General features: G+C 37.9%; 2 protein-coding genes, 1 long non-coding RNA gene and 1 pseudogene across 10 annotated transcripts; 2 read left to right on the forward strand and 2 right to left on the reverse strand.

The window, feature by feature from the left end:
• Positions 1 to 11,932: 11,932 nt before the first annotated feature.
• On the reverse strand, positions 11,933 to 13,545 carry LOC133727534 (UDP-glycosyltransferase 91A1-like; annotated as a pseudogene).
• A 6,692-nt stretch (positions 13,546 to 20,237) lies between these two features.
• On the reverse strand, positions 20,238 to 23,778 carry LOC133723135 (uncharacterized). Of its 3 annotated transcripts, none has more exons than XM_062149968.1 (6): positions 23,392 to 23,778; positions 23,223 to 23,311; positions 21,926 to 22,743; positions 21,273 to 21,363; positions 20,671 to 21,035; positions 20,238 to 20,580 (listed from the first exon to the last, which is right to left on the reverse strand). In XM_062149968.1, exons 1-6 carry the CDS (start codon positions 23,741 to 23,743, stop codon positions 20,463 to 20,465), a joined length of 1,833 nt encoding a protein of 610 aa, XP_062005952.1. In that variant the 5' UTR covers positions 23,744 to 23,778; the 3' UTR covers positions 20,238 to 20,462. The 3 variants fall into 3 exon arrangements, with proteins under 3 accessions (XP_062005952.1, XP_062005951.1, XP_062005955.1); XM_062149967.1 differs by having other exon boundaries at positions 21,273 to 21,405; XM_062149971.1 differs by having other exon boundaries at positions 20,238 to 20,599; positions 21,273 to 21,405.
• A 4,941-nt stretch (positions 23,779 to 28,719) lies between these two features.
• LOC133727535 (uncharacterized) lies at positions 28,720 to 31,253 on the forward strand. Of its 3 annotated transcripts, none has more exons than XM_062155129.1 (5): positions 28,720 to 28,928; positions 29,645 to 29,821; positions 30,099 to 30,141; positions 30,662 to 30,849; positions 30,965 to 31,253. In XM_062155129.1, the coding sequence occupies exons 2-5, from the start codon at positions 29,690 to 29,692 to the stop codon at positions 30,989 to 30,991; spliced, it is 390 nt and encodes a 129-aa protein (XP_062011113.1). In that variant the 5' UTR covers positions 28,720 to 28,928; positions 29,645 to 29,689; the 3' UTR covers positions 30,992 to 31,253. The 3 variants fall into 3 exon arrangements, with proteins under 3 accessions (XP_062011113.1, XP_062011111.1, XP_062011112.1); XM_062155127.1 differs by having other exon boundaries at positions 30,979 to 31,253; XM_062155128.1 differs by having other exon boundaries at positions 29,651 to 29,821; positions 30,979 to 31,253.
• An 8,007-nt stretch (positions 31,254 to 39,260) lies between these two features.
• Positions 39,261 to 44,651, forward strand: LOC133723143 (uncharacterized). 4 transcript variants are annotated; one of them, XR_009852914.1, is made up of 9 exons: positions 39,262 to 39,671; positions 39,758 to 39,858; positions 39,926 to 40,114; positions 40,496 to 40,631; positions 41,316 to 41,400; positions 41,503 to 42,761; positions 43,650 to 43,741; positions 43,859 to 43,934; positions 44,380 to 44,651. It is a non-coding gene; the product is annotated as an uncharacterized LOC133723143 (long non-coding RNA). The 4 variants fall into 4 exon arrangements; XR_009852915.1 differs by having other exon boundaries at positions 39,263 to 39,671; positions 40,004 to 40,114; XR_009852916.1 differs by having other exon boundaries at positions 39,261 to 39,611; positions 39,725 to 40,114.
• The last annotated feature ends 15,320 nt before the right edge of the window (positions 44,652 to 59,971 follow it).

Below are 59,971 nucleotides of genomic sequence, written 5' to 3' on the forward strand. Positions count from 1 at the left end.
CAGCTGTAGCCGAAAGCAGATTTGACTGCCGTAAATCACGGAAGGGATAAGCCGTGACACAAGTGGGCCGTACTTGGGCCTGTCTCGGATCAAGGCATCACTGTAGCTGTGGGTGGAGGCCTGATGGGCCGAGGTTCAGAAACAGTTTTGGACATGATGGGCCGAGTTTCTGAAACAGTTTTGGATGTTTTGGGCCGAATTGTTGAAACAGTTGAAACAGTTGGTTTAAATAAAAGGATTGGTATGGATAATAACGTGAGCAGCCGTGCTCGAGTGGTTGAGTGTAAAGTTCGTGTACAAGAGGTCTGAGGTTCGAACCTCGCCTCTCGTTTATTTTTATTATGTTCGTTTATGACATAATAAGTATAAAATTTGTACACATTATATTAAGCACAGCTTGTGCTCCAGTGGTTGGGGACAAAGGTTTCGTGCAGCAGGTTAAGGTTTCGAACCTTGCCTCCCCCGTTATTTTATTTATGTCGCTTATGACATAATAAATATAACACGTGAGCATATATTAATGAAGGCAGCTCTTGCTTCAGTGGTTGGGAGCAAAACCTTCGTGTTCGAGGTCGGGAGTTCGAACCTTACCTCTTACAAATATTTTTGGATCCCGTATATGCTTGATATACGGACGTATATACGGTATGTACGGTATACATACGTATATATGGTCTGTACGGTATGCATACGTATATACAGTTGTACGATATGCATACGTATATACGGTATGTACGGTATGCATACATATATACGGTATACCTACGGTATGTACAATTTCATACCGTAGCCGAGCTGGAAGTCGGTGGGCCGATTGGTAGGCCCAAATGGTAAGCCCAATTGTTCGGCCGATTGGTAGGCCCAAATAGTAAGCCCAATTGTTCGGCCCGAATGGTAGGCCCAAATGTTAAACCCAAATTGGTTCGGGCCGGTTCGAAATGTGAATGGTTCGGTTTCTTCGGCCCAATTGGCCAGCCCTAATGCTTAGCCCAAGGATTGAGCAAGCCCAAGTCATCATCACTGGGTGACATATTTTATTGGCGTACTTTTGGGGATGATTTGTTTTGAGTGATGCATCTCTATTGTTGTGTAGAATAGTGCATGCTTAAGTTTTACTATAGAGATTTACCGTAATGCTAATTGAGTAGAGAAACGCATTGTGGGAATGTTTACTGTGCTTGTATGCCAGTACAGGATGATGATCTATGTGAAGATCTATGTGATGATCTATGTGAAGATCCATGTGATGATTTTGTGTAATTGATGTGGAGTGAGGTTGAGCAGTTGTTTTGTGAATTTACATCGCGACGAAAGGATTTAGTGGCCATAGGAATGTATTTTTATACAAAGGGCTGTGGCTTTGTAGATTACTACAACTTTGGGAATGATAGAGATTCGATGATTAGGTCAACCTTAATTGAGAGGAATTGACTTACGCTTAAATTTCGGGACGAAATTTCTTTAAGGAGGGTAGATTGTAATACCCCGAAAAATCCAAATTAAATTCCGTGGTTTTTTAGAAATGATTTCACGATAGTGGGAGCGAGTACAAGGCTTGGAGAAGTGGTGGAATTAGTTTGAACGATTTTATTTCGAAATCGTACGTATTTAGGGGCGTCTCAAAAATCGACTTTTTATACGTACCAAATTTGGGAAAACTTCCTTCATGGAAGTTGTAGAACTCGTCGATACGATCGCGTGCATATATGGAACGCAAAAATCGGAGCTCGTATGAATTAGTTATGTTTTTTTGAAAAAGTTTCCAGTTTAATATAAAAGCTTCCATTTTTGTTAATTTTCCAAAAATACATTACGTTTCCAATTATTCTCTCTCTTCCTCACGCGTCCGAAACCGACGGAAACTGGGCAATCCTTCGCCGGCGTCTATCTTCCAATTCCGGCCACCTCTGGACGAGCAACCACGTCCATCAGCTTCGCCTCACTCCTCTGAAGCCGTCTGTGGCAACCTTTCACGGCGGCGCGGCCTGTAGCGGCGGCGGCAAGCTTGTTTCGATTTGAGTTCGATTTTAGTCAACGCCGGTTTTCTCCTAGCTCCGGCCACCAAAACTCACGATCCTTAGCTCCCTGAACTCGCCCCAACCTGCTAATCATCATCCCAGAAGGATCGCACCTGGAGTGACCGGATTCACGTTCGTCGGAGCTCGCCTCGATTTAGATCGAAAATCACCTTTTGATCCGTATATCTCGAGCTACAGACCATCATGTCTTGTGATTATTGAGCTGGTGAACTCAGATTAAAGTTCTGAACAACTTTCATGAAGGGATCGAAGCGAGAAATTGAAGTTTTTACGTCGGAATTCAAGCTCGCCGGATTCTGGAAATTTTCCGGCCACCGACGCTTTCGATCAAGATATCTCGAGCTGTAGAGCTTCGTTTTGAGTGATTCTTGAACCAGTGAGTTCGTCTTTAAGTTCTGAACAAGTCTCCTGAAGGAATCGAAGCGAAAGGAGGACATTTTTACGTTGATCGGAGCTTCGCCAGTTTCTACAAATTCTCGCCGGTTTCTGGAAAAATTCCGGCCACCTCGACTGTTTTAGGTAATTTCAACCACTTCCGGTCATTTTCAGCTTACATGGTAGTTATGAAAATTGTTAAGCATGATGAGAGGAAGAAGAGCAGCCCGGCCCCGACACCATTGGCGGTGGTCGGCGGCGGCTCTGCCACTAACTCCGGCGGCCCTTTCCGGCCACCTCCGGGGATCAAAAATATGGTTTCTGTACATTTTCAGATTCTATATTTCAATACGATCATTTTGGTATATTACACGTAATTTTTGGATATCGTATGATTAAGTTATGAATTTTTAAGTTTCGATCGATTTCGATCGTTCGATTTGTGATCTGTGAAGATCAGACCGTCTGATGGAATTGTAGATTTGATATGTTGATTGTATGACTGTCCCGATGACTTTGTGTGGTCACGGACGAAGATCCGACCGTTGGATCTTCGTATAATTGAGAAATGGTGATTCGGGAGGCGATTTGTGAGAATCCATCCGTCGGATTTTTATATAAGGGCTAAATACCGGTTACTACCTTGTACTTTAGGTTCAAAATCAATTCAGTCCCTGAACTTTTAATTTAATCAAAAACACCCCTGGCATTTTTATTTTTCATCAAATTGATCATTCTGTTAATAGTCTGTTAATTGGAGGTGTTAACTTGCTGATGTAGCATGCCAACTCAGCTTTGTGGGGCCCACATGCAAGCAAAAATTCCCAAATTAGCCTTGGCTCTCTCTCCCTGATTTCACCCAGTACCTCATGTGTTAAACCATTTCACGTTGTGTCCTGTGCTTGAAGCTCTAGATTGGGATATCAGGCTTCTGGAAAATATACCCCAAGCTTCTCCGACATTTAGAAACCTCAAGAAAGCGAACTTGGAACTCCTCCTGAGAAACTTTGACCTTGGGAGTGTTGTAAATATTCTCAAGGTTGCACCTCTTTTGGAAGAACTTGTATACTAACAACACAAGCTGCAGACTATCACGGAGAGATGAGGAATCTATCTACATTCTCACATAATCATTTGAGAAAAATAAAGACGCAGGGGTTCCAAGGTATGTGGTTCGAGATAGAGTTGGCCATTTGCATTCTTAAAATTGCTACAAAGCTTGAGGTAATGGTGATTGATCCATATGGATCATACTATGACGGTGATGGAACGTGGATCAAAATTAATGACCTGTTGATATCAGGATGGGAACGAGGATGAGAACCCAGTGGAATATGACGACCGAGGCGAGGAAAATGTGGACAATGTGCCTTACGAACTCAAACCTAATTCCCAAATTGGGAAATCTTACTCTCTTCCTTCAAAGTTTGATGAAAATCAAAAAAATCTCCAGAAAGCTAATTGGGTGAAAATCGCCCGGGGAAGGGGGAATTTTCATCTCCTTCACATCAGAATCACACCATCTCTAGGTTTTGGGTTTCAAGTTACAGGAAACTCAGAGGAGAGAGAAAGTAGATTTGAGATTTTCTCTCTCCTCCACCACTGTTCTACAAGCACATTCGTGCCTCACGTCCACCACCATCCTGCTCACCAGCCTCTGTCGAGCCACCGGCAACTTCCACGGCGCCCGGCGATGCCTGGAAACGCCCCACATGCCGTCACTTTGGATACCCATAATTTTCTTTGGGCACCCATCTTCTTCGCTGAATCATCTCTCCTCCTTCTATCTCGTCGCTACGGTGACCAACGAGGAGACCTCCCCATCCATAGTAGATTTCGCCGTATGAACTTCATGATCAGTTGAGTTGACTGCTTTTGCTTTTGACTGGTTTTGAAGGTATGAGAACAGGTCCGAGAGCGTGGAGAAGATGGAGTGTGGAGGCTAATTTGGGAATTTTTGCTTGTATGTGGGCCCCACAGAAGCTGAGTTAGCATGCTACGTCAGCAAGCTAACGCCTCCAATTAACAGACTATTAACAGAATGATCAATTTGATTAAAAATAAGAGTGCCAGGGGTGTTTTTGATTAAATTAAAAGTCCAGGGACTGAATTGATTTTGAACCTAAAGTATGAGGTAGTAACCAGTATTTAGCCCTTTATATAAGTTAGAATCCGACCGTCAGATTCCCGTATATGTGTGCTTTTGAGTTGTTGGCTAAGTTAAGATCATTATTGGATTAGGTAATCGATGGATTTATTTGGCGGACGATTCGTGAGATTGTTAATTGAGCTGTTAAGAAGACGCAGCTGGATCAGAGGTGAGTAAACCTCACGTGGTTCATATTACGAACCGAATAAATTTAATTACTTTATTTTGTCGTAATTGTGTGAAAATATTTATGAAATAAATATTTGTTTTAAATCATATGGGCTTGATCAACTACGGTCCATAGGTAAGTAAAATGTATTTAAACTATAAAAATGAATTTCACGATTTTATTGTGTGGACTATAGTTGGTATTAGTGATTATCCCTGAGCGGATAATTACGTATATATATATTTATGTGGAATATATATATGGATGGTGTGGCATTGTGGTATGTGGATTATTGAATTGAATATTTACATATGTCGGAAACATATATGTATTGGTAGAATTGTTGTGATGCAAACAATATTTGTGAGTGAGTTCATATATTGTTTTTGGGTATGACTTTTCGGGAAACAATATGTCGTGGGAAATGGTATTTCTATTGTTTTGAAAAGTCTTTGAGGATTTGGGGAGTTGCAGGTTGTGATTTCTCCTTTTGGGTTGGGAAACATTTTCAGGTCCGGTATGACCATTTTAAATGTTTTAATCTGACGACCGGTGGTCTGAGGATTTGAGAGTCACAGGTTGTGATTTCTCCGTTTGATTTGTTTTAACATTTTGGGTCCAGTGCGACTCGCTTAAATGTTTTGATCTAAGGGTCAGGTTGGCCTAAAGATCCGGGGTTTGCAGGTTGCATCCTCAGGCAATATATCGTAATTACGCCTTTGGCCCGGTTAGTGATTTCGATCAGTTAGAGCTCTAGTCTGTCTGCCAACGTGTCCAGGTTGGACCGGATTTTCATAATGATTTGTTAGGTTAACATTTCCTATGATTTTGTCACGATGTGACTTGTAAGAGTCCTTTTGGTAAAAGGTGTTGAGTTTTGGATGGATTTATTAGTGTGAGTTGATGATGTTTTTAATTAATTTCCTTGTTAATTCTTTTGTTTAAATTTCTATTCTTTTTCTCTTTTCTTCTTTTTTGGTTATATTGTTTATTATCTCTATTTATTTCCTTGATCATTTCTATGGTTCGATTTCCCGTTTATTTCTCGTTTTCATTTTATTGTTTGATTTTAATGTAATCTCCTGAACTAAATTATATGCAGGGATTACTATGACTTCTGATTTTATGCGTGTTGGTTATTTCCTGAATTAATTTTCTATGCATGATTAATGTTCTTATTAGTTTAATTGGGAAGTGCAGTGATGGATGAGACTTGTAGAAAGTTGAGAAATATTATTCCGTATTGTGGGGATAAAGACATCTTGTTAAGAGTAGAGATGAGTGATTCATTTGATTTCTTTGTGTGTGATTTCAAATGATTTGGAGTTAATGATTTTGGTGATCGATTATCGAGATTGTGGTTTTCTTTGTGGATGTTGAAATTGTTGGTTGTTACTTGAGTTAAAAGTACTGTGTTATAATAAATCAACCATTCTTTCTTTTACTCATACTGGCTGTCAAAAGCTTACCGGGTTTTGTGTTGTTGCAATCCCGGTACACTATTCAAACGGTGTAGCGGATAATCCTACAGGACTGGAGAATTCAGGAAGGTGATCGAACCGTGTAGAGTAGCTGCTTTGTAATACTCTGATTTTCAGTTGTGAGGTTTGTTATGCTCATTAGAGCTTTACAATTTACTTTGTACGAGTGAGTTGTAATAATTAACTCGAGGTCTTCGAGTTTTGAATTTGAGCGTGAGTGGCAAGGTTGTTTCTGAAAAAAAAATTCAGAACGTTTATTTGTTTAAGTTGTTTAATTCATGTTTCGGATTTGAATTTGTTATTCAAAATTCGGGGCGTGACAGAATACCCCTAGATTTTGGTGGAATTCATGAAGTCTTTAAAAATCCTAATTGAATACCTCAAGACTTTCATGGACGGTTAAAAGTCTATATTGAATACACCCAGATTTTTAAATTCCATAGATTTCTTTAAAAGTTCCACTAATTCCATATACAATACACCCCCCTATAATTTTCTAGCCTCTAGACCAAAGATTTCAAAAAGTCTATCAAAGTTTCCTCTTCAAAAAAAAAAAAAAAAAAAAAAAAGGTCTATCAAAGTTCTTCTCTCTACGCACGAAGAAGTTTGTCCTTCATCATCTCTCTTTCTTAATTTTTTGTCTTTTCTCTAATCTTTTATGATATCAACCTTTTTTGATACCCAACATGTTCATTGTAGTTGTTGAATGTGATTTTTTTTTTTTTTTTCAATTGTGATACTTTTTACCCTAATAGCAATAAAAATGATTTATAAAACCCTAAAACTCAAATATTGTGGTCTAACCCTAAGACCTTGAACCATACTAAATTTTATCTTATTAATTAATTATTCTAATTAATTTGAATTATATTATGGTTCAAAAAAAGGTTGAACAATTGAATTCCAATTGATTGATTATAGATCAAGACATTGACCAATATTGCTACAATATATGTTAATCGGCAAAAACAAAATTGATGAGAATAATTAACCATAAACATCAAGTGATCTATATTGTATATTTATGTTGTTGGGAGATTAGGAATGAGAACAAACTTGATAGACATAACAATCATTTATTTGAGTCAATTTCTATTAGAAGACACTGGAGCATTGAAGAGACAACAAGTTATTATTTTGTTTTGTGTTTGGGCTGCATTTGTTTTTTTTTTTTTTTTTTTTTTGTACATCCTAGGAAATCTGTAGAAGTCATTCATAATAAAGTATATATATTTTCATGAATCAATAAAAGTCTGTTGCTAAAATCAATGGTTTTAAGAAATCCATAACAGTCTATCAACTTTTTAAAGAGTCTGTGGACTTTTCAAAAAGTCTGTCATTTAAAAAAAGTCTGCACAAATCCAAATACAATACACCCCCCTAAGTGTCTAATTTGGCTTGAAGTACGATTCCATATGGGCTATAAATGATCCTACATCTCCACTGTGACCAAATATTTCATCATCATCAATGCATCCTTGCGTTCTAACTTCTAAGTCAATTTGAAAACCATATTTGGTACATGATCTTTTGCACCAAGTACAGCCACAATTAGAGCAAATCCCATTTCAATTCCCTGTAAAATCAAATTACCAAAGTGGATAAGGGGGAGGGTACTTTCCTTCGTTATTTCCGGGTCTTTTCATTGCATTCACTTACAACAAGAAACAACCACCTGCGTTTGGTGCAGCACCTGCATTTTGGTGCATTCTTCTTTCTTTCCTTGGTCTTTCGTTCCGTCATATTCCTAATAACTTATCCAATTACAACGTATTAACGAGGAAGCAAAGCAACCCCAAAAGCAAAGAGAAACAGGAATTTTTCCTTGATTGCACGAGCTAGCCAGTCAATCCTGCCGCGTGTTGCCGGATAGTCGGATATGCCGTACTCTGATTTTTATGAGGTTAGGAACCATGCTTGATCAAGAAAAGCAAGCAAAGAAGCAGTGGGATACGGAATATGAAGGGTTAATCCGATCAGTTCATCGATGGTCGGCAAGTATGATGGTCCTAATGATGATTCTGCACGTATTTCGTGTGTATCTCACTGGTGGTTTTAAAAAACCTCGTGAATTGACTTGGGTTACAGGTGTGGTTTTGGGTGTATTAACCGCATCTTTTGGTGTAACTGGTTATTCCTTACCCTGGGACCAAATTGGTTATTGGGCAGTAAAAATTGTAACGGGCGTGCCTGATGCTATTCCTGTAATAGGAGAAATATCTACTCAATTCTCCCCCGCGGTCGACCTGTCTTACTATTGTGAATTTAGATAGGGGTTTCAATAGAGCGAAGAGGCGGATCCTTATCTTTTTTTTAAGCAAAAGCGCTCGCCCTCCTTTTTTTGATAGAGGGGGATGGAGAAAGTGGACAAAACAGACTCGCATTCCTCATAGAACAAATACGGGAAAAGAATCATATTGAAAACGTTCCTAACCTCGTAGAGCCGTGTATTGTAAGTGATCCGAACCCGCCCGGAGCGAGCCTCCCATAGAGGCAAGTGAAGTTGGTGAGCCGTATGATGGGCAACTATCTCCTGCGGTTCGGAGAGGACTCAGCTGTTAGTTAGAACCCCCTTGGTTTCGCCCAAGGTAAGTTATAATTCTAACATTGTAAATATTATGAGGTCGATTCTCACTGACATATGTAAGGGTGGGGTGACTAAGGGTTTAAAAAATAAATAAATAAATAAATAAATAATAATGTACCCGCCTAAGGTTGTGTTTAAAAATGCCAAAAATAGTTAAAACCCAGAATAAAAAGATATAAAACCTTTAACCTTCTTGTACAACTTGAACAGTCCCTTATTGCCACCAGATCAACAAGGGATGCTTAAGGAGAGATAAATGCCAATGAGCTTATAAAATAGTATTAACATAGTTTACCACGGTAGAATAGTTGACCCAAAATGATATTGAGGGCTTTAGACATATGTTCCAGTATCATGAAAAAGCATTCAAAACTAATTGGTAACTGATGCAAAAGCCCAAACTCTTATAAAAGCTACTGTGAGTGAAGAAATTATTTCATATTTGTTTTTTTTTTATTCTTTTGGCCAGTTCAGCATCAAGAGTTTTTATTGAAACAAAAATTGTTACACAGAGGCCCAAAAGCCTCCCAAAGAGAAACAACAAGCAACATAAAGGGCAAAAAAGACCCAAATGAAGAACAAAACAAACAACAACAACTAACAAGCTGCAACCTTTAACAAGAAGAACGAAGCAACCGAACCACCGCAAAGAAACTAGCAACCAAATCCAACCATATCAAAGGCGCAAGAGAGAGACCCATACCAAATTTGAAGTACCCAGCCATACAATTTCCAAAGAGCAATACAAACATCTCCACCACATCAATCCAAATCTGCTAAGAACAAAGTAACCAGATAAACAACCGGATAACCCCGATGAAAGGATAGGGTGAGATCCCGTAAAGGACCAAATCAAAATGGTACCACATGGTACATAATCTCTTGAGGCATCACCCAGTGCAATAAGGTAAACCCCACTTTGAAAGCTCCGAGAAAATGATTTCATATTTGTTACTACCGGCTCTATAGATATTCGATATTGATCACGTGGTCTAAGATGGAATATTTATGACAATACCAAATTAATAAAGAAGCTATACAACTGTGAAGAGCTCTTCACCGTATGACTAGATGTGATGACATACTTGTAATAAGTACTCCATAGCTAGCCCACTTGTATAATAGGGCATCCATCACCATTATATAAAGACACGACCCTCATCATAAATGAGGCAATTCAAGACATAATGTTCAAACTAAGTTATGTTGGCATTCCCAAAAAAAAAAACTAAGTTATGTTGGAGTGAGTTGAAAAATGTTGAACTCATTGGGCATAGTCGGAGTGTTCAGTATGATATCTATTTGTTAATTTTTAGTATGATAAGGGTAACACAACTTTAAACGATGAAAATTTTCTTCAGACTCTACCAAGGACTCGATCATCACAAAAATCGAAATCCAAACATTATTAAATTAATAAAAAGGATTCCTATCCTACCCGCAACAAGATACCGACCGTACGTCTCAACCTTTGATTTATTGGCTCTGTTTTATCTTGTATACATTGGTTTTGCTAGGAGTCATCATTTGGCCCTTTGGCCCTAAACCCGACCCAAGCCCGCCCAGCTCTTGCATTAGGAAGGGCTGGCCCGACCCTTTCTCAAATAGGGTAGGGTATGAGCCATGCAAATGAAGCCCGGCCCGGCCCTTTAAGCCCGCCCAATTAAGCCCTAATAATTTTCTATTTTTTCTATTTTTTAAATATGCTTCTCTTTTTCTATAACGTACATACAACTTATCTCTTTTTTTGTAATTGATTTCCTAAGCTTTATTTTCTTTAATTTTTGTTTTCATTGTTAAATAACAATTAATTTTGGGAGATTTAGAGACAAAATTAATTGAATATAACCACGTTAACTAATATTTATAAATGTTATAAGTTAATTATAATATATATATATATATATATAGAGGACCGTTCTGAAGAGGACGTCCGCAACCTAGAAAAAGTGCGGACGTCCCTCCTTCGGCGTCGAGAAGGCGGCGATGGCTGCGCTGTGGTTGCCGGACGAACCCTCTGAACATCCCGGACCACTTTCCAGTCGGGTGGACTCGCCGGTAATCACTTTCCAGTCGACCACGCTGCCCAGACCTCCGACCTCGATCTCTTTGGCCTTCGTCTTCACTGCAAACTGGTCTGGGATGCATGTAGCCTCCGTCCGGCAAGAGGCGCGCCGCCGTCGGAGCTTGATCGCGGAGAAAGGAGGGACGTCCGCACTTTTTCTGGGTTGCGGACGTCCTCTTCAGAACATTTTCGTATATATATATATATATATATGCATGTATGTGTGTGTGTGTGTGTATTAAATATGATCAACAAAAATAATGCATGTATGTATGTGTGTGTGTGTGTGTGTATTAAATATGATCAACAAAAATAATGAGTTTTGTATTACCTATATAATCATTGAGTCACATGTTGAGAAAAAAAAAAGTAATGTATTTCTTTTTGTTAAACAAAATAAGGCATTTTTCGGCCCATTTCGGCCCTATTCGAAAGGCCGGCCCGACCTGACCCTTTTAGCCCTAGCAGCTCGGGCCTTTCGGGCAGGTAAATGTTAGCATATTTAAGCCCCGGCCCGACCCTACCCGGCCCTAAATTTTGTTGATTTTAACTACGTCCGGCCCGGCTCGACCCGACCCTAAGCCTTAAAATTTAGAGTAGGACTAGCCCTAACCTGGCCCATGATGACCCCTAGGTTTTGCTTTAGAATTTTGTTTTTTGAACTCTCCCATAGAGCGCCTAAACTCTCACTTGTATCCTCTTCACCACACTAGGGAAGTAAACATACCCAGGGCCAAAACCACAAAAACAACAGAAGTAAAGTGTTTGACTCGATAATCGATATGAGACCGTATATCGATCAAAGAAGTATAAGCAAAAGGGAAACAGTACGTTGATCTCCAAAAATTTGGCATACATTCCAAGAACGAAAGAACGAAGTATCCCATGAACTCAATTATTACCATTTCCACACTCATCTGCTTAACAGTTAACATTTAACAACAACAACAAAATCTCAGACAACAATAGTGAAAAACAGGTTCAAATCCAAAGAGAAACATAGAAATCCCAGAATTAAAAGAGACCAAAGAAGTACGTGACCATTGCATGGGTTTGAATCATGCAATAACGTGCCCTTCATGTCGTTCTACATCCTCTGTGGGTTGCAAGGTACTCCAAAAACTTATCCACGTACACATTTTGCCTCTCCCTGTCTCCAAACAATGGCTTCAACTCCTTGGCCTTGTCCCTGTAAACCCTCCCCTCCTCCTTCTCCATCACCATCCTCAGCGACTCCGCCACCGCCTCACTCGTAAACGACCAGTCTTGTTCGTCCCTCGGCAACTCATATCCGACCTTCTTCTCCCCGAAATACCTCGCATTCAACCCCTGGTCATTCGACGTGGGTAACAACACCAGCGGTCTACCAAAAGTCAACGCCTCCACCACCGAGCTCCAACCCGAATGACTCAGAAACACCCCCACCGAGTCGTGATCCAGTATCTTCAGCTGTGGGGCCCAACTCCGGCACACCACTCCCCGCTCTTCATTTCTCTCCTCCAAACTCTCCGGCAACTTAACTGCATCAGTGCATCCTCGCCGTGTTTGGTTCTCAGCACCCAAAAGAAGGGCAAACCTGACTTCTCCAAACCTAGGGCTATTTCCGTTGCTTCCTCTTGACTCGGCATTGCTTCCGTTCCGAAAGCCACGTAAACCACCGTGTTTTTGCTCTGCCGGTCCACCAGTCCTTTATTGACAGCTACGCTTCATTTTCGTCGTCGGCTTTCGGCGTACACCAACCGGTAGAACAGGTTTTCTGTGTATGACTTGTAGAAGGCTCAACCATTCCGGTTCGAACTCTGCACAGCTTCTTACAGCGATCAAGTCGCAGCCTCGCAGTGTCTCCATGAACCGATACACGACCGAGACGTTTGTTTCGTCTCCGGTTATTTCTTTAAAGAGCCGAAGCACCTCAAACAACCTCGAGCACACGGTAGCTGAAAATGGCACCCACTTGGGGGGGGACTACGTAATCCTCCGGTAACTTACGGTCATCAGGAGGTATTCCCTGCGAGGTGGGCCCGACGAAGGACAAAACGGCAGCGATCATAATGCTGAAGAAGGCCGTCGGAATCCCGAGAGTTTGGGCTATTTCCGGTACCCAGTAAGGGGCGAAGTCGAAGAGTAGCCAATCCGGTTTTGAAGTCTTGAGGAATTGGGTGATCGGTTCTTGAAGAGAGTCGTAGGCTATCTTGAGATGCGGGACTTGGTCTTCGTGTAAGTCCGCGGTGGCCTCGGCACCTTCTGGAAGGTTCGGATTCTCAGGCAGTGGAAGCTTCACGAAGGTGATTAGGGTGGAGAGGTTTGGCGGGAGAGGGGGGAGGCGATAAATGTTTCGTGGGGTGGAGATGAATGAGATTTTGTGGTCTTTTCCGGCGATCAGCTTGGCGAGTTCGAGATATGGGATCATGTGGCCAAAGGCTAGCCATGGGAACATGGCTATGTGAAGCTTACTGTCTTTGTTATTGTTGGCCATGGTGGGGGGGACAGTGATGGACTTCATTCTTCTGCTTAGTATGAAGAAACCAGTTCGCTAGCTTCACTATATATTCTTTAGGGTGTTACACTAGTAATCTCATTCCCAAATCTTCATCTTATTAGCTTAGACTTGGCTGTGACACTACTAAAGTACTAAACCACAGGGGAATAATATCAAAGTTCATTATTAGTCAACCTCGCTAACTATTGTAGCACAGAGGTTTACTTTTATTTACCAAAAACCGAAACAAAAAACTACCACGATCTGATTCTGGTTCCCCTGGAAGAATAATTTTTTCATTGGGATTCGCCAGAGAAAGATAAGAGACAATACTAGAGGTGAGTGGTGTTGGCCCTTAGGATATGCCAATATTGGTGGCCATAATGACTTGGTAATAGCTTCCTGCATTGTCTAGATTTTCTTTGTGTGCTAGAATTCCTTTACTGTATGTACCTTATCTTCCCTTTGTTACATTCCTACTTCTGTCAATTACTTATTGTTACATTCCCGCTTCTGTTGATCAGCTTGTTGTTTTCAGCTTGAGAGATATAGTTTTTCTTTCTAAACAAGATTTTAGAACTTAAATTTTTAAGTCTGATAGTTAACTGTTTCCTCAAATTTGGGATTATAGTGATACAGTCAGCATTAGGAGACATTCCGAGCTCCTTTTCTGCCGTAATTTTCCAACAGTCAATGATGACCTAACAGTCAACTTATTGATGGTCAGAGACTATAGATTATAAACTTTAGTCAACACAAATAGTTGATGGTTACGGCTAGTATTTTAAAAATATATTATAAAAATATATAGTACCAATAATACATATACTATTATAATATAACTTTAGTCGACACGGTCTGGTAAAAGTACGCGCTTCACGCGCTAGGTTTAGCCAAAAGTTTGTCGCCGTCTTCTCTGGCTCTCGTCCGGCTGCACTACGGCATTGGCCCAGGCCTCTGACCTCGCCGGCGTGCGGTCGGACGGGATGTGGGGTCTGGGATTTGGTCTGATGATCGGAGTTTGGGGCGGCGAGGGTCCAAGTTATTTGGATTTCGGTTTATGGCGGTGACTGCATTGGGGGGAGGGGGTGCGAGGCAGAAGGCGGTGTCCGGCTGTATGGCGTCGGTTGGGCTCTCGGATCTTGTAGCAGGGATGGGGGAGGACGACGGTCGGTTCGGGAAGGAAGACAGCGGGTGTCCGATTTCTGGTGCTTCTCGTCATCAGGGATCTGGGCACTCGAGTTTTGGGGGTGTGGTGGTGGAGGATGTCAGTTGCTGGTTCTCTGTCTGAGGCGTTTGTTCGACGGCGGTCGGGGTCCGAGAGCAGCTGCGGAGCGACGGTCTGGGAGCTAGGAAGGCAGCGGTGGTGCTTCCTGTGCAGCAACGTGTTTGGGCTGGATCCACTATCTGGGCCCTCGTTGACTTACTTCGGTTGTGGGCCTGCCTTAGGCCGAGTGGTTTTTTTTTTTTTTTGGGCAGAAGCGGTCGTGGGCTGGGAGTAAGAGTTGCAGCCTCTCTGGGCTTGTTCCGTGGTGGGCCTGGTCTGGGCCTGGGGTTCCACTCTGGGTCCAAGATGGGATGTTTTTTATTTTTATTTTTTAGGTTGTTTTGTTAGTTGGGTTTGGTTGGTTGATAGGTGGAGATCGTGGTGGACGGGGCGCCGCTGGTGGTGGTGCGATGGTGGATCGGGTTTGCCAGGGTGGCGGGTTTGGCTGTTACTATTGTTTTAGGGTTTGGTTTTATTTTTGTTGGTAATATGACACTACTAACGGTGTGGCAGAGACAATCTTCTCTGTCGCGGTCTCGGGGATCGTTCCTGTTCTGGAGTTGGGTCAGCAGCGGTGGCAAACAGTCTGGCTAGACCATCACCCTTGGCCTTCTAGTGGGTCCTTCCTATATGGGATCGGGTCGGAGGCGATGGCGTTTTGGAGCAGTGGAGGATGGATGGTGTCGACAATAGGGTGGTGATGGTGTTGGATTTCTTTAGTCCCAGGTTTGAACGTCCGACAATCCTTTTGGTCGAGTTTAGATCACAACGAGTGTTGGCTTGGTCGATCAAAAGCTGGTCAGGAGGACTCTGGTTGGTGAGTTAGTGTCGACACAAGTGAGTTGTCTAGCTTTAGAGTTCTTACTGGCTGGACGAGAGGTGCGATGTCAAGGATTTACTGCTCCTGCGCTTTTGTCTTTGTCATACAGTTGTAGTGCCAGTTTAGAGTCAGTATATAGAGTTCCTAGTGGGAAGTCTAGTGGCCATTTCTGTGTAAGAGATGTCGTCCAAAACTCGTTGTAAGCAGTTCATTATTAATGAAGTTCTTATTTGATCAAAAAAAAAAAAAACTTTAGTCGACACAAATATTTGATGCGGTGGTAGATCTGAATTCTAAAGCTAGTACAAAGTTGTGCTTTGTTCAATCACATCACCAAGTTGATTGCGTATTTGATCACACATTGCTCAATCATCTTGTTTGGAATGTCCACAAAAGCATCCGTCTGAACCTCTTCAAGAATGGTCGAGTGATGAATATTAAACTACGTGAAACACATGAACACTACGTGAAGCATCTGTCTAAACCAAGGATTCAAATTTCTCTGAAATTGTGGAAATTTTTGTCAAAATTTTCGCAAATTTTCACCGAAATTATCGAAATTTCCGTAATTTTGAAGTATATCGAAACGAAATTCATATGTTATACCATTTTCGTTAGGAGTTTCCCAAAATTTCACGAAATTTTCTGTACATTTTCGCGAAATTCTTAATTTCTGAAATATTTACACACATAAAATATATTTAAAAATTTACACAGAAACTTTGTCCAAAATTTGTATGTCACCTCACGGACAATGAATTTTTAACTTCATACTTTCATAGAAAAAATATGATTTTTTTTTTTCAATCAAGTTGAATACAACAAAAAACCTTTTTGCTTTTATCTGCTACAAAATTGAATGTTCCAACCACAACATGATTCCATTTTTGCTTCGTCTCAAATGATGTATGCTTCATACAATGAAACACCATATTGGGTAATTCCACAATATTCGATATATAGATTGCATAGATTGCATGTGGGAAGAGATCAATACACATACAATATCCATGTGATGAAGTACCAAAATCATTTCCCAAAATTTATGTACTTGAGAGTAGTATTGTATGATACTAAATGGAAGCATGTCAACCAGCTAGATCGAACCACATCGTAGTAGCTTTTATATTCATTTTGTTGTACTTATTCATTTTCATTCACGCGGTTTTGATATTACGTCTCTCCCCCCTCCCGGGCCCCGCCCTGTTGTAATTTTCTAATTATTAGTGAAAAATGGGTGATGGCCAAGTCTCTCACTGAGTTCCAGTCATAAAAAAATATATATAAAAAACAAAAAGTAAATCACATTCACATTATCAATATACATTACATTTATAATTACACATAGATAAAAACACTAGTTTAGCAACTTACTACAGTACTAGTTAATTACTCATCCATATTAAATATCACAATTCTATTATAAATGTATAATTTTAGAGATGTTACATTGTAAATAGGTTTATTATATGTTAGTTTAGTCTATGTAAAAGTTTCATTCAAAATTATTATTTTATATATGCAATTAATGTGATTTCTTTATTTTTAACCGAAATTTCCACCGAAATCTAAATTTTCTCCGAAATTTCTTTAAATTTGAAGTACCGAAATCAAAACCAAAACCGAAATTTAGATCCTTGGTCTAAACTCTAAAGTCTAAACCTCTCCAACTATGCACCTCATGATAAAATGTTCATAGATAAGATTCCTAACTATAAAATTTTACAAATGGCTAAAATAAGAATTTTTTGGTCCCCCTCGATGCAACACCACTTATTTATCAATATAAATAACGGGCATGGGGCTGAGCCTCCTAGTTAGGCTGGATTTCAAACCCCTTTATTCAAAAAAAAAAAAAAAAATTGGTAAAGAAAAAATAAAAGCACTTAAATGAAGACTCGTCAGAGTTGTTATAAGAGTTTTTCTATTAGGACCTCCATATTTGCTCATTTGACCTCACATGCTCTTTACACCTCCTACTTGCTTTTTAAAAAGTAAAATTTGCTATATAAACCTCTATCAGATACCTAACTTAACCTTACTTATAACCACGTGGTGTGGTGTGTTGGTCGAATGGCCTAGTCTGGAACCCCCAGGTCTAGCGTTCGAATCCCAGCTCCATCCCGTGGCCAGCAGATTTGAGGGACCCTTTGGGTTCGTGCGTCTGCGGTGCAGTGGATTAGTCTGGCTTTGCCAGGCTTTCGCCGCAATGTCGGTGCAGGTGTCCTGGCGCTGGGATACCACTGCATGGGTGTGTGAGTTACTAACAACTAACCCGATCAAAAAAAAAAAAAAAAAAAACTTAACCTTACTTATAAATGGAATGTTCCGAGCATTAAAGATGAGTTTCAGTGCTCCCATAATATTTTGTTTACCAAACAAGAAAAACTGAAATAATTATTGAAAAAAAGTCATAGCTTGGTAACTAATTAAAAAGATATTACCATAATTGTTTTCAAGCCTAATGTTTCATATTTGCTACCGTTTTGGCTAGGTTACAAAATTAAATTTGCTCATTCTATCGTTTTATTTAGCTTTATCTTATATGCCGTTTCACAGGCTTATTTGGTTTAATTTACATGATGGCTCTCTATCCCTCGTTTCATGATCTTATTATACTAATGAGAAAAACCTTTTTTTAATTTTGTTCCTATTGCATCATAGTTTTGTTAATTCACCAAGTAATTTTGAATGCATTTTATTTTGAATTTTTTTTTTCTTCAAAAGCTTTCACGAACAAAGAAATGAGATTTGAAAATGGAAATGAATAATAAAAGTAACGTGAATTGTGTTTCTATTATTATAAAGCTTTGGAGAGAGAACAAAAATATATACTTTCTTAATATTTTGTTGTCTGTAACAGTCTTTTTATATAAGGACATATAAGTCATTTAATAATTAAAAAATGAGGGAGGTCTAGTAAGTAGATTAGGAGGTCCCAATAGAAACTCTCTTGTCATAACGGCATAACAAAGAAAATGGATATAAACAAGGAAGACCAAATAACCCCAATCCAAATAATTAAATAGCCTATGTAATAGTTGACGTTTCAACTTCTAGTGGTCTACAAAGCAGCACTAGATTATCTTTATAAGAATATTCATTTCTAGCTAATGTATCAGTCATGCAGTTATTAATTCAACTAGGCCTGGAAATTTTTGCTCGAAAGTCCGGCTCGGCATGTCTCGGACCGAATCAGATTGTCCGATTCTTCTAAAAATTTTCCAAGTTTTTGTAAAGGGAGTGAAATTCACACTCCCTATTTTACAATCAACACTCATTTTTTCCTCTTTTGATTTTTATAAAAAGAGAAACTAAATTACTAAGACAAAAATTTAAGTCACTTAAAATGGAAACATAGTGTAGATTGCAAAATGGAAACATAGATGGGGAATTTCACTATTATTAATGGAGTTCATTATTAATGAAGTTCTTATTTGATCAAAAAAAAAAATGGAAACATAGAGTGTAGATTGCAAAATGGGGAGTATGAATTTCACTCCCTTTTTGTAAAATTCAGACTAAAGTATTATACCAAATGGTCAGAGCCCGGTCTCTTATTCTCTTAAGATTTCAACAAAAAAAAAAAACCAGTTCCATTTATTATATTAATATTAGGGTTTTGCATCCGGGGGGGGGGGGGACCTTCAACCTGAACCCCAAGCTACATAGAAACAATTACATTGATCATCGTAGAGAATATCCTGAATAATTGCAGGCATCTCATCTAACCACAAATCATCAAAATCACAACCACTAGGAAGGTGAGCAAGTCTATCCGCTACATCATTTGCTTCACGGTAAATATGTCGAACTCTAATTGATTGAAAAGCACACATATACTCTTTACAATCATCTAAAACTCGACTTACCTAAGAGAAATTTTTCTCTTCACTGTTGAGAGCAGCAATCAGAATTTCAGAGTCGCTTTCAATATCAATATCAATGTCAGTCCAGCCTTGGTGAATACCAAGAAGTAAACCAGCTCTACACGCCTCCGTTTCCATATTAAGGACTGAGTGTGCATGTAAAAAAGGCTTAGCCAACGCAGCAATACCCATACCAGTTTCATACCAGGTTTCGTCATTTGACTGGCCTTAAAAACGAGTCAAATTGTTTTGCTGCACTCGACTGCACTCCATCTATACAACAGACAACTTATTTGACACATTCACTCTATTCATTCAGTCTTCGTGTTGGACACAATCAAAAACTCTTAACCCTAATCAGTCTTCGTCTTCAATTCCAATCTCTCGATCAGACCCTAACTCTCTTTGTCCTTGATCCTAGATTTCTTCGATTCACTCTCGATTCCATTCAGTGAGAGCAAATTACTTCATCTAGTAAATCACTCAGATTCCAATCTCTCCGATCTCCCAAATTTATTCAAGGCTCCGACACTCTCAATCTCTTCAAAATCATAATCCATACTCGATTCCATTCCTAGGTTTTTTTGTTTCACTCTTTGGCTTTGGCATGAAAACTCATAAAGAAACTTTAAAAATTTCCAGTTTCTTGAACTGATGAACTACTGAACCGTTAAACTGTTGCTGATTTGAAATTTTTATAATTATGCTATTTGATCTTTCATGCTTTTTCATAGTTGGAATGTGACATTTACATTGCATTGACATTCCATTGAATTGGCTCTGTGTCTGAACCCTGAAGATGGAATTCAGGAATTGCATTGGCTTTGTGTATGGCTTGGTAAAAACTGAGTTACGGAAAAAAATTTCTGAGCCTGAAATGCAACGGTCAGGTCCCTCTCGGTTTTGAGCCCGACCCGTACATATTGGTCCGGTCAAGGGTGCACTGAAAATCATGTTTCGCCCGGCCCGTGCGCAGCCTTAAATTCACAATTAATAAGTTAAACACTTATACCTACAAACTGTCAAAAAAGTCCATTACTGTTATCAAACTATCATGCACCGAGCATGGGTTAGTATGCGTAGCGGACATGCTTTTTCAACATATGTAACACATGAACAGGAAGGTCAGACACTGGCAATTTATTTACTTGATGAGGAGGGGCTATTTTGGGGAGGTCAGCCTATTTTCATCTGAATCATGCTTTGATGAAGCATCTCCACCCATTAATTCCTGGAAACCTTCAACCTTCACTGGTCGAGCCCTAAGAACACCGGCGTTCCTGCACACATGAGAGAGTTCTAGAGTTTCAGTGAATAGTCATTCACATGAAGGTTCAGGAACTTTATTTCTTCCATCAGATTTTCCTTACTGTGATTGAATTTGTGCAGATATCTGTCTAAACTGATTCCCTGACTGAGCAGGGACATTTTGCATTGTAGGATTCGACATTGCAGGAATTTGCTGCTGCCTGAACTGCAATTGTGGATGTCTGTTGTTGAAACTATTGAAGGCATTACTATCCATGGGTAACTCTGATGGAGCTTCAATCTTGACCTGGACCATTGGTCTGTCCTGTACCATGTCCATACCAGCACGAGGAGTAGATGGTTGACGTCTTCGCATTCTTTCTATCTGCTGCTGTTGCTGAAATGGCACATTCTTGGATTGGGCAATTTGCTGCATTTGCTGAATCTGCTGCATTTGCTGCATCTGTGGATGCATTTGTCTCGATATCTATGGATTCACAAGACAATGTAATAAAAGAAGCATTAGTAATCATGTCATACTAACATACTGTGCAAAGGTCAGCTTTTGGAAACTACAAAGTGCCTAGACTCTACAAACTTCAGTAGAAATTTGTGAAACTGTATGAGGAGATATGTAATACAGTCCCAAAAATAACCATCAACCATCTGTGGATCTACAAGAATTACTATAAAAATGTTATCAATTAATTGAAGGGAGAAATACTTGTTGGGGTAGTCGAATAGGGTTCTGGTGCTGTGGCTGCAACTGTGACTGCATTCCATGAATTTGCTGCAGACTTTGTTGATGGAAATTCCTGGAGCCATCCTTGACTTGATCAGCTAGAGGGCCAAAATTACTGGTAATATGGTAAAAAAGAAAAAAAGTGAAAAGGTGGATACTTAGAAACTTGCATTATATTAGATCTTCCTAACTAGAAAAGAACTCACAGGCACAACCACTGTATAATGTTATGGAAGTGAAAGGTATACAATTGGAAGTCAAAACCTAATATCCAAAAATTATCTCTGTGAGGCTCACAGACTAGTAATTTTTAAATTGACCTTATGAAATTTAAGGACAGCTTGTAAGATAATACAGGTTTGTTTAATTCACTCTCCTAGACATTAGTTCCAATGCAACACACACCCTCTTGGAACCCTTACTCTGTCGCGAAGCAGTAAATGAGTAAATTTGGCCCCAAGAGCAAGTGAGCAAAATGTGACAACCAATACAACTATCCCACATGAGCTAGTAAGTGTTCATGTAATCAGCAATTCTGAGGCCATGCAACAATAATTTATACGGAAACTGAAATCAGCTAAGATCAAATTCAAAATTACACAAGTACACTCATAGATAATCTACTATTAGCTTACCTATATCCCACTGTTTGAAGGAACATCTTCAATAGTTCAATTGCTGAACACTGCTTTCTGTAACTATCAGTAAGAACTTTCAAGCGGCTACCCAATTTACAGATATGACAGCTTAGCAACTGAGAGAAAACTTCAATTGGAACTTCTGAGGAACCTTCAAATCCCACATTTGTCAGCATCCGGGCTATTACCTTTTGAGATAACTGTGCCGCTTGCTCATGAGTAAGACAACTTTTGTTACCTGCAGACCCATTCTTTCCACGATGTAAGCTTCCTCCTTGATCCATGTTAAGGTATTCAGGTCTTATACCCAGCCTCTCAAGCATAACGGGACTCCTAGTCAAAGCCTGAGGTAACGTATCAAGAACTCCATAAAATTCAACTTTTTGGTCGTCTTGCACTCTATTCGTAGGTGGAAGTGCACTATCAGGAACACAGTTCAACGTAAACATTGTTTCTGGGAAAAAAGATGCTTCATGATCAATTGAACTACTACCATCTAAAACAGAATGTGGATTCTGTGATGCATTTTCTTGAAGGGGATTTCCATATCCCACATACTGATCTTCTCTGAATGCTAAACACCTTTTCTTATGCTTCACAGCAAGCTTAAGATAAGCAGACATCTCCTCTGGAGTACGTTTCTCTGATTCTCGGTCTGCTGATGAAAACCTGTGCGGTTTGCTAGCCCTATGTCTCTCAATAACCTGATTATACCAGGTCTCAGGCAGCTCTTCATTTTTAAACCTCGGTGGCTTATTATCAATTTCAGATTCTCCATATCTTGATCCAAAACCAAAAGCTGTTTTTGACTGAATCTGCATGCATGAACATTAAATAAAAATCATCTCACAACTCTCCCCAGTTTTTATGCTCAAGTTTTTGCTGGGGTTCCTCCCACCATTCCCCTGATTTCACTCCTAGTCCTTACGAATCATTTAGAATCCGAAAGTTAAAAGTCATCACATCTATTGACAAGAATTCATTAGTTCAATTCAATTCACTAGTTTCACATAGGATATTAGATTCCAGAATCCATTTGATTATGCAACACCATTAGGTGCATTATTAGTTGTTTTACAACCCAATTCCCAAAAGTTTACAACTTGAAATCAACCAGCTATTCCTAAACATTATCTGGCAAAAAAAAAAATGTCTTCTTCAAATATAACATAATTGATTTCCACATTTGTTTCCTAACCATAACAAAATGGTTAAATGTGTCTAGAACAATAAGCCGATTTCCGATTACTCATACTCAATCGAACAAACAATATCAAACCTAGAAAGAGCATACCTTGGAGGCCTCGCGCTGTTGAGCCTGAACTCCTTCTGTGGAAGAATTATCGAGACTGAAGTACACGTCATCAGCATGCAACTGCAAATCTGCAACGAAAAATAGCCATCAGCAATCGGAAACCAAGAACGAGAGATTAGACACAGACGAAAGCAATGGGAGCCCTCACAGGTGGGATTGAGCTTGGAAACGGCGAGCGAAGAAGAAGAAGAAGAAGAAGAGGAGGAATTGGAATCGGAATCGGGGCGGAGGAAGAGAGAGACGCAGGCCTTGTCGAAGAGGAGGGCACGGGCGCGGAGTTGGAGTTGGATCTGAGCCCTAGATTTGGAGTCGTCGGATCGCATGAAGTTGTCCCAGGTGGAGGGGGAGGAGAGGAAGTGGACGAAGGTGGCGTAGTTGGAGTCGCCGAGCCAGGTGCGCCAGACGTTGCAGGACTCGAGCTTACAGGCCAGCTCGTAGCCACGGCCGTCGTCTCCGAGTAAAGCCATTTTTGGAGAGGAAGGACTGAGAATGCTAGTCATCTCAACACAGTTTCTGTATTTCTGCGTCTTTTCAACAAAAAAAAAAAAAAATATATATATATATATATACCAGAACTAAAATAATAAAATTACAACTTAAAACCCCTAGGACAATCAGAACTAAAATTATCAAAATTAGAAGCTGTAAGCGCGGAGAGAGGGAGCTTCCCTTTCCACGTGGAAGGGTTCTTCAGAATATGACCATGATTCGCAATCGCATCTGCCACAAAATTGGCTTCTCAAGGGACATAGGAGAAGACAATGTGGTCAAAGCTACTAGCCAAGCTGGCTAGTCTCTGGCAAGGGTTCGAAGCCTCCACGAGATGGTACACTTCTTATTGATGACATCAATCACAAGCTTCGAGTCCTCTTCCACCAACACTTTCTTGCAGTTATTGATGAAAGCATGATAAATGCCGTCTCTAAGAGCGTTCCCTTCGGCAACTGGAACTGAGGCAATACCAATATTTCTGGAACTCGCAAAAATAGGAGTGCCATGCTCATCTCGAAGGACAAAACCCGAGGCGGCACTCTTGCTTCCAATAACCGACCCGTCAAAGTTGAGCTTATAAAAGCCAGAAGGAGGCGGCTGCCATTTGATCGTCGAGTGCACTGCATTAGAAGGGAGAGAGGTACCCCAAGTCCTTGGCCTGTTAGCCAATCTATACTGTTCAACTGTGATCGCAGAAGAAAAAATTACATAAGCCGGGGGGGGGGGGGTTGTTTGGCGTCTGAAAATAAGGTTGTTTCTGGCCTCCCAAAGCTTCCAACAAATGATGATATATAAGATTTTCGGTAGTCTGCTTACAGAAACCAAAAACAAACCAGTCTTCAAAAGATAAAAAAAACCCTGAGAAGAGTAACCAGTCTTCCTCTAAATTTCTGCAGCATAGGGACAAGAGAGAAAGAGATGGTTTAAGTTCTCAATCCCTACCCTACAGAAAGGACAAGCAGCATCAAAATTGGAATTGAATCTAGCCATTCTCGCTCGAGTTCTCAATCTTCTTCTAGCCAACAGGCAAGCAAATTTTTTTACTTTTTGCGGAATATTCAATTTCCAAATTTCATTGAGAATTCTACAAGTACCATTGGGGGCCTTGTTATCACATTGCAGCCAAGTTGCTGACTTTAAGGAAAAACGTCCGGTAGGGGACGGGCCCCAAACAAATTCATCTCTAGTTTCAACTGCTGGTAAGGGAATACCAGAAATATTATTAACAATTTCTTTCGGTAGCATCTGAGATAACTTGTCATAATTCCAGCAACCATTGATAATAAAGTCACTCACATTGTCATCCAAATTGAGAGATGATCTATTATTAATAGGGATAAGATCAATTAAAGGGAATTGAAAGACCCAGTTAAAAGTCCAAAACTTAACATCCCGACCGGAACCAATAATCCAACTCAGACCTTGCATAAGAATGTCCCTACTTTCAAGGATCCCTTTCCAAGCCATGGAGTGATTTCCCCTTGGCTTGATGTCAAAGAAAGTATGCTTTCTGAGGTATTTCCTGCGAACAATATCCACCCACCAATTGTTAGTGTTGGAAATAATCTTCCACCCCAGCTTGGCTGCCTGGCCTTGTTGTAAAAATTTGTTGGCCTTATGCCCAAGCCTCTTAGGTAAACAAATTTGATTCCAAGCAACTGGAGGAGTAGAGCCTTCTCTGCCCCAGAAGAAATTTCTAGTCTCCTTATCTATAGCTTTTGTCACCTTAGGAGGACACTTGACACAGGAAAGGACATGGTTAGGAATCACTGAAAGACTTGACTTGATAAGAGTCAATTTACCTGCCCTAGAGAGGGTGGATTTTTTCCAACCATTCAATTTACTGGAGATCTTAAGAAGCAACTCCTTGGCATTTAAGGGGTCTTTCCAGAACACAATATTATGAATTCCTAGGTACTTACCAACAGTGGACTTCTGCTGGATGTATAATTTATTAGTGATCTCATTCTTCGTTCTGTTAGCAATTCCATTAGAGAAAAAGATAGAGGACTTATCAAAGTTAATTTTCTGGCCCGAAGCAGAAGCAAAAGAATGAAGGAAGTCTGCAGTAAAAGAAGCTGCTTTACTTGTAGCCCTGGCAAACACAAGGCAATCATCAGCAAAAACCAAGTTAGAAATTCTAAACCCATTAGGAGAAGAAAGAAGACCAATATGATTTTTGGAACGATTGGTTGCAGCATTAAGATTTCTGATGAAAGGCTCCATACAAAGGATAAAAATATAAGGTGACAGGGGATCTTCCTATCTAATACCCCTACTAGGAAAGAAGTGGCCCTCCGGTTTGCCGTTAATTAGCATAGAAAAGGTAGTAGAAGTAATGCAGTTCATAATTAAATTAATCCAGTTTGTAGCAAACCCAAATCTTTGCAAGCAAATTCGGATGTAATTCCAATCTCAAAGATCATACGCTTTTTCCAAGTCTAGCTTAATCGTGATAGCAGCAGAACGAGATTTTTTCTTGTTAAAAGAAGAGAAGAGTTCATGAGCAATTAAAATATTGTCAGTAATGGATTTCCCCGGAGTAAAAGCTCCTTGATTTCTCGAAATACACTTGTGCAGCAGCGGCCTGAGTCTGGCTTAAAATTTTTGAAATGATCTTGTAAGAAACATTACAAAGGCTGATCGGTCTGAAATGACCCACAACCTCTGGGGAATCTACTTTTGGAATCAAAGCAATGTTAGTATGATTTAGTAAGTGAAGAGGGGTATTATTCTGAAACACATCATAAACCATCTTACAGACTTTGTCTTTGACCAGGTTCCAATGCTTTTGGTAAAAGATTGCATGTATCCCATCAGGACCTGGAGCCTTAAGGCCTCCAATCGAGTTAACAGTAGCAAAAATTTCATCCGGAGTAACTACTTGCACTACTAGAATTATGCTCATAGACATCACGTCATTTAAATCAGTTGAGATTGCACGTGATGTAAAAAAATATTCTAACATCGGTTTCTGAAAATCGGATTTCTATTTACATAATTAACATCGGTTGTTACTGTTGACTGATGTCTATATTTTGATTCCAAAATTTTGAAAAACGCAGAAAGACTAAGTTAAAAAATTTCGTACACGCGGGGAACAAAATTTTCATTCCCCCCACACTTGTCAGTTTTTCCACTTTTACCTTCGCTCACTTTATCTTCCAATTTCACACTCTCCCTCTTTCCGCGAAGCCCTAGCCCCATCCTCCTTCCTCTCCTGCTATCTTTCCACGGCCACCACCGCCTCCCTCTACTGTCTCTTTCTCATTAATGGCCTCCTCCTTCTCGCCGCTCTCTCTCTCTCTCACTCTCACTAACTCTCTCTAAAACCGTCTGTCTCTCTCTGGAATTGACGAAGATGAAGTCTATGCAGCCGCGCCACAATTTCTTACGGGAGACGATGAAGCCAAGCCTCCCCAATCGCCAAACCCCAGCTCCGGCAAGCCTCCAAGGAGAATGCGCCTCTCACTGAGAAATCCTCCCGTCAGTCTCTGATCCCTAGCTTCCTCTACGCCTCCTCCTCCGCCAAAACTTTTGGGCTTAAGAAGATGCTTCACGCCAGCCCTAGTGCCAGTTTCAACACGAATGGGGAGGCAGTCTCGCAGACCAAGGGGTTGGTCATTCCGTCTCCGAGCGAGCCGTCCAAGAAGATCGAGATGTACTCGCCGGCCTTTTATGCTGCTTTTACTGCAGGAGGAATCCACAGCTGTGTCTTACTCACATGGTTGTACTTATCTTGATGACCTCGTCAAGTGCAATATGCAGGTCCATTTTTCTCCAGATCTCTCATTAATTTGTTTCAAGTTCTATCAATAGATCTGTTTCAGATGTGTATGGATTTATCCCTATAGGTTGTATCGGTTCTTTACACATATGTAGGCCATAATTCTGAATATTATGATTGGATCTTGATATGAACAGGATCTAGCTTTCATTGGATTTATGCCTTTATCCGGATTTTTCTTTTGAGAAACTATCATTTTGCACTTTTAATTCATGATTTGTCCTCCTAGCCTTTCTTTGCTTGTGGCTTGATTTTATTGTGTTCAATTCTATATTTACTGATGGACTTCAGCCTCTCATCTTGTATTTATTGGTTGATTTGAGTAGGTCACGCTTAGGTTTTACTTTTCATTAGTCGTTCATGACTACTATGTCTTTTATCTCTATATTTAGTGGGTGATTTAGATGTTTAATTAACTCTTGTTTTGTTGGGTTAACTCTTATGTTGCGGCATTGCAAATTAGATCTTTGTGATCTTTGTTTTCATATATCATTCATCGTTTTCATACATCTATTAGGGACACTCGTGCTTCACCTTTGGAGCAAAGTTTGAGGAAACTAGTTGTGGAAAGTAATTTTACACCATTATTACTACTTTGACTCAACGTGACCCCAAACAGTGAATTCACTGGAGATAGTAGGAACAAGGTAGATCCATCGTACAATAATTTCAATGCTTTTGCTCCCTGCAGTGAAATCACTTACTTTGTATCAACTTGGTTATTATTGGCATATATTGGATACATTTTTGCTCTTCTCAAGGATGTTAGTTGTGAATGAGAATTTCATATATAGGGCGAGCATTACCTGTTTCTATTATCTATTATTTGAGGCATAAATTTCGATCACCTTAAACTTTTGATCTTGCAGTAAACTTAGTAAGCTAAGAGAACGTATTTGTTGAGGAACTTGATTGCACTTTTATACCATGGAGGGGTGCCAAAAAAATACTTCATTGAGTTACTTATGAAAGCTTTAGAAGAGACTCGTGATGTTTTTAGCAATACAAGCGCAACATTCAGAGGTAAAGAAACTTTTTCTCATTCATTTTCTTTTGTTTGGGGTCAAATTGGTTGCCAATTTTTTCTGTTTCTTTTCATTGGTTAATTAGCGTTGTCTTATTTCTTATATGTTCCACTTGTATTTTGTCCGACATGGCTTGTTCTTTGATTGGTTCCATTACTGTCTGTATTTGCAGTTGCCCTTAGAAATGGCGAGATCGATGACAATAGTACTGTTGCAAAAATGATCTCCTGTGGTATTCCTCTTGAAGAACCATATGTGCAATATCGTCTTTCAACCCTTATGAACATGGAAAAGATCAATCTTAAAAAAGGGAAAACTTGACTGGGACATGCTGATCCAACAGAAAAACTTGAAAAAGATGAAGTTTGCATTATCCTGCATGTATGATTTCTGGCATGTTTCTCCTCTGTTATATAAAGTTTGTTCCTGAATTTGATAATATGTTTGATATCTGTTACACTATAGGTAGATTTAATTGAGTTATTCCTTTGGTTCTACTTAATGTTTTTTTGTTTGTTTTATAGCAACACATTGTCTTTACTTTTCAGATCTATGCCCTGCCATTAGCTATGAAATACGGTCTCTGGAATTAATGTTAATGATGTATAGTTGTGCGATATACTTTTGTTAGTAAGCTTTGGACTATCATTTTCTTACTAATGCATTGTATTTCTTTTTCTTTATTTTTGATGGGATACTGCTAAAGCAAAAATTCTGATACATTTTAGGTTGTATTGCATCATGCATGGACTAATTGTTCCAGTACGTTTACATTTAGGATTTTTCTAATTGTTCCAGTAGAGCTGTTCTAGAAAACTGTGTTTGCTAGCTTCCTTCAATTATATCGTTATATCAATGGTTTTGTTGTACATTCTTGTTTTCTTGATATCCTATGCCAGAATTCTTCATGATATTTAGTGTGCAGGGTGCTTAGTGTTGGTCAATAAGTTTTTTGTGCGTCCTGGTTGATTAATTGAACTGTGTTATTGTTGTTTTGAATTTATGTTATTACCCTTTTGAATTGGAACCATATTATTGAGATTCAAAGGACTATTGTTTTGGTGTTAGGAACTTGAAATTATGATTTTCTTTGTCAGAGGCAGTGGGCTGATGCTAAAAGAGAATTGTAAGAAGAGAAAATAATGCCCTCACTTGTACTTGACCGCGATCAGACCATAAAAAATGCCATCAAACAGGTTGAAGAAATGAGAAAAGATTTGTCTAATGCACTTCATGCTGCTGCATCTGTTGAGAGTAGAACTGCTGTAGCTGAGGTCCTTTTTTTTTCCCCTCAATTCTTTTTGAAAGTTTCAAGATTATTTTGTCTATTGAATACGTCCACACAATCACCAACCACACTTATCTGTAGTATTTTTCTTTTGTTAATTCTATTACGATATTGTATTATTTTTGCTTGGCCTTTATTTACTCTTTATTCACAAGATTTTCCGGTAGTGCATTTCATGATGATTATGACTCAAGATTGTTTTAATTAATGTGGACCTGAAGAAAGTTTGATTCAATTCCCCATGTCTTTGTCTACTGACACAGGTTGTTGAAATTGACGGTGGGAGTGGATCTGCTTCTTTGACAGGTAAGCATATGATACCTGTCTACTTTTAATCTTAGGCATATGTTCTGTTAGTTTGACTTTTCTATAGTTATTGAAGATATATATATATATATATATATATATATATATATATATATATATATATATATATATATATATATATGAAGTTCATTTATTACTATTAGTTTGGCATATGTCACCATGTTTTAATCTCAAATTATTGATACTGGTTTTATTATCAACCACTGTGAAGGAGTTACCGTAGAGAAATTTTTACACATGGTATAGTTTATATATATTTGGCAAATATGTAGCTAACCAAAAGTTTTACACATCTGTTGAACTTGGAAATTTATTTGGCAGTTTATTTGGATTTAGAAATTTGTTTTTATTGAGAAGTAATCAGCTTAAATATGTAGTTAACCGAAAGGATCTAGGTACCAAACTTCTGTGGTTGGATGTATTTGAGTCTTATATTATACTCGCTGTATCAGTTCAAGTTGCAAGACATGAGCATTATTAATTTTTTTTTTTTGCGCAGATCTGTTGAAACATGACAAGGTTCTGAGCAAGAAGCCCTCTGCTCCTCACCGAGTTGTGCCTGATTATCTGTTGAATGCAACAACTAAAGAAGCCAGCAAGAGAGTTAAGCTTGCCAACCTTGGTCGCCGTGGATTCAAGAAAAAATTCAAGGAAGATAAGGACCCCCTTAAGTCTTTCAGTGCTCAGGTTTACTTTAGCTTCCTTTTTGCACTTATTTCTTCATGATTATACTTCATTCAGTAGGCAGAGACCAGAAGTTGCTAATTGATTATACTTTACGTACTCTTCTGATATGTTGCAGCTTATTTCCTGGAGGCCTACACCCTAGTGAGGAAGGGTGATCTCTTGATTGTGAGAGGAGGAATGAGGAGTGTCGAGTTCAAGGTTATTGAGACTGATCCTATTTGAGTATTGTGTTGTTGCTCCAAACACTGAAATATTTCCAATAGGGTTTACTAAAGTGGCTAGAGATAAGAATTCTAAAGCTGGATCAAATGTCTAGGCTAGCCTTTGTAAGTTTTGAGGTTTTATTTTGTGAATTATGTTGAATCATGAATTTGAAAAGAAATTAATGGAAAGCCTCAATTTTTGGATGATGGGAATGCATTTCTTTTCCCAACAGCAGCTAGATGCAAACTTTGCACATTATGCTTGTCAAAATAAAGTGAAGTATATAAAAGCATAACAAAACAGTAATGCCAAGGAAAACGATGTCAGTTGAGAGATTAGAAATCAGTACCAAAATGAAAATCGATGTCTTATGTTATCAATATGTCGAATTGTGTCCACAGAACTGATGTACCCAAAACCAGTGCACATCGATTTCTAAATACCAAAACGTAATCTATTGTCAACGCACAAATCACCTACCATAAAGTAAACTGATGTATCATTAAACAAAGAACATTGGTTTTATAAAACAAAAGCGATGTATATAATGAAACAACACGTCAGTTTTAGAAACAACAAGCGATGTCTAGAAGGGTTCCAGACATCATTTCTGAAATTGTAATCAATTTAAATGTTCACTTAGATATTGTTCGAGATATACTTTATTAAGCATAAAATGTGAAAATATGAAGAATTAAATATAGTTAACATACAAAATTATGATGATTGTAACAATTATACATCGATTTGTGTTTAAGAAGCTATGTTGGTCGTTATCTGGGACATCGGTCTGTGACGCGCTTAAAGTGATGTCTGGATCTTTTACATCAGCCACAAAGAAATCGGTCAGAATTTAGTTTTACATCGGTTCTGGGTTCTGGACCGATGTAAATGAACAGAATTCTAGTAGTGTTGCAAGAGACACTCATTATCTGCATCGGTAATTACAGTGTGAATGGTCTCAGTGAACTTTGAAGCAGCTTGTAAATTAAAAGCCAAAGAAGCTTTAAATCTATTTTGAAAGTCCTGGATGAACAGTCTACTTATATCGTCATAGTTATCCAACCACAAGCCCAAATTGTTTTTTATTCTGGTAATCCGGTTTTTTCTTTTTCTGAGGTTGGCCTGGGTATGGAAATATCTAGTGTTTTTGTCCCCAAGGGAAAGCCAATTGGCTTTAGCCCTCTGTGCCCAATACAACTCTTCAGCTTTTTCAAAATTCAAAAATTCAGAAGTAAGAGAGAAAACTTTATCCTGAAGAAAGGTAGAGTTGGGGAAAAGCATAAGTTGGTTTTGGAAAAAATGCAGATCCTTTTGGATATTGTTCAAGTTACGAAACAAATTGCCAAAATGTTCCTTACTCCAGTAGGTGAGTTTGTGAGAGAAAGCACCGGAAATAGTAAGAAAATTTCTAAGAGGCTCAGTTTCATATTCTTGTGACCAGCAGTCTGTCACAATGTCAGTAAATTAAGGGTGATCAAACCAAATAGCCTCAAGCTTAAATGGTATAGTTTTGAAATTCTTTTTGACACAAGTACTCAAGAGAATAGGCCCATGATCAGACCCTATAATTGGGAGGTTTTCAAGCTGATAGTTCGGGAACTGTTGAAGCCAAGTTGGATTGGCAGTCACTCGATCCAATCTTTCAAAGATCGCAATATAATCCTTATGTTTATTAGTCCAGGTAAATGGGATTCCCTCAGCAGTTAGGGAAATCATATCTAAATAATTCAGAAAATCAATAAAGTTTTGCATATAAATAGTGAAAGGAGAATTCCCTCCACATTTCTCACTAGCAGTCGTAATATTGTTAAAGTCTCCGACTAGGATCCAAGGATCTCCATTTGCAGGTTGGAGGGATTTAATCTCATTCTAGAGTTGATTTTGCAAATTCTTTTGGGGGAAAGCATAAATAAACGAGACAAACCAATTGAGGTTTCTAGCATGATCCACAATATTACAATGTAAATATCTGTTGTGATGCTGTAAAACAGAAAGATTGGCAGTGCTGGAGTTCCACATTAATAGCAAACCACCAGATTGGCCATCAGAAAGCATATAATCAAACTTATCAAAATAAAAAGCAAAACGGGAAAAGATTTTATTCACCTGACTCTCATCAGGAATCCTAGTATCTAGGATGAACAAAACATCTAGCTGCAGGTTTACAATATAAAATTGGACCTGCGCTAGAAAACCTTGCCAGGAACAGCCCTGGCTATTCCAACTAAGCAATCTCATGGGACAACAGGTTGATTGGAGGTTGATCCTATATTCTGACTATCACTTGTTTCCATCATTTCCAACATCTGCCTAGTTCTCTTTTTGGGGCTAGGTGCCACAGGGCCGACACCACTGGTTCCAGGGACATGAAAGTTAGCATCATCTTTTAGGAGAGCATTGATATCACCAAACTTGGGATCAAAAGCATCAAGAAATTGATCCACCTCTTGGGAGGAATCAGAGCAAACCATCAGAACCTCCTTCTGTTTCGTATCAGCAACCGCATGATGATTGGCCTCAGCTTGACCCATAGCAACATCTCTAAAGGACACACCAGAAAGAACAACATTGGCGCCTTTCGGTCTATCAGAATTAGGGCCTGGGGCCAAGTGACCATTCTTGGGAAAGTGTTGCCCTTTCCCCTTTCCCTTCCTAGATACAATTCTCCAAGAGCTATCAGCAGGGTCATTTTCACCATAAGCATTGCTTTTAGAACGAGCACCATTATTGGCCTTGAAGCCACCCGGCTCGTAATAACTGAACATGGGCTGTGGAAAGATAATGGAAATGTCATTTGACAGGAGTGGTTTGATGAACTCACTGTTTGCCATGTCAGCTGGGTAGACCGCTTGCTCATGCTCCATTCTCACCACCATAAAGAAGCTGTCTTTAATATTCCTTCTAGGGCAGACATGGTTTCTTTGACGGTAAAGGCCACAAACGAAAACAGATCTAAAAAATAACCTCATATGACACTAAGACAAAGCTGGGGGGTTTACCATCAGGGTTATTGACCAGAGCCAACCTACGAAGTGGGTAGGGCAAGTCCAGTTCAATCTTGATGCGCGCAAACATCGTTTTTTTTTTTTCTTTTCCGGTGAGGGTAAATTCATCAGCTTGAATGTAAGTCCCAAGGTATTGGCCCAGATGTTTAAGAGAGGATTCATGCCAGTGAGGGAGAGGTAAATTTGGGAGCCTCACCCATACGATCAACCGATCAATGGAGGAGACAGTAGCATCGAAGTCTGGGGTCCAGCGTTGGATGCGGAAGAGGCGACTCCTAATGTACTAAGGCCGGTTGTCAAGGATGAACATAACATCTTCTTCATTATTGAACTCAAAACAGAACCAATTATTGGGTAATCTGCTCATGTTGATAGCCCCTTTGAGATTATTCCAGAGTTCTTGACACTTTGCGAAGATAATCTCAGGGGAAACCAGAGGCCCGAAAATCTTTCCTACTAGACAGAATCTAGAATAGTGGCTATAGAATTCCTGAGGAGGAGGTGGCATATCAATTTGGACAGCAAATCTCTCAATATTGATGGTGTTGAAGGAATTGTGTCCTAAAACAATCATTTTGATGTAATTATTATTGTAATTATTATTAATCAAAAGGGCAAGTTTATTGTTCATTGCTTATATTTATATTTGATTGAACAAGGTCCAAGGAATATGAGTTAAAGAGAAAGTAATCTAAAGAGTTAGATGTGTGAGACCTTTACTCTTTCACACTCTTATCCTAAAAGGTTCCTAGTCATAGGATTATCACTTGGACATTGATAATCCGGAAAGACTAGCACATACTATGTATGCTCAATATGGAGGATGATATGTCTCTTGTCATTTGTGTAGAGACACTAATACAAGTATGTGGGTGCTCTTAACTTAAAGAGTACACTGAACGCGATCATTAGAGTTCTTGTATGGAGTCTTACTTACATGTCAAACTTGAACTCTAAATTGCAATAATACAAATTAGTCCTTTGACCTGAGACACCATAGTTGTCTTATGAGTGAATGAATTATCTCTTGATGATGCAATAATATTGTGTCCCTTAATGGATATAATAGATGCATTCATTGGTATAATCAATTCGGTCATGGAGACATGTGAGTGTACAACAAGGAATCTCTATCCTTAAGTAAATAAGGTGTATGTTCAAAGATGTGATTCAATGAGTCTTTGGCCAAAGCAATGAATGAGATTTAAAAAGGAGTTTTTTTAATCACATTCTAAGAATCACATAAGAATGAAAATCACATTAGGGGATTGACATATCAATTCCATACCCCGATGATGTGATTTAGAACATAGTGTTAGAGAAGGACCGTATTGTATTGTAATTCCAATTGAATAGGTTCTTTGTCATTCTACATTAACTAGGGTAGTCATGATATGTTGCAAGACGTCACTCATGACTTGTGAAGTCCCCGAGGATTAATAAACATTTATAATCCTAATAACAAGGGAGAATCAAAAATGGAGTTTTTGATTCGTAAACAAAATAGAATGGTTTCTATAAACTTCACTGCCTTATTAATTAGAACCTAAGAGATCGCACACCATATAAGTGGATCATTGAGATTGTATATGAAGAAGATTAAACAAGAGTTGGTTATGACCAAATAATTAATTAGATTTATTATTTGGACATAATTAGGTTTTTCGGGTAAAACCGAACCTATTGGGCCTAAACGATTGTCGGGCTTTTCGTGTGGACTTGGGCTTCACTAAATGAGATTTAAATGAAAGCCCAAGACACATTTTTAGTGCCCAATAACAAGTATGGACCAGCCAAAATATTGGCTTTATGAAAGTCAATATTTTCTTTTAGTAATTGGAGTTATTTCCTATTATATAAAAGTGAAAGCATGGACAAAGAGAATAAGTGTGTCTCCACACTATTATTTTCAGATTTGAGAGAGAGAGAGAGAGAAAGAGTTCTCTCTTGGTCCATTTTTCAGAAATTAAAGGAAAGAAGAACACTTGCATAATTTCTTCTTTTCTTTCATCTTTCTTCATCTCTTGATTCACTTGGTGAAGATCCTTAGAGGCCATATCCTTTTGTGGCTTTACTTGTTACATCAAAGAGAAGATTACAAGCACAAGAAGGAGTACAAGAAGGAGTTCTTAATCCAAGGTGCTTCAAGGTGGAGGAAACACACACAAGGAGAGATCAAGGAGAGGAACTTTGGTGGTTCACTTGGATCGGATTAAAATCACGCTCCAAGGGTGAGTAGAACATAAACTCCCTCTTTGTTCTTCCTTACTATGCATGCTATGTTTATATACATATCACAATAAGCCAAGATCATGGGTTAAAGGAATGGATTTTATGTTTAGTTAGTAGTTTAATTGTTAAACTAATTCCGCACTAATTAAAAAGTTTTGAAATCCATCCATTCCTTCAATCGGTATCAGAGCCATTGGCTTAATTTTGATATGTTATAAACATGGCTAAGTATGTTGGTTGATGTGATTTTCTTAAGCTTAGAGTAATATGTAATTTAGATCATAAAATTTGCTTTATCATAAAAGTTATGAAGCATGTGATGCAAGGTAGATTTTATGATAGCAAGAAAAGTTTCTAGAAATTACATGTAAGAAGTGGTTTAAGTTTTATGAAACTTTGATGCATATAAGAATGTATTAAGGGGTTCTATATGTTTCTTAATTAAGGTGTTAATCTTAGAAACATGTTAGATTATATATGCTTTAGGGTATGCATGATTTTTGGCTTCAAAGATGAAGTAAACAAGCGTTCAATGGAAGAACACAAAGTTGAAATTTTATTTCCAGCTTTGGAACATGTCTAATCTAGTTATGAACTAGCTAATTTTTCATGGTGTTTGTTTTTCACTTTTGATCCATAAATTCATGAATTCAAATTTACCTAATAGTTAATGATGACATAAAATCATTTCCATGTTTCCCTCACCAAAAGGTTGGTAGAGTTAGTCATCTTTACTATTAGTTTCTCTAAATTACTCACCAAAAGTTGGAATGAGATAAAAGACATGTCTCCCTAAATTATGAGATAAAAGACATGTCTCCCTAAATCACTCACCAAAAGTTGGTGATGCATGATGAGAGACATCATCCCCTAAATTACTCACCAAAAATTGGTGTTGCATGATGTAAGACATCATCCCCTAAATCACTCATCAAAAGTGATGTGAGACATCATCCCCTAAATTACTCACCAAAAGTTAGTGTTGCATGATGTAAGACATCATCCCCTAAATCACTCAATTAATTTACTTGCATTAAATTAAAGCAATTTAGTGGTTAATTTATTTTGAATAAGTTAATTATGCTTGTTTAATTAACCTTATTAATCTTAGTTAATTAAAGGATGATTATGGACTATGGCCTAATATAATTGAGCATGAGATTGGCCGACTATTCATTTTGAATGAATGTGGTTATGTAATTAAAGTAGTTAATTCATTTGGGTTATGTAATGAATTTAGTTAATTCATTTGGTTGTGTAACTAAGTAGCTTATTTAATTTATTCAAGTTTGATTAAATTTAAATGGGAGCTTGTATGCCCCTTATCCACTCTTGTAATAGAAGATGGAGGCACATGAGGATGATTCAAAGAAGAAGTTTGAAGTCATCTAGCCTTGAAAGAAGTTCAATTGCAAAGTGTAATAGCTTAGCTTAGTTATTTAATTTTCGTAATCGTTACGCGTAATTAAAATCAACCACCCAAACATGACCTTGATCCAACATATTGGCTCATGTTGGATCGAACAACAAGTCCATAATCATCCTATGTGACCTATTATAATTGCATGTTCGTTGCACTTGATCAAGTAATTTTATACTTCCCATGATTCCATTTGAAAAATGTTTTTGATGAAATCAAATTGTTTTTCCGAAAAACAATTAAGTGGGAGTATTTTATTATAGATCAAGTATAATGAAAAATGTGATTGCATTAGGATCAAAGAAAATGCAATGTGATTGTTATTAATGAGATTATTAAAGATGAGACTTTAAAATTCCCTCAAAGTGATATTAAGTTGAAAAACGAAGAAGACATTATGAATGCTTCTTTGTGGCCTTCCAACATTGTAATCTCCTATTAGATGTTCTTACATGTGAATATCATTCCGAACGGGGGTATTTCTTGCTAGGAGCATTAAAAAGAGGTTATTCAACATTTGATGTTGTAAGGTAGGGACAAATCTTGGTCAATATTCTATTATGATGAGATTTAATTTTTGATCTCTATACTTACATGAGATGATGGGTATAGCTTAACTAGAGTAATTTATCAATATCCTATTATGGTGAGACTTAATTACTTTAGAGGCCAAAGTTATGGATATTCACATTTGATGTGATTGGATAAGAGTATCCTCTCATGGAAATTAAGTTGACTTATAGTTCTATTATGATGCGGTTGGCTTAATAAAAATGAGTCTTCCATACTCACTAAAAGTTTTAATTTATACTCTCGAATTCCTTGAGGGACTTAGAATTTGTTAAAATACACTACACCAATTTTGTTATCAGACAACACTTTTTGCACAACGAAAAAAAAAAATGTGTTGTGTGATGAAGAAAAGTGAATCACACAACATGTTTAGTAAACTTACGTTGTATAAGGTGGTTAAAATTCTGAAGTTTTTGTTTAGAAGGTCATTGCACAACGGTTACAAGAATAATCTGTTGTCTGAATCATAAAAAAAAATAGCGGCAGATTTCCCTCCCAGATCGACTCAAATTTGGCTCCAAATTGGTACTATATAGCACAACAGTATAGTTATATCTGTTGTATGAGAGTACCATGCAAAGCATGATACAACGGTTTTTGACTTTTTGTTGTGTGATGAAGTGGGAAATATTGAATGTGCCTTTATTTGGCCTAAAATGGCACTCGAGCCCCCCAAAAACCTCTGAGTTTTGATTGAAATATAGCACCAAATTGATAATCAGACAACCAAATGAGTTGTTTCCGTTGTGTAAATGAGCATTGGCTAGCATGTTACTTTGGTAGCATATTATAGCGGGAACTTTTCCCTCTTTGGAACCTTAGTTGAGATTTAATTTGTTCACAATCAGACAACAAAACTTCATCTTTACGTTGTCTGATTCATAAAGCAAAAATTAAAAGCCCGCCACAACTTAATTAATTAGCTAGCTAGGTTTATTGGATTTGCTCTCCCCACGCGTCTAACACTTTGTCAAAACAGTGCGCCGTTTCCTCTCGTCGAGTAGCTCTGTTCTCAACTTCATCAAAAACCATCACTCGTTCTCTCATCAAAAGACCATGGCTCTCTCATGAAAACACCATCCGTCATCAAAACACATGCATCTCGATTAGGTCTATCTCTGAGAAGCCATGCCAACCCATTCCCTCTCTCATCTCCCCTCAGCTGCAAACCAAATAGGAAGCCGCTTGGAGGTTTGATTCTAAGCAAAATCACCAACTCATTCGAGACCCCTCATACTCCACCGCACTCTGAAGCTTGTCTCTGACCTGGTGTCGAGACAGCCCACCTCTCTGGCCTCACCTTCGCCTTCGTTCACTCCAATTCAGTGAGTGACCTTTCAGAGATAGATTCAGACTCTCCACTATTTCTATCGCTAAAGCCGAAGGTACTACAATCTTGGCAAACTCACTAATTAATCGACTTTGATTTCATTTCTAGTTTCTCAGATTTCTATTCTTGTTCTCCGAGCAGCGAAGAGAAGCAGCTTTTTTGGGCTATGGAGCCTCGCGTAGGGGGACGATTCCGAGTCGGCCGGAAGAACAGTAGTGGATCCTTTGGAGAGATCTACTTAGGTGCGTTGCTCACTCCTTCTTTTTGCTTTCTTGCTTTTCATTATTGCTAACTCATGTTCTGGTTTAGTATCTTGATCGATCTGTTTGGTTTGATTCTGACGAGCAACATTGGGATTCCAAATTCTCCGATCGGAATCTCCACCAGAAAGTCCACAAGCTCCTCGAATTGGCACCGTTTCGGAACCCCAGTTGGGGAGGGCTAGTTTCTGGTGATGTAAAGCTCATGGTGGTGGCCAAGGACGGGTTTTGTTAACTGGTATTTCTCTCCTCGAATTTTCATGTTTTTGAAATCGATTGGGTTTTGGGTTTGATTGATTTTTTGGTTAAATGGATTTGGGGATTGGGGATTTCATAGAACTCGATTTGGGGTGTTAGCTAGGGTTTGCTGTTAATATTAGTGCTCAGAATATTTTGTCATTAATATTCTGACATCAGTATTTTGACCATTGGTAATAAATATTCCCAGTTTTCACTGATGATATCATTGTCTTGCATTAGTTTAGACACTTTTAATGATCATGATTCAGCAACTTATGGTCTTCTGTGAATGTTTCTATATAAAATTTTTGAAGTCTACAGCCTATCCCAAAAATTGTTAAGTTTGATATGATAAGTATTCATTTCTCTACAATTCCAGGTACCCAATTCTTGATGTAGTTCTTCGTGCCATTTAAGCTCTTTCTGTTATTGATGGTCATTCCCAGCACATCTGTTTAGACAAGGATCTCTTTTAGCTGGTTTGTGCCTTGCTCAAGTTCCCTGATAAAGTTGAGGTACATTATGTCACTCAGAAATATGAAGTACGTGCAAACTTATAAATGTCATAGTGATGAAGTTGTTAGTGATGCTGTTTCTTTTAGCGCTTCCAGATAATGATATGGCAATTGGTAGTTTGCTGAACTTTTTTTTATTCTTGATAGTATACTCCAACTTTAACATACAGGATTAACATTCTTATGTACTTGTATAATTTATTATAAGCTCCCCTTTCTTGAAAATATATTCTAAAAGGATATTCAACATGAATGAGTTCTCTTTGATGTTTGATTCCACAAATATGTATTGTAGATTTGTAGTTATCTTCCAAAATAAGAAAAAACCTTGTATACAGTGTTTATCTTTTTGAATAAGAGCATGAACGAGAAAATAAGGTACTTGAAAATAAAGAAAATGGTATACTGAAGATTTTGGCTTATGTTTAGTGAAGTTGATGACCATTTGATAACTAAATCCCTTCTCAAAGTAGGAGCCAAAGTTTTGTGAACTAGAGAGAGGTGTGGTATTTCAAATTGCGGATGTCAAATGTTGTTAAACCCAAGAAAATCATAAAGAATAAATTACCGAAACATGCTAAGTTGATGCTGTATTTTCTAACACTTCGTCAGTTCGTCAAATGGTAGATCAAAAGGGTATAAGGTGATACTTTGATAGACGGTTAACAATTTTTTTTTTTGTAGGTTCCAAATTCTTGTGTTACAGCTGTAGTTCTAGTTGCAAATATTCTTTCAGATGTACCTACTCTAGCTTCAGAGTTATCACAAGGTAAATTGTTTTAATTCTTTATCCACCTCTTCTCTTTAGCATCATCTGGTTTTGGTTTGATAACACTTGATGAAGTGAAAGTGACGCTCTCTATTCTTCCAGATATGCTTTTCTTACAGGGTCTGCTTGATGTGTTTGCCTTTACTTCAAATGACTCAGAAGTCAGAAGCGAGGAGTGCACTGTGGAACATCATTGCAAGGTTACTGGTTCGAGTTCCAGAAAAGGAAATGAGCTCCTAAACTCTCGAGCAGTATGTTTTGGTTCTAGTTAGCAAATCTAATGTGATTGAAGATGATCTTCTTGACTGCCAGTATTAGTGCTCAGAATGGTGATCGTGGCTTTTTCATTTTTTTTCAGTCTTTAATCAATTCTTGCATTTTTCGTTGTCCAAAGTTGTGTTATTGTTTACTGTAATTCTTTTGGTAGATTTTGTTTTTTTTTTGTTTTTTGGTTTTCTGAAGAAATAGTTTTAATTTCTGGGTTCTTAATTTTTTTTCAGTTTTTATTTTAGGTGAGTGGCGATTATTGCTTGTGAAATACTGTGATATCCCGCACCTGATTTTGATTTATTGTCTTTGAGTTAGATCTTTTATTGTGATATTTTTCTCTATTTAGGACTCCTGTTGTAGTGTGTGTGTGTATAATGATTGATATGTTTTGGGTGGTTATTAGATAATTGTTTTATTTTATTTTAGTGTTATTTTGTTCTCTTTTATTCTGGGAAGATAAGAAGGGAGCGGCCAACTAAAGAGAGGGGAAGGGGACGGGAAAGAAGAGGGAAAACAGGGAGAAGAAGAAGAAAGAGAAAAGGAGAAGAAGAAGGGGGAGACTGATCGAATAAAAAGAAAGAGAACAGAGAGGAAGGAAGAGAAAATAAAGAGAAGAGAGGGAGGAGGAGAAAAGCAAGGCAATCAGGAGAAAGAAGAAGAAGAAGAGAAAAGAGGGAGCACGGGGAAGAGAGAGAAAATAAGGAAAAGAAAAGGAAGAAGAGAGAGATGAAAAGAGGAAAAAGAAGGAAAACAGAAGGGAGGGGAGCACGACTATTTGAAAAAAAGAAAGAAGAACGAGAAGTAGAAAGGGGGAGATGGAGAGGGAATGAGGAGAGAATTGGAGAGGTTGGGGCTTTACATAAAGGCTGTGATTGGGTATTTCTAGATTGGAGGAGAGTAAAGCTATAGAATGGTGGGAGTTTTGATTTGGGTGTTAGAAGAAGAAGAAGAAGAAGGAGATGAACGGAGGAGAATGGGAGTTTGATTTTGCTGCTCTTGAAACTGAACTGTGGTAAGGCAAAGGGAGGAAGATTTCAGAAGTGAAGGGTTTCCATTTGGGCTGTTCAGTATATATGGTTGTTTTGCTATAGGTGAGTGACTCCTATATCTGAATTTGTGTTTCCTTGAGAATAAGCTTTTCCTGATTTTGTTTTTACTGTTTTCGTTATGCTCTTTATGAGATTGGTCTTGTGAATGTGAGGTTTCGGATTCAATGTTCTATGAATTTTTGGTTGTGAACTTAGATGGTGATTTCTGATTATTTCTACATCTCTAGTTTCCCACATGTTTTTTTTTTGGGACTAGCAAGGGTAAGTAATTGCTCAGTAAAGTTTGTTCTGTTTCCTTCTGACACTTTGGTGTTAGAAATTGGGTGTTTTTGGTTCTACGATGCCTATCAAATGTATGGTATTAATCCTCTATTTTCTTTTGTACTTGGAACTGATGTGAACTGTTTTGGGATTAGTTTTGGATATTATACTTGTTAGAAGTGTTCTTCGATTTATTATTAGCCTTTGAAATTAGTTTGGTGTGACAGTTCTTGAGTTTGGTAATTAAGTGATTAAGGGAATGTTTGTTTATTTTCCCTCAATTCTTACGGGGTTTAGATTTGATTGCAAAAAGCTTAGTGTTGTGATTATATTTCTAAGGTCAGGGGACTTTTGAGTCTTATGTTGGCTGTTTATTGATTTGATGTTGGTGGAAAAGTTGAATTCCAATTGTTTGTGACTTCAAGTTAGACCTGATGTTGGTGTTTAGTTGTTGTTACTTTGATTTATTAGCGTTCGCAATCTTGTAAAACTATTTTGAGTTTTCTAGTTAACTTTTACTTTGAAGAGTTTTGTTTTTTGTTTTTGTCAGACAAAAACAATAGAGAGTAGAGAACTTGTTTTCTTTCTCCTTATTTAATTTTTACGTTCTGCTTGTGTTTAATTTTGCCTGAAAAAGATACTGATTTGTTTTGGTTTTTCAACTTGGAGAGGCCTGAAATTAGAGTTGAGTTTTCAACTTACCAAATCGTAGATGTAGCTGTCATTTGCAATTCTGGAACACAGAAAGTTGTTAAGAACTGGTAACCTCTATGTTTCTTTCTCTGGATCAATTTATTTTTGTTCTGTATAGTATACATGATCATTGATTTGATTGGGAACCAACACAGCCTTAAAAGAATGCTATTTGGCTTTTTTAGGTCCCTATCCCATTCTTGTGCAGCCTTGAAATAATTCAATGCTGAAAATGCTTTCTTGGGGATCCTCTTCAACAAGGTCAGATTTTATGATTCTACTTTTCATATTTTTTAAAGTCAAGAGTTTCAGTGATAGCTCTATATGATTTTTAAGAAGAGCATTTGCTTGTATGTACATTTATATTACTAGTGGTGACTTTGACTAATTGTTTTTAAAGTACTCATGCATTTCACTTTTGTTTCATACATAAATGATCACTATATCGATTCGAAGTTTGTAAGTAACATTGGTTGGTATATATTAGCATGTATCAATCAAATCATATTAAGAGTGTAGCAAATGACTAATATACAGCTCAGAGATGTATATGACTTCTATTTGGACAACTTGACTTGCAACTTTCAATATTTAAATCATAAGCATAACAATTGGATATATGCATTTTTGGATGGCATGCAGAAGGTTGTGTTCTGATGGATAGAAAGGAATTTCAACTTTCTAAAGCTTATTTGTTTGTATATAGGTTATGGACTGGCTTTTTTGGCTGAGGTGTCTTTGGTTGGACATTTGGACAGAAATTGCAAACCACTCGCTTCAACTTTAAAGGTTTGACACCATGGCTGCATAGACAAAAGTTCCTGGAATAGTGGGAAGACAAGAGTTTGTATCAATATGTTAGCTATTGAAACCAAGTTCGTGCACAAACTCTATATGTGGCATGTTTTACGTAGTTGTATCAACTTTTGGGAAATGCTTTTAACATTAAGAGATATATGGAATAGGTTTGATTACTCATTTGAGCATTTGCAATGTGTTTTCTTTCTAATTGATCAACGATCTAGACGTACCATTATTTAGGTAATAATGGAGCATTAATTTTGCCTAATTCTGATCACACAATGATCAGGTAACAAAAATAGGACAAAAACACATTGTAATCAATTATATCGCACATCGGTTTTTAACAAATCAGTGTCTTCTAATTTATACTCAGACAACTGAATTAATTGAACTCTGTTGTCCTAAAAGTTAATCACACAACAGAATCAATTGAACTCTGTTGTCTTAAAGTTAATCACACAACAGATATAGTCCAAGAACTGAAGTTTGAAGATCAATCAGACAACAGACAAAATAAAAAAATGTTGTCTGACACGCTTAACATACAACAGCTTAAAACTGGCACTGTTGTCTGAAGACAGCGCCTCAACTGCTGCGCAGCTGCGCTTGGCATCTGCCGAGCCATCTGCCGAGCTATCACACAACAGTTATAACAAATACCTGTTGTTTGTGTGTTTATCACACAACTGTGTTCCACCGTTGTCTGATTTTTCATCAGACAACGGCTCACTCTACAACGGTGGGTCTCCATATCCCACAACGGTTTTCTGCCGTTGTCTGATAACATTTTTGGTGTAGTGATAGTGAGAGGGTGCCATTTGATTCTTAAGACCCGAGTCACTTGGTTTAAAATCAATCTCACTTCTTTTATTTTATGTTATGTAGACTGCAATATGTCAGGACATCCTATCACCAAAATTCTCAATGAAAATCGTCTTGAGGGCCTAAACTTCAATAACTGGCTCCGCAATTTGGAAATTGTATTGACATTCGATAAGATCGTTTATGTCTTACAAAATGCACCCCCTCACACTCCTTTGGCTCAAGATGCAACCGATGAGCAACGTGTTGCTTATCAAAAGCATAAGGATGATGACACTCAAGCTAAATGTGTTATGCTTGCATCCATGAACTCACAACTTCAGAAGCAACATGAGAATATGGATAGCGCCAGTTCTATATTACTCCATCTCACTGAATTGTTTGGTGAGAGAAATAGAAATGTGCGATTCACAGCTGTCAATGAGCTTGTTAAGACAAAGCATGTGAGGGGTGCTCCTGTGCATCAACATGGTCTAAAAATGATAGGCCTTATTGAGCAAATTCAAGACCTTGGATTTGCACTTGATGCGGAGCTAGCTCAAGATCTTCTTCTATCCTCCCTAGATGATTCATTTTCTCAGTTCATAATGAACTATAATATGCAACAAATGGATCATACTCTTTCTGATCTTCTCAATATGCTGGTATCAGCTGAGAAGCAAATCAAGAAAGAGAGTGGGAGTGTGGCCATTGTTGCTTCTTCTTCCAAGTCCAAAGGCAAGGGAAAAGGGAAGAAGAAACAAGTGGCAAAGCCTAAAGGAGCAGTCCAAAAGAAGAAGAAGAAGGAACAAAATGAACCAAAATGTGTTTGTTTCTTTTGCAACAAGGATGGGCATTGGAAGAGGAATTGCAAAGCTTATCTTGCATCCTTGAAGAACCAGTCTTCAACAGCAGGTATGATCAATGTGATTGAATCAATACTTACAGTTAATAATACTTCCACTTGAATAATTGATTCAGGTGCATCTCACCATGTTTGCACTTCGTTGCAAGACCTAGTGGGAGCAAGGAAGCTTAAAGCTGGAGAAATTTCCCTACGTGTAGGAAATGGCACAAGAGTTGATGCCAAAGCCGTGGGGACTTAAATTTTGAAGTTACCATCAGGAGATACATTGGAGTTAAATAATTGTCTTTATCTTCCTATATGTATAAAGAACCTTATCTCCATCTCCATGCTTTTGAAGGATGGTTATAGAGTAGTTTTTGATAAACTAAGTGGTTTTGTATCTATTAATGAACGCATAATATGTCATGCTAATATTATTGATGGTCTCTTTCATCTAGCTTTAGATGGTAGTATTAACTGTATGAAGGAAAATGCTTTGGGATCTAAGAGAACTCGAGAAACGGTTAACCCCATTAAGATGTGGCACCTTAAGCTTGGTCATATTAGCCAAGATAGAATTCACAAATTATCCAAAAATGGATATTTAGAGTCGTTAGGATCTGATCCTATGCCTACTTGTGAGTCTTGTCTAAAAGGAAAAATGACTAAGTCACATTATGGTGGACAAAGAACAAGAGTTAAAGAACTCTTAGGCCTAATACATACCGATGTATGTGGTCCCATGTCCACTATTAGTAAAGGTGGATTCTCATACTTCATAACTTTTACCGATGACTACTCTCGATTTGGTTATATATACCTTATGAAGCACAAATCTGAAGCCTTTGAAAAGTTCAAAGAATTTAAGAATGAAGTTGAGAAACAAACCGACAGAAGTATTAAGGCTCTAAGATCCGATCGAGGAGGTGAATACTTAAGCAATGAGTTTATTGATTATCTCAAACAAGAAGGCATTGTTTCTTCATTAGCTCCTCCTGGAACACCACAACTCAATGGTGTCTCTGAAAGGAGAAATCGAACTTTGTTAGACATGGTTCGTTCCATGATGAGCTATACTGATTTACCTATATCCTTTTGGGGATATGCACTTCAAACAGCAATTTATTTGTTGAATAGAGTGCCTTCCAAGTCCGTCCCTCTTACACCATATGAGATGTGGCATGAGAAGAAACCAAGTCTTAATCATATTAAGATTTGGGGTTGTCCAGCTTATGTCAAAAAGACTAGAAGCAGGCAAGCTTGAAGCTAGATCAAGCAAGTGTTTATTTGTGGGATATCCTAAAGATAGTTTAGGATATTATTTCTATCAACCTGAAGAACAAAAGGTGTTTGTTAGCAGGAATGCCACTTTCCTTGAAAGGGACTACGTCCTTGATGGAAATGTTGAGCAAATGGTAGAACTCAAGGAAGTGTCCAACAAGCCACAAACTAACACTTCATTTCCCGTTGAACAACTTCCTGAACCAACTATAACACAAACTCCAAGAATATCTAGTAGGATCTGGATACCTCCCAAGAGGTATGGTTTGTGTCATGAAAGCCTTGGGGAGTTAAATCTCCTTGGTGACAATGAAAAACTGCATGATCCTTCTAGTTATAATGAAGCAATGTCAAACGTTGACTCAAAGAAATGGCAAGAAGCCATGGAATCCGAGATTGACTCTATGTATACCAATCAAGTCTGGACTCTCGTTGACCCTCCACCTGGTATTAGACCAATTGGAAACAAATGGGTCTTCAAGAAAAAGATAGGCTCAGATGGTAAAATAGAAACCTACAAAGCTAGGTTGGTGGCAAAGGGCTATAAGCAAAGAGAGGGCATTGACTATGAAGATGTGTTCTCTCCTGTTGCCATGGTTAAATCTATTCGGATATAAGCAAGCTTCAAGGAGTTGGAACATCCGTTTTGATGATACAGTCAAGTCTTTTGGTTTCACACAAAACATGGATGAACCTTGTGTTTACAAGAAGGTCAGTGGGAGTGCTGTTGTGTTCCTTGTACTTTATGTAGATGACATCCTACTCTTTGGGAATGATGTAGGAATGTTATCTTCAATTAAAGTTTGGTTGTCCAAGACCTTCCTTATGAAGGATCTTGGAGAAGCTGCCTATGTACTAGGAATAAAAATCTATAGAGACAGATCAAAAAGATTAATTGGATTATCTCAATCCTTGTACATAGACAAAGTGCTGAATAGATTTCACATGGAACAATCTAGGAAGGGTTTTCTGCCTGTCAGACATGGCATTCACCTTTCTAAGAAAATGTGCCCATAAACGATTGAGGAAGTGCAAAAGATGAGCAAGATCCCATATGCATCTGTAATAGGGAGCCTCATGTATGCGATGCTATGCACAAGACCTGATATCAGTTATGGCGTAAGCATAACTAGTCGATATCAGTCCAATCCAGGTTTAGAACACTGGAATGCTGTTAAGAATATCCTTAAGTACTTGAGAATGACTAAAGATTTATTCCTCGTTTATAGAGGTGGTGATTTGCAATCAGAGTTGCAAGTGGAAGCATACACAGACTCAGATTTTCAATCTGATGTGAATGACAGAAAATCCACATCAGGGTTTGTCTTCACCTTGAATGGAGGTGCAGTAAGTTGGAGAAGCTGCAAGTAAAGTGTTACTGCAGATTCCACTACTGAGGCAGAATATATTGCAGCTGCAGAGGCTGCAAAGGAAACAGTTTGGATGAAAAAGTTCAACACTGAACTTGGTGTGGTTCCTACCATTGAGTCACCGATTCCACTTTACTGTGACAACAATGGGGCAATTGCTCAAGCCAAGGAACCAAGGTCTCATCAAAAATCCAAACACATCGAAAGACGTTTCCATATCATAAGGGAGATTGTTAATCGTGGAGACGTTAACATTCTCAAAGTAGCATCTGTTGATAACATATCGGATCCATTCACTAAGCCTTTATCACAAGCAAAGCTAGAACAACATCTTGAGAAGATGGGTGTACGTTTCATGGCTGATTGGGTTTAGTACAAGTGGGAGATTGAAGGAATTGTGTCCTAAAACAATCATTTTGATGTAATTATTATTGTAATTATTATTAATCAAAAGGGCAAGTTTATTGTTCATTGCTTATATTTATATTTGATTGAACAAGGTCCAAGGAATATGAGTTAAAGAGAAAGTAATCTAAAGAGTTAGATGTGTGAGACCTTTACTCTTTCACACTCTTATCCTAAAAGGTTCCTAGTCATAGGATTATCACTTGGACATTGATAATCCGGAAAGACTAGCACATACTATGTATGCTCAATATGGAGGATGATATGTCTCTTGTCATTTGTGTAGAGACACTAATACAAGTATGTGGGTGCTCTTAACTTAAAGAGTACACTGAACGCGATCATTAGAGTTCTTGTATGGAGTCTTACTTACATGTCAAACTTGAACTCTAAATTGCAATAATACAAATTAGTCCTTTGACCTGAGACACCATAGTTGTCTTATGAGTGAATGGATTATCTCTTGATGATGCAATAATATTGTGTCCCTTAATGGATATAATAGATGCATTCATTGGTATAATCAATTCGGTCATGGAGACATGTGAGTGTACAACAAGGAATCTCTATCCTTAAGTAAATAAGGTGTATGTTCAAAGATGTGATTCAATGAGTCTTTGGCCAAAGCAATGAATGAGATTTAAAAAGGAGTTTTTTTAATCACATTCTAAGAATCACATAAGAATGAAAATCACATTAGGGGATTGACATATCAATTCCATACCCCGATGATGTGATTTAGAACATAGTGTTAGAGAAGGACCGTATTGTATTGTAATTCCAATTGAATAGGTTCTTTGTCATTCTACATTAACTAGGGTAGTCATGATATGTTGCAAGACGTCACTCATGACTTGTGAAGTCCCCGAGGATTAATAAACATTTATAATCCTAATAACAAGGGAGAATCAAAAATGGAGTTTTTGATTCGTAAACAAAATAGAATGGTTTCTATAAACTTCACTGCCTTATTAATTAGAACCTAAGAGATCGCACACCATATAAGTGGATCCTTGAGATTGTATATGAAGAAGATTAAACAAGAGTTGGTTATGACCAAATAATTAATTAGATTTATTATTTGGACATAATTAGGTTTTTCGGGTAAAACCGAACCTATTGGGCCTAAACTATTGTCGGGCTTTTCGTGTGGACTTGGGCTTCACTAAATGAGATTTAAATGAAAGCCCAAGACACATTTTTAGTGCCCAATAACAAGTATGGACCAGCCAAAATATTGGCTTTATGAAAGTCAATATTTTCTTTTAGTAATTGGAGTTATTTCCTATTATATAAAAGTGAAAGCATGGACAAAGAGAATAAGTGTGTCTCCACACTATTATTTTCAGATTTGAGAGAGAGAGAGAGAGAAAGAGTTCTCTCTTGGTCCATTTTTCAGAAATTAAAGGAAAGAAGAACACTTGCATAATTTCTTCTTTTCTTTCATCTTTCTTCATCTCTTGATTCACTTGGTGAAGATCCTTAGAGGCCATATCCTTTTGTGGCTTTACTTGTTACATCAAAGAGAAGATTACAAGCACAAGAAGGAGTACAAGAAGGAGTTCTTAATCCAAGGTGCTTCAAGGTGGAGGAAACACACACAAGGAGAGATCAAGGAGAGGAACTTTGGTGGTTCACTTGGATCGGATTAAAATCACGCTCCAAGGGTGAGTAGAACATAAACTCCCTCTTTGTTCTTCCTTACTATGCATGCTATGTTTATATACATATCACAATAAGCCAAGATCATGGGTTAAAAGAATGGATTTTATGTTTAGTTAGTAGTTTAATTGTTAAACTAATTCCGCACTAATTAAAAAGTTTTGAAATCCATCCATTCCTTCAGGTGTTATCCCCAATAACAATAGGGATAGAGTCAGAGGCATTTTGGTTTCGGGGAAAAGGAAAATACTGACAAACTGGGGTGGGACGACGACTGCTAGAGGCCAAATTAGCATGGGAAATAGGATTGAAAGCCATTGGTAACAGAAGAACTGGGGGAACACTTAGGTGGGTAATCGTGGAGTGAACAACAAAGAGGTAGAGCCAATTTATACACCTCCAAGTGCATGGGGAGCACTTAAAGCTGGAGACCACTAGGTCTCGCATGCAGAAGACTGCTACTCGGGAAGCTAGAAAATCATCTAGGAAACCAGAAAACACAAACAGAAAAACACTCAAATAATCTAAATGTAGTAGTTTGGAAAACACAACGATACTCAAAAACCAAAGAGTATCGAGTAGAATCCCATAACCAATTAAAAGAAGGGCATAATAATCATTGCACAGAGAAATATGATAAGATCTACGTAAGGAAGGGATAAGATTTACTCCCTGAAAGAATCGAGGCAGAAGATCCCGAAGATTGCATTCTTGAGTCGGAAGACGAGGCGCTCCAGTCATTGTGATCCTTGAAAAGGAAATAATCTAGTGGCCAGAAATAAACAGCGAATCTCGCCCAACCTCGATAACCAGCAAGTTCCTAAGCCTCTTGATATAGAGGTTATGATTTGTGCCGCCCTCGTGCTCTAGATACTGACCATATCTGCAATTGCTAAGCTTACTGATGTCATCCTTAGCCTGGGTAGTCGAGAAACTGATTCCCAGCCATAAGTCCCTCCATGTGCTGGTCCAGAAAAACCAGCAAACAAGGGTGATTACGAAGGAGAAGGTCGAAACTGGAAACCCTAAATCCCCAGAAATGGGGGCGCGTTCCCAAAGGTTCCCCATTCCATCTTCACTCTCTTAATTATATATATATATATATAGATATATATATATAGATATATATATATATATAGATATATATATATAGATATATATATATATATAGATATATATCTATGTAGGGTCAAATATATTTTTTCTATTTTTTTTTTAAATAATATTTTTTCTATTTTTAAGCAAAATCGATTTCGAACATTTGGGAGGGACTCTATCTGACAGTCCTATTGTAGTACCCCAGAAATTCATTATTATTTTCCGAGGTTTTTCCAGAATTTAATTAGTGGTTATTGGACGATTTCGCGGCTCGTGGATGGAGCAGAAGTGTTTCGGGCGAATAATTATTCAGGAAGCGTCATTTAAGGGGGGCGCAAGGGTTGACTTTTTATTCGTTTGGTTTCTCTGAAAATTTCCTTCACAAAAGTCGTAGAGTGCGTCGATACGAGTTCGTGGACATGTGGAACGCGAAAATCGGAGTTCGTATGAAGAAGTTATGAGCAATTGAAAATTTGGAAAATTCTATAAATAGGGGTTTCCGTTTTCGGAAATTATTATTTATATTTTTGGAAGATTTCCTTTTCCGGAAACTCCAAACTCTCCGTTCTCTCTCCTGAAATGCAGCCGACCCGACCCGGACCCGAGTATCTGACCTAGCCGCCGTTTCCAACTCCGGCGACCTCCGACCTTGAAAACTGGACAGACCAACTCGCCTCCTTGTTCTTCTCCTCCATGTGGTGGCCTCTAACGGCGATTCTCCTCCACGGCGGCGCTGCAAGGCGGCGAAGATTGAGGTATTCGGACCCGGTCGAAATTCTCAGTTCCGACGACGACAGCGGCTCAAACTCGGCTTCCCGAGTTCGTAGCAGCCTCCTCTGTCGATCCTTGGTGGTTGTTTGGAGCGATTTACGTGGGAAGTGGTTCAACACGAGGTGAACAGTGATCATCGCCTTGCAGGCTTGATATAGGCCGATCTAGGCCGAGTTGGCTTGAACCCCAGGTATTAAAGTTGTTCTATTTGGTGTTCTCGACATTTTGGACGGTTGGATTAAGATGGTTTTGAGTTTTGGCCGGTGGTGGTTGTACCACCACCTGTGGCGGCGTTTTGGCAGTGTTCCGGCAATGTAAGGGATGGTTTCTGGTTTTATATATCATCTACTCGTCGATACGAGCATTTCGATATATAATACGCAATTTTTGGAGATCGTATGAATATGTTATGATTTTTACGGTTTCGAACCGTTGATTATTCGATCTGTGAGGATTCGAGTGTTCGATCGACTTGTGGTTTTGACATATCGATCGTAGAAGTATTCTGGAGACTTTGGGTGGTCTCGGGTGTGGTTTCGCCTCGATTGGCGTCAGTTTTGTGGTTTTAGTTCAAAACGGGGGTTCAGACTTTAATCACTTTGTGATTCGTACACTGAATCAAGACCGTATGTGTTTAGGTACTTGACAAGCTTGTGTTGAGTGGATTGCGGTGATTTGTGCTTGTCTTGGTTAGCGTGTGAAGACGCAGCAGGATCAAAGGTGAGTAAATCTCACGATATTTGTTATAAGCATAATTACCATATTGTCTTAGAGTTATTAGGTTAACTATGACTATAGTTGGTATTAGTGGCATTCCTGAGTGGATGACTACGTATATATATATATATATTTACGTGAAATATATATGTATTGGTGGCTTCGTTGTGATGTGAACAATAATTGAAATGAGTTCATTATTGCTCGAGAATGGTGAAATTGTGTATTGAGTGGTGATTGTAGAATTTCATGTGTTGAGATACCATGAGTCTAGTATGACCGTCTTAATTGAGATTTAAGATATAGTAGCTTGTGTAGGAATATTTGTGTGATGAATCGATGACATCAGTGTGATAAATCTTTGTGATGATTGTCATGTAAAGCTTGTGTAGGAACATCTGTGTGATGAATCGATGACATCAGTGTGATGAATCTTTGTGATGATTGTCATGTAAAGCTTGTGTAGGAACATCTGTGTGATGAATCGATGACATCAGTGTGATGAATCTTTGTGATGATTGTCATGTAAAGCTTGTGTAAGAACATCTGTGTAATGAATCGATGACATCAGTGTGATGAATCTTTGTGATGATTGTCATGTAAAGCTTGTGTAGGAACATCTGTGTAATGAATCGATGACATCAGTGTGATGAATCTTTGTGATGATTGCTATCTGTGTGATGACCGGCGAAATATGTGTGATGATCAGTTGGATGCTTGCTATATGTGTGATGACCAGCGAAATCTGTGTGATGATCAGTTTAATGATTGCTATCTGTGTGATGACAGGCAAAATCTGTGTGATGATTGCTATCTGTGTGATGACCAGCGAAATCTGTGTGATGATCAGTAGGATGATGGCTATCTGTGTGATGATCAGTGTGATGACTGCTCGGTAGCTGAGTTGAATTGTTATTAAGTTAACAAAGATCGAGAGGACTGTTGTGATGGTTGGAGCTACCTACAGATGTCAGAGTGTGGGGTTATGATGATTACTATGACTTGAATTGCTTGTCTTAATGTGACCTCCTGAACTAAAACTGTACGCAGGGGTTACTGTGAATTGTTTTGCTTATTTTGAATTGTGATTGCCTTGTTTTCTTCTTGATTTTATAGATTTATGGTTTGGTTGATCTTAAAAGCCATAGTGGTGACGATTGTGCTCTGTGTGAGGATAGGAAGGGGATTCATTTTTTCACTTTTGATGTCATGTTGATGACAAAGGCTTTCGGTAGGAAGGAAATGAGTGTGATCTTTGTGACTCGCCGTTGTGTGTCAAAGGATTTCCAAACATTACTTGAGGAGGTTTTGTTTGACTGGAATTTGTGTAATTGAATGCTAGGTGAAGAATCTGAGCATGTAGTTTTAGTCATGAGTTGACCTACGTAAGCATGTTATGGAATGTTATGAAACAGATGGTTGTAGTTGTGAGTTATGTGCTTATCGTTGTTTAGGTTGAGGTGACTTAAGAATGTGTTTCTGTTTTGTGGTTTTGAGTTTACTCATATGAGCTTTCATAAGCTTACCGGGTTTGTTGTGTGGCAACCTGGTGCACTATTCAATGTTGTAGGGGTTAATCCTGCAGGTCAGGACAATCGTGGCTGAAGCTGAGATCGCGTGCTTATAGCTATACGATAGGAAGCCAATTTTGTGACTTTACCATTGAAAAGACTTCCGTTGTAGTAGCTCTGATGAGCCTTTACTTATTATTTTGTTGTGACAATTTAATTCGTAAACTTGTGTAATAGTTGACTTTGCGGAGTGAGTTCGTATTGACATAGTGGGTTCAGGGCATCAATTGTACTTGGTTTAAAAGGAAAAAGTTTCCCAGGTATATATTCTGTATTGATGGTTGAACCATCACGCATATATAATTATGGGGTTATATATCGATTTTTATTTGTGTTAAAAAATCGGGGCGTGACACCTATTCTTAATATGTAATTTTGTTGAACTACAATCGAATGGACAATTACTCTCATAAAAAATTGAGTTTCATGTTTACCCCCAAACCAGATCGAAGAAGGTTCAATCAAATTTAGGATAGTAAACTGATAGGAGTATCTTATACGACATTTATATTGTTAATCTCTATATTAATATTTGTTTATTCTATTTTCTCTTTATTTGTTTACTTTTGTGTTTATTAGGTTTTTCGGAATAAATATACAAAAAGAAGATAATATGGAGAAAATATGCGTAAATAAAGAAAAGCTTGCCCAGTACCATTTGGTCTAGTGGCATAGTCTCTCCTTCTTAAGTGGGAGGTTGTAAGTTCGACTCACGAAAGACTAGTTGTAGCATCTGAGTTATTTACCTGATCAAAAAAAAAAAAAAAGGAAAAGCTTGGAATCTAGACCAAAGTAAGATACCTTGATGGATCGAGGAGCCAAATCCATGCAAATCGCAGCAATAAAGGAGAAAATACTCAGAAAATATTGATGTTGACATGGCCTATTCTCATTGGACAACGTGATGTGGAGAAATCTTAATTCAATCAGAGAATCAAGAAGTTGGCTCTCTTTACACCTCAAGGAATCTCAAACAAAAAAGGAATGAAAGAGGACTCAAAAGCACTATAAAACGGCTAGAAAAACTAACAAGAAAACCCTTACGTGCAAGAATCAAGCTAAGAACCCAAGCACAAGAATCTGAATACAGTGATTTTAGACTAGTCGAATTTCGGCGATTTTCAAATCCGGTTTTAGGATTTTTCTGTTTTCTTTCGGGTAATTATCATCAATGGTACCTGAACGTATCCTCTATCTTATTGATGGTACCTGAACTTCAATTTTGATCACAACCAGTACCTGAACTTTTTGATTTTATTTTAAATGGTACCTATCACTAACTTCAGTTAATGTTCCGTTAAAAACTGACATGTCCAAACATGTGACTCATTTTTCAAGGATAAATTTATAAAATTACCTTCTTTTTTTTGTAATATCACTTATTTTCACTTATATTGTGGCTATAAAAAAATGATACTATCAAAAGGAAAAACTTTCAACTTCAATTAAAAATATGAATGAAAGGAAAAAAAAAAGAATCATGAAAGTTTTGATAAGCTTTTCGTTTTAAATGTTTTATAGTTTGTCCAAAAAAAAAATGTTTTATAGTTTTATTTGAAATATTTTGTCTGTATCTATAAAACTAGGTGAGCAGTGCTAGAGAGACCAAATATTTATACCAAATTCATATACCAAATGATGTGGCAGGGGCCAACTCATCAATCTATTTGAATGGTATTACTACCATGGATTTTCTATACTAATTTTCTTTTCCAAAAAATTAAAGATCAAGAAAATCCAAACCATTGCAAAGTAGCACGACCGCCGTCCTCTCATCAAGAGGAGATGATCATCTACCATCGACACATCAAAGTGAGAGATGGAAGGCAAAGAGCAAAACGATGATGTGCACACTACTAGCAATAGACAACACCGGTCTATTGATTCAATACAGAGACCAAAGAATAGCTACTGGTCAAGGGATATGGGAACACTATATTGATTCTTTGATTAAGCCTTCAAACTTCAAATGCCAGAAGAATAAATCGTGAAGAGAGAGAGAGAGAGGCACTTCTAGTAAGTCTGGGTGGTTTTTAATTAATTCATTTATTCAACTAAGAACAAAGCCAAGAATTCTTGCACTCTTTCATGGCTCCGATCAGAAACGACAAAGAACTGGGTGCAATGCTATTGCTCAAGGAAGGAGATATTTAACGACAAGTATAAAAAAAAATTATTAATTTCATATCATCACATTTTTGGTAACAAGATTGATGACATGGCAGGTGCCACATCATTTGGTATAACTATTTGGTATCTCAAGCATTTTTGTAAAACAAATTAATTTTTGTTGAGATCTTGTTTTTAAATTTTATTTTCATAAGAGGGTAGAGATACATTTTTAATTCTATTTTTAATTGAACTTCTATTTTTATTAACATATTAATTGATCAAATATCTAGTAAACAAAATTATTTAAATGGGTATTTTCGTCAAACTACTCGAGTATAGGTCATGTGTTTTGCACATGTTAGTTTTTAACGGAACATTAACGGAAGTTAGTGATAGGTATCATTTGAAATGAACTCGAAAAGTTCAGGTACTAGTTGTGATCAAAATTGAAGTTCAGGTACCATCGATAAGATAGAGGATAAGTTCGGTACCATTTGTGATAATAACCCTTTTCTTTCTTATGAACCTCTATGAGCTTTCAATTCAAACTATATGCAACTAATTTCTTAGTAGTTGGGGTCTGTTTAAAGTCCCAATCATGATTGTATGTCACGCTATGACGTTTAATTAATTTTTGTTTATTCAATGGATGAGAACCTAATTTTCAGTTTTACATTGATGGATTCTTTATATGCTTTCTTTGGTCGTCAACTTAATTGCATGTTTAGGATTCTATTGCTAAGAAAAATTATTGCATGTCCCTTGTTAAATAAGGTCCCTTTGAGAGTTTAAGAGTAGCAAAATATCTAAGCATAAGATATGTTTTTAGGTTCCTAGGTTAATTGAGACGCGCCGTACTTGAGATGCCTTGTGATGTCTCATTTTTTTTTTTTTTTGAATAATGATTTTTATGTGTTAAATTTAGAGTTGCTTAACCTAGGTTGCATTTTAGAAAATAGGTTAGTTGTAGAGCTTTTCTCTCAGCATACACATAAGGAAAAACAATAGGTTGATTATGATGGTGAGTTAACTTGAGCATTTTCATCCATGGATAATTGGATAGATAAGACTAGGTTAAACATATTTTGAATATATGATTGATTGGTGGTGGATGCATTCCTTGACTGGTGTTCACTTAATGATTCTCAACCTTAAGCAATTTCGTTATTTGTTATTTACTTTTAATTGTTTTCACAACTTCAATCAACTTTTAAACTAGGAAAGTCTTATAATTAGTTCCATAAGTCCTCTGTGGGAGACCCTTCTTCCCTATCTACAATTGCCATTCTTAAATCAGAAGTAGAAAAATTATTGGCATAGAAATATCCAATCTCAAACCCAACCATGTCACTTTCGGGAAGAACATCATCTACCCTCCTAACCTGCAGCCGTTGATGAGATCGCCCGCCAACACCCACCACCAGTCACCGATCCACCATTTGTAGATCCAATCCAATCGTGTTAAACCCAATTTGATAGAAGGCATACGAAATCCCCCACTTCAAACATTGCCCCTGACTCTTCCCTAAAACCCTATCCCTAGATTTTGTAAGAGAGTTGATCCCTCCGACGACGGGATCTCGAGGACGCGCCGCCGGACGGAAGAGGAGTATTTTCCTGTCTACAAGAGTGTAGGGCGTGTTCTAGGAGGAAGTAAGCTTCAAAATGGTGACCCGCATTAGAAGTTACAAGAATACCTATATTAGTTCAATTTCAACCCACATGGCACATTCTCCTCCGAGGGTCAAGATTTTACATTTGGTGGGCCTATAATTTTCTTTTTCGTTCTATTGCAGACATAGAAAGAAAACTAGAGTAATCGATAGAGGGAAGAAAATTTATCCTATCCCTTGACTATATTTCTTCTTTGCAATAACTATTCCAAATTAATTAATTAGTAAATATCTTGGATTCAAAAATCTAAAGGAATTTAGGGCATGTTTACTTACTTGGAATGGGAGGGAATGATTACGGGGTAAATTTATTCCTGCATTTACTAACACATAAAGGAATCGGAATGATTCCGGGTAAAAGTATTCCTGCGTTTACTAACACATGAAGGAATCAGAATGGGTGTAGGTCTCACCTCCTTATAAGGAATCGATTCTTGAATACTCAGGAATTTGATTACAAAGGGGAGAGATGGGTTTAGGAATCAACTCCTCCGAAATCAATACCGATTCATTTCTTCTCCCATTCCATTTGTCTCCGATTCATGATTATTTTTCATTCCAAGTAAGTAAACGTGCCATTAAAATAAAAAAATGTAGCTTAAAGAGGAAAGCAATGTGAATGAAAATGAGTTCACCATCACTTAATTTAAACATTAACTAGACTAAAACACACACTCTATGTGTGGGTTTAATTTTCAAAAAAAAAAAAAAAAAAAAATATCATTGGAGAAAACGTGGGGAGTTCTTGAAGCTAGTGTTTTTTTTTCCCTCTTTTGTTGTGGAAGTGAGAAGTTATAGAGAGAGATTTTAGGGGAAATAAATTAAAATTTTATTAGGTTATTTTTTTTATTACGATTATGTTCTCTATTTATTAAAAGATACTTTTAAATAATCTATGGTCTAAGGATTTAGTTGTCTTTTCACGTTCACTTTGGCTAACAAAACGGTCAAAACCTCTTCTCTTAATAATAGTATAGATTATCAAATTTTTTAAGAAGTAATTCAGGGACCTGAGAAAATAATTACGTAAGCTTAATAAATTGAGCATTTATTGTGCTTTTTTTTCTTTTTTCTTTTCTTTTCTTAAAAGATGATCAAAGGGTTTCACTCCTACCCCCATGGTGACTCGAACCCATGACTTCGTACATAGATAGTGAGTGCTCTAACCACTGAGCTAACACCACTT

This window comes from Rosa rugosa, chromosome 1, assembly GCF_958449725.1.
Source record: "Rosa rugosa chromosome 1, drRosRugo1.1, whole genome shotgun sequence".
NCBI classification, from domain to species: Eukaryota; Viridiplantae; Streptophyta; class Magnoliopsida; order Rosales; family Rosaceae; genus Rosa; species Rosa rugosa.

What these genes read in the sequence shown, in the direction of transcription:
- LOC133723135 (XM_062149967.1), bottom strand. Translation starts at nt 23,743, where the DNA reads ATGACTAGCATTCTCAGTCCTTCCTCTCCAAAAATGGCTTTACTCGGA. An exon ending in CTTCAAACAGTGGGATATAG is followed by an intron (nt 21,406 to 21,925) that starts GTAAGCTAATAG and finishes CCATATTACCAG; the next exon opens with TAATTTTGGCCCTCTAGCTG. An exon ending in TCTGCACAAATTCAATCACA is followed by an intron (nt 20,581 to 20,670) that starts GTAAGGAAAATC and finishes TCATGTGTGCAG; the next exon opens with GAACGCCGGTGTTCTTAGGG.
- LOC133727535 (XM_062155127.1), top strand. Translation starts at nt 29,690, where the DNA reads ATGCCCTCACTTGTACTTGACCGCGATCAGACCATAAAAAATGCCATC. An exon ending in GTAGAACTGCTGTAGCTGAG is followed by an intron (nt 29,822 to 30,098) that starts GTCCTTTTTTTT and finishes CTACTGACACAG; the next exon opens with GTTGTTGAAATTGACGGTGG. An exon ending in TGGATCTGCTTCTTTGACAG is followed by an intron (nt 30,142 to 30,661) that starts GTAAGCATATGA and finishes TTTTTTGCGCAG; the next exon opens with ATCTGTTGAAACATGACAAG.